This window comes from Erinaceus europaeus, chromosome 10 (genome assembly GCF_950295315.1).
Source record: "Erinaceus europaeus chromosome 10, mEriEur2.1, whole genome shotgun sequence".
Lineage (NCBI taxonomy): Eukaryota > Metazoa > Chordata > Mammalia > Eulipotyphla > Erinaceidae > Erinaceus > Erinaceus europaeus.
Genome location: NC_080171.1, coordinates 103,802,688 through 103,874,448, shown reverse-complemented (window position 1 = coordinate 103,874,448; position 71,761 = coordinate 103,802,688). Strand labels below are relative to the sequence as shown.

Here is a 71,761-nt window from a genome sequence, read left to right as displayed (position 1 = left end):
AAAGGATTAATTAACAAAACCATAGGGTAGGAGGGGTATAACTCCACACAATTCCCACCGCCCAATCTCCATATCCCACCCCCTCCCCCGATAGCTTTTCCATTCTCTATCCCTCTGGGAGCATGGACCCAGGGTCATTGAGGGTTGCAGAAGGTAGAAGGTCTGGCTTCTGTAATTGCTTCCTCGCTGAACATGGGCGTTGACTGGTCGGTCCATACTCCCAGTCTGCCTCTCTCTTTCCCTAAGCTGGAATGTTTTTGTGTGAACCATGTATGTAAAACAACAAGTTGTTAATACATACACACATATATTTATATATTAACTGAATTTATACAGCACTGTATCTCTGCTTGTGAATCTTCCACCACTGTAGGTGGGGATTGGGAGCTTGAACGGAGGTCCCTGCATACTGTACCATGCAAACTTTACAGGATATACCACTGCCTGACCCCAAGGAACAAGTTGTTTTAAAAAATACAACTAATTTTGGGACTGGGCAGTAACACACCTGGTTGAGTACACTTGTTACCATGTGCAAGGACCCAAGTTCAAGCTCCTGGTCCCCACCTGCAGGAGGAAAGCTTCTCAAGTAGTGAAGCAGTGCTGCAAGAGTCTCTCTTTCTCTCTCCCTCTATCTCTCCCCTTTCCCTCTCAATTTCTCTTTCTCAAATAAATAAATAAATAAAAATTTAAAAATACAACTACTTTTTATCTCACCCTTTAAATTTTACTTATTTCTCTGACACCATCTTCCCAGGTAATACTTTTAGTCCACCTGCATGTTAGCTATCTGGCTCAGGTTAAAAATTACTAAAGTCATGGGCCACATGGAACATACCTAAAATAAATGTCCTAGCTTCTTTCCACACGGAGACCCCCTAGTTACATCTGCTCTATTCCTACCTTTGAGTTCCTATTTATTGAACAGTTTGTCCTGCTTTATATCTTATAGCCTCTCAGCCACCAAGTTGCAGATGCTACCATATGCCACTTTTTTTTTTTTATAGGACAGACAGAAATTGAGAGAGAAGGGGAAGACAGAGGGGTAGAGAAAAATAGACACTTGCAGACCTCCTTCACCACTTGTGAAGCAACTCCAACCTCCTGCAGGTGGGGAGCCAGGGACTCCAACTGGGATAAGGATAAAGTGTAAGGATACGCTGGTTCTTGTGTTTTGCACCATGTGCACTTAACCCGCTGGGGTATCCCCCAACCCCCACCATATGCCATCTTTTTTTCCCCCTTTTGTTGCCTTTGTTGTTTTTTATTGCTTTAGTTATTATTGTTGTCATTATTGATGTCGTCGTTGTTAGATAGGACAGAGAGAAATGGAGAGAGGAGGGGAAGACAGAGGGGGGAGAGAAAGATAGACACCTGCAGACCTGCTTCACCTCCTGTGAAGCGACTCCCCTGCAGGTGGGAAGCCGAGGGCTCCAACCGGGATCTTTACGATGGTCCTTGCGCTTGGCACCACGTGCGCTTAACTCACTGTGCTACTGCCCGACCCCCCCACCATATGCCATCTTGACCTCCCTGGGCAGATGACCTCACCAGTGTGTCCCAGAACATCACCTCTTCAGAGCCCTACTCCATTAGGGAAAGACAGAAACAGGTTGGGGATATGGATAGATTTGCCAACACCCATGTCCAGTGGAGAAGCAATTTAGAAGCCAAAAATTTCATCTTCTGCAATTCCCCCCCCACAAATTTTTACACCCCATAAATAATTTTGGTCAATATACCTAGAGGGATAAAGAATAGGGATGCTTTCAATGAAGGGGTTGGGACATGGAACTCTGGTTGTGAGAACTGTGTGAATTGTATCCCTATTATCTTACAATCTTGTTAATAATTTCAATTAATAAAAGATTAAAAATATTAATCTGTTTATTTGTTTTTACCAGTGCACTACTCAGCTCTGGCATATGATGGTGAGGGAGACTGAAGCTGGGCTTTTTATTTTTTTTACTTACCAGATCATTGCTCAGCTCTGGTTTATGGTAGTGTGGGGGATTGAACCTGGGACTTTGGAGCCTCAGGCATGAGTGTCTAGTTGCATAACCATTATACTATCTACCCCTGCCCGAGGCTGGACTTTGGAGCCTCTAGCATGAAAAACTTTTTACACACCCACCTTAAATTTTATTTTCTTATTGTTGGACAACATGTTAAACTGATGTGGCCAAGGATTTCCTCCCAGATAAGCCCCAGAAAGACAGGAAGCCACAAAGTGAGCTGTAAGTGATAGAGCTTAGTGTGTGCCCAAGTTGTCCGGCCTTCTGCCATCAGTGACTCACACCTTTCAAGTGTGAAGGTTTAGGGACTCTTGTCCCAAGTATGACTTTGTTCCACACTAGGAACAGTGCTTGGGCACAGTGTAACCCAGCAAACATTGTTCACAGGCTTGGCTAAGTACTCCCCCACCCCTGGTAGAGAAGCACCAATTGAGTACTGCCTGATCCAATTATTCAGTTGACCTGGCAGTAAGAGTCTAGCTTGGAGTGAAGTCCATGTCCTACAGGATCAAGGCAAGGTGCACAAAATTTCACCTAGAGCAATTAGGCAAGGACACCAATTGATAGGCTTCCAAAACTAGAAAGGAAGAAGCCCATCTATATTCACAGATGACATGATTGTATAGAGAATCTTGATGAATCCAGCTCAAACCTATTAGAATTAATAAATGAATGCAGCAAAGTTGTAGGAAACAAAAATCACCATTCCAAGATTAGCTATATTTCAACATGATGACAATATTCAATGGGAAAAAGGAAATCAAAATATTTACTTATAGTAAGATTAAGAAAAAAGCTCTTAGGACTGAAAAAGGATAAAACTCTTAGGAATAAAAGTTAGCTAAGTGTTGGTCTGGGAGGTGGTGCAGTGGATGAAGCATTGGGTTCCCAAGCATGAGGTCCTTAGTTCAATCCCCAGCAGCACATGTACCAGCGTGATGCCTAGTTCTTTCGTTCTCCTATGTTTCTCATAAATAAATAAATAAATAAATAAAGTATAATAAAAAAAAGTTAGCTAAGAATGTGTGATATTTAAACACTAAAAAATAGGGAGTCAGGCGGTAGAGCAGTGGCTAAAGCACACGTGGCACAAAGTGCAAGAACCAGCAGAAGGATCCCGGTTCGAGCCCCTGGCTCCCCACCTGCAGGGGAGTTGCTTCACAAGTGGTGAAGTAGGTCTGCAGGTGTCTATCTTTCTCTCCCCCTCTCTGTCTTCCCCTCCTCTCTCCATTTCTCTCTGTCCTATCCAAGAATGACGACAATAATAATCACAACAATAAAGCAACAAAGGCAACAAAAGGGAATAAATAAATAAATAAATTTATTAAAAAACACTGAAAAATACAAAACATCACTAACAGCAATAAAAAGAATTAAATCAGGGGTTGGGTGGTGGCACACCTGGTTGAGTGCACACATTACAGTGATTAGAACTATTATGCCCAGAAGTCCCAATCTCACGCAAAGACGACCAGAATCACATGCAATAGCAAGAACCTTTATTGGGAAGCTTAAGCTTCGGCCACTGACACCCTTCCAAGCAAAGGGAGAGTCTGCGACCTCAATCACTTCTCGTCCCACCTTTTTATAGTTATCACAGGGTGGGCACAGGTGGAAATATCCACACGAAACAAGGAACAATTGGCCTTGGGCCAACAGCTGCTCTTAATATTTGCCCCCCCCCCCAACCCCACAAGGACCTGGGTTCAAGCCTCTGTTCCCACTTGCAGGGGAAGATTCATAAGCAGTGAAACAGTGTTGCAGGTGTCTCTATTTCTCTCTCTCTCTCTCTCTGTCTCCCCTTCCCTTCTCAACTTCTCTCTGTCTCTATCCAAAGTAAATAATAATAAAATAAATAAAATAAACTTTTTTTTTTTTTTTTTTTTTTTTTACCAGAGCACTGCTCAGGTCTGGCTTATGGTGGTGTGGGGGATTGAATCTGGGACTTTGGAGCCTCAGGCATGAAAGTCTCTTTGCATAACCACTATGCTATCTATCCCTGCCCAGTTAACGAATTCTTATAAAAAAGAAGGAAAAAAACTTTAATAAATGAAAAGACTTACCATGTTCATGAATTGGAAAGTTTAGTATTATTAAGATTACAATATTACCCAGAGTAATATACAGATATAAGGCAATTCCTAGCAATAGTTAATGGTGTTTTTGCAGAAATGGAAAAATTCATGGATATATTTATATTGAATTTCAAGAGACCTAGAAGAATCAAAAGAAAACATTTGAGAAATATTTCCTGATCCCAAAATTTTCCACATGAGTATACTCATCAAGAATGACAGTACTGGCAAAAGGTTAGACATGTGGACCAATGGGATAGAATGTAGAATCCAGAATAAGCCCTGATCTCCCATCATTTGAGTTTCAGCAACGGTGCCATTTTGGGGTGGGATGAAAGAGTTTCTTCAGTAAATGTTGCTTGGGAAACTGGGTATCTATTGTTATATACAAACTATTGATGTTGGACCTTTACATATACAAAAATCCACTAAAGTTAAGCAAATATCTAAATTTAAGAATGAAAATAAGGGGTCAGGTTGTGGTTTACCCAGCTAAGCATGCATACTACCCTGCTCAAGGATCCAAGCTCAATCTCCTGGTCCCCAACTGCAAGGTGGGAACTTCACAAGCAGTGAAACAGTTCTGTGCTTGTCTCTCTTTCTCCCTATCTCCTGTCCTCGTCTTAATTTCTCTTTGTCCTGTCAAATTAATTAAATATGTATATATGTCACCAACTCTATCATTGGGGTTCAGTATTGGCACTATGAATTTTCAGTCGCGATTTTTTTTCATTAAAAATTTTTTAAAAATATTTATTTATTTATTTTCCCTTTTGTTGCTCTTGTTTTTTTTTATATATTGTTGTGGATATTATTGTTGTTATTGCTGTCGTTGTTGTTGGATAGGACAGAAAGAAGTGGAGAGAGGAGGGGAAGACAGAGAGGGGAAAAGAAAGAGAGACACCTGCAAACCTGCTTCACCGCCAGTAAAGCGACTCCCCTGCAGGTGGGGAGCGGGGGGCTCAAACCAGGATCGCAACGCCGGTCCTTGGGCTTCGCGCCACATGCGCTTAACCCGCTATGCTACCGACGGACCCCGGATTTTTCTTTTTATTTATTCATTATTGGATAGAGACAGAGAGAACTTGAGAGGGGAGGGGGAAATAGATGGTAGAGAGACAGAGAGACACCTGCAACCTTGTTTCATCATTAGTGAAGATTTCCCCTTGCTGGTGGGGACCAGGGGCTTGAACCCTGGTTCTTGCACACTGTAGTGCACACACTTAACCAGGTGTGCCACCGCCTGGCCCCTATTTTCTCCCCCCCCTAATTTTTATTAGGTAGGACAGAAAGAAATTGAGAGAGGGGGCTGGGTGGTGGCACACCTGGTTGAACTCACATGTTACAATGCACAAGGACCCAGGTTGAAGCCTGTGGGGGAAATCTTCACAAATGGTGAAGCAGTGTTGCAGGTGTCTATCTCTCTCCCTTTCTATAGCCCCCTTACTCTTGATTTCTTGCTATCTCTATCAATAAAGATAATAAAAAATTAAAGAAAAAGAAATTGAGAGAGGAGGGGGAGATAGAGAAAGGGAGAAAGACACCTGCCGACATGCTTCACCACTCATAAAGCATCCGCCCTGCAGGTGGGAAGCGGGGGTTCGAATCTGGGTCATTGCATTTGGTAATATGTGCACTTAACCGGGCCACCACTACCCGGCCCCCTAAATAAACATATTTAATCATGTGCGCTCAACCAGGCACCACCACCTGGCCCCAACATATTTTTAAAAAGAACCAAAATAGAGGGCCAAGTGGTGATGCGCCTGGTTGAGCGCACATGTTGCAATGCTCAAGGACCCAGGTTCAAGCCCACAGTCCCCATCTGCAGGGGGAAAGCTGCATGAGTGGTGAAGCAGGGCTCTCCATCTCTCTTCTCTATCCCCCCATTCCCTCTTGATATCTAGCTGTTTCTATCAAATAAATATATTAAAATGAAAAATAAATAAAACTCTTAGAACACACGAGGAAAAGTTCCACATAATTTTGGATTTAGCAATGACTTCTTTCTTTTTTTTATTTTTTCTTTTTTTTATTTATTCATTTTTTATTTATTTAATTTATTTATTCCCTTTTGTTGCCCTTGTTGTTTTATTGTTGTAGTTATTATTGTTGTTGTCGTTGTTGGATAGGACAGAGAGAAATGGAGAGAGGAGTGGAAGACGGAGAGGGAGAGAGAAAGATAGACACCTGCAGACCTGCTTCACCGCCTGTGAAGCGACTCCCCTGCAGGTGGGGAGCCGGGGGCTCAAACCGGGATCCTTATGCCGGTCCTTGTGCTTTGCGCCACCTGCGCTTAACCCGCTGCGCGACAGCCCGACTCCCCTCTTTCTTTTTTTTTTTTTTTTAATATTTATTTATTTATTCATGAGAAAGATAGGAGGAGAGAAAGAACCAGCCATCACTCTGGTACATGTGCTGCCAGGGATCAAACTCAGCACCTCATGCTTGACAGTCTAGTGCCTTAGCCACTGCGCCACCTCCTGGACCACAGCAATAATTTTTTTAAAAATATATTTATTTCCTTTTGTTGCCCTTGTTTTATTGTTGTTGTTATTATTACTGTTGTCCTTGTTGGATAGGACAGAGAGAAACGGAGACAGGAGGGGAGACAGAAAGGGGAAGAGAGAAAGACAGACACCTGCAGACCTGCTTCACCACCTGTCAAGCGACTCCCCTGCAGGTGGGGAGCCGGGGGCTTGAACTGGGATCCTTATGCCGGTCCTCACGCTTTGTGCCACGTGCGCTTAACCCGCTGTGCTAACCTCCGACTCCCCTCACAGCAATGATTTCTTAAGTGACAGTGAAAGCACAAGTAACAAAGGTCAATATAGAGAAATTGAACTTCAAGAAAATTTAAAACATCTGGGTCAGAGAGATATCTCACTTGGCAGGGTGCCATGCATTTGACCCAGGTTCAAATTCTTTCACCACCTGAAAGGTGCTATGGTGGGCTGAGGAGACAGCATAATTGTTATGCAAAAGATTTTCATACCTGAGGCTCTGAGGTCACAGTTTCGATCCCCAGCACCACTGTAAACCTGAACTGACCAATGTGCTGTGTCTCTACATATCTTTCTCTCTATATCTCTCTTCTTAAAAAAAAAAAAAAAGGAAGGTACTAATGGCAACAGAGGAAGCACTGGTGCTGTGGTGTCTTTTTCCTTTCTGTCTCTCTAGCTGAATGAAAAAAGTGTGCTGGCATGTTGAGTATCCCTCTGTATGTGTGAGGCCTCAGTCTCCGACTCTCCCCTCCTCCCCCTCAAAAAAGAAAAAAAAAAGGGCAGGGATATGCAAAGAGATTTTCATGCCTGAGACTCTGAAGTCCCAGGTTCAATTCCTTGCACCACCAGAAGCCAGAGAGGAGCACTGCTCTGGTAAAAAAAAAAACAACAAAAAAACACAAAAAGACAGTGTGGGGGGTAGATAGCATAATGGTTATGCAAACAGACTCTCATGCCTGAAGCTCCAAAGTTCCAAGTTCAATCCTCTACACCACCATAAGCCAGAGCTGAACAGTGTTCTGGTAAAAAAAAAAAAAAAAAAGGCTTTAGTACATCAAGGGATAAAAAGACACTCAAGAAATTGAAAAGACCACATAGACGAGAATATTTTTAAGTCACACATCTGATGAAGATTTATTATCTAGAGTATTTAAAAATATTTTATGGGAGTCGGGTGGTAGCGCAGCAGGTTAAGTGCAGGTGGCGCAAAGTGCAAGGACTGCTGTAAGGATCCCAATTCAAGCCCCCAGCTCCCCACCAGCAGGGGAGTCGCTTCACAGGCGGTGAAGCAGGTCTGTAGGTGTCTTTCTCTCCCCCTCTCTGTCTTCCCCTCCTCTCTCCATTTCTCTCTGTCCTATCCAACAATGATGACATAATTACAGCAACAATAATAACTACAACAATAAAACAACAAGGGCAACAAAAGGGAATAAATAAATAAATAAATAAATATTAAAAATATTTTATTTATTTAGTTGGATTGAGACAGAGAGAAACTGAGAAGAAAAAGGGGGAAACCGGGAGGCAGGGAGAGAGGGAGAGAGAGAGACAGAGAGAGATCTGCAGCACTGCTTCACTGCTCATGAAGCTTTCCCCCTACAGGTGGGGACCTGGGGCTTGAACCCAGGTTCTTGTGCATGGTAACATGTGTGCTCAACTGAATGCACTACTGCCAGGCCCCTAATATTTAGAGTCTTTTTTTTTTTTTAAGAAAAAGTTTTTATTTATTTATTAATGAGAAAGAGAGAGAGAGAGAGAAAGATCCAAATATCACTCTGGTACATGTGCTGCTGGAGATTGAACGTGGGACCTCATGCTTGAGAGTCCAATGCTTTATCCATTGCACCACCTCCCGGACCACATTTTTTTTTTGCCTCCAGGGTTATTGCTGGGGTTCAGTGCCTGTACTACAAATCCACTGCTGCTGATGGTCATTTTTTTCATTTTGTTGGTGTTGTTGGATAAGACAGAGAGAAATTGAGAGAGGAGGGGAAGATAGAGAGGAAGATAGACACCCTGTAGGTGGGGAGCCAAGGGCTTGAACCAGGATCCTTGTGTGAGTTCTTACAATTCGCACCCTGTGCACTTAACCCTGTGAGCTACCACCCGGTCCCCTAGAGTATTTTTTTTAAATATTATTTTTATTTACTGGAAATTGAGAAGGAAGAGGAGAGGGAAAGAGACAGAGAGACACCTGCAACTCTGCTTTACCGCCTGTAAAGCTTCCCCCCAGGTGGTGGGGAGCCGGGGGCTCGGGATCCTTATCCTTCGTCACATGAGCACCCAACCAGATGCATCGCCACCCAGTCCCATGGCTAGAGGATTTTAAGAAACTCTACAATTCCACAACAAAAAGACAACTCATTTTAAAACTAAGATCTACATATTATTTATTATATTAATAACAGAGAGGGGGCATTTTTATGCCATAAAACTTGGGACTTCATGTTTTGAACCTTACACCTTATCCACTGCAACACCTCCTGGGCTACAACAATTCAGTTTTAAAGTGGACACAGGAGACTGGAGAGATAGCATAATGTTTATACGAAACGACTTCTTTTCTTCTCCTTCTTCTTCTTCTTTTTCTTTTTCTTTTCTTTTTTTTTTTTACCAGAGCATTGTTCAGCTCTGGTTTATAGTGCCACAAGGGATTGAACCTGCCACTTTGGAGCATTAGACTTGAGAGTTTCTTTGCATAACCATTACGTTATCTACCCCTGCCCCCAAAAAACTTTCATGTCTGAGGCTCTGAGATCCCAGGTTCACTCCCCAGTACCACAATAAGGCAGAGCTGAGCAGTGCTCTGGTAAAACAAATCATATAGACATTTCTCCAAAGAAGATGTAGAAATAATGCTGGTGAAATAGCTCACTTGGCTTTTTTTTTTAATTTTTATTAGCTTTATTTATTGAATAGAGATAGCCAGAAATCGAGAGGGAGGGGTGGTAGAGAGGGAGAGAGATAGAGAGACACCTGCAGCTCTGCTTTAACACTTGAAAGCTTTCCCCCTGCAGGTGGGGACCGGGGGTTCGAGCCTCGGTCCTTGCGCACTGTAACATGTATGCTCAATCAGGTGCACTACCACCCAGCCCCTGAAATAGCTCACTTGGATAGTGCTCTGTTTTGCCATGTGGGTTGCCCAGGTTCAAGCCCTGCCCCCACCACATTGAAGGAAGACACTTCAGTGCTCTGTGGTCTCTTTCACTATCTCTCTATCTAAAAACAAAGCAAAACAAACATGTAGAAATAGCTACTGTGAAAACACAGTGTATGAGTCCTTAGAGAATGCAAATCACAGGAGCACAGTAGCAAACAGTCATTAAATAAATTGAGTAAGAGCTACCTGGTCTGTTCTTGTATTCTGGGGCAGCCTGACAAAATGTGTGTGTGTGTGTGTGTGTGTGTGTGTGTGTATGTGTGTGTTTTGGGGGTGGGTGGGTGGGATAGTTCTGATGATGGTGTCCTGGGGCTGGCAGGGATGAGGCTGGTTCTGGATGCAACTCTGCCCTTTTGTCTCAAGTACAGGCTCAGACCTTCCCTCTGAAGTCATCCATGAACCTTCCCCTAACTCACGCTTTGGTTTCTAGGTCACTGCCTCCTATTTGCCACCCTTCTACCTGCCCTTGGTCTCAAAGTCATGGAAAGGAAATTCCCATGGCAAATAGGATGTGCATGGAGCATCTGTGTGCAGGTGTTATGCCAGGCTTGGGGAATAAATGCAGAACAGACTTTCCATGTTCTCTGAACAAGGCACAGGAGTTGGTGGTGTGAACAAGGACAAACTATCTATCACACATGAGTAATAGTGCAGGGAGACCAGAGGCTGGCTGGGCCACAGGCCATCCCGGAGGAATACCGGAGATACCTCAGCTAAGGCCTGAAGAATGTGTGAAGTCAGCCAGCTTAAGAGCAGCCTTGTCTGGGCAGCCCAAGTACACAGTCAGGAGCCTTCTATTTCCTGGAAAGCCTGAGACAAGCCCTCCCTGACATGAAAGCAGCTGGTGTGTTTCAATGGAAAGGCACCCTAGACCCAAGGGAAAGGACTTTTCACATTGTGACTCCAGTGTATATAAGGGTAAGAATCCATCTCTGCTTTTATTTCCATCCTGTGCCCTGTAACCTATATAAATATATATTTTTGCCTCCAGGGTGCCTGCACTAACAATCCACTGCTCCCAGAGGCCATTGTTGTTGATAGTTGTTGTTATTATTACTGTTGTCATTGTTGTTGGATAGGACAGAGAGAAATCTAGAGAGGAAGGGAAGACAGAGAGGGGGAGAGAAAGACACCTGCATATCTGCTTCACTGCCTGTGAAGCAACCCCCCTGAAGGTGGGGAGCCGGGGTCTCCAACCGGGATCTTTATGCTGCTCCTTGTGCTTTGCGCCATGTGTGCTTAACCTGCTGTGCTACTGCCCGCCCCCCAACCTATTTTAAAATTTTTTATTATCTTTATTTATTTATTGGATAGAGACAGTCATAAATCGAGAAGAAAGAGGGAGATAGAGAAGAAGAGAGACAGAGAGATACCAGCAGCACTGCTTCACCACTTGTAAAACTTTCCCCCTGTAGGTGGGGACTAGGGGCTTGAACCTGGGTCCTTGTACATTGTAACTCATGCACTCAACCAGGTGTGCCATCACCTAGCCCCTACTCTGTAACCCATTAAATGTTAAGGGAAGGAAGCCGTCACATGTATCTGGTGATGTGAGTTGGTGAATTAACTCTCTCACCCACCTGCCTACCTATCTATCTGTCCATCTACCCACCCTGTTCATCTACCCCTCTATCCTGTCAATCATCCATTCATCTAGCCACTATCTCATTAACATATGAATTTCCTGATCTGCCCATCTATCCACTCATCCAACCACCCATCCACCCTACAAATATTTATTGAATACCAGTTAAATCCCAACTACTATTGGCACTGGGGGAACATAAGGAGAGGGGCCAGGTGGTGGTGCATCTAGTTGAGGGCACAGGTTACAATGCACAAGGACCCAGCTTTGAACCCCTGGTCCCCATCCCCGGGGTAAAGCTTTGTGAGTGGTGAAGTAGTGCTGCAGGTGTCTGTTTCTTTCCCTATCTCTCCCTGACCTCTTAATTTCTGACTGTCTCTAGCTAATGAATAAATAAAGTTAATAAAAAATAATAAAGGGGGAGGGGTGGGCAGTAGCGCTGCAGATTAAGCTCACGTGGCATGAAGCAAGGACTGGCATAAGCATCCGAGTTCCAGCCCCTGGCTTCCCGCTTGCGGAGGGGGTTGCTTCACAAGTAGTGAAGCAGGTCTGCAGGTGTCTTTCTCGTCTCCTCTCTGTTTCCCCTCCTCTCTCGATTTCTCTCTGTCCTATCCAAAAACAACAGCAATAACAATAATAACAACAACAAGGGCAACAAAAATGGAAAAAAAATAAGCAGAAAGAAAGAAAGAAAGAAAGAAAGAAAGAAAGAAAGGGGGAAGGAAACATAAGGAGAAAACAGAAATTCTCTGGATAGAGATACAGATCATAAACAAATAAACACACAGTGTCAGCCTATGGTGATGGTGTGAAGATCAAAGAGGGGAGCATAAAGAAGACGGCAGGGTCTCCAGAGCTAGACAACTAGAGTTGACACTTGGTTTAGAGATGATCTGAGTCTGTGAAACTCAAGAGGAAAGACAAGCATAATGATGGTTATGCAAAAGAACTCTTGTGCCTGAGGCTCTGAGGGCTCAGGTTCAGTTTTAAGTACCTACTAAGCCAGAGTCGAGCAATGCCCTGGAAAAAAAAAAATCAGAAATGTAAAAATAAGAGTAAGCCTTGGGTTAGGGTATTTTCAGTCCTGTGTAAGCACCGGGCACTAACCGACTGTGGCACTGGAGCTCCTGGGATTTTCATTCCTTTTTAAAATTTGAAACTAGGGGTTGAGCGGTAGCACAGTGGGTTAAGCGCACATGGTGCAAAGCGCAAGGACCAGCATAAGGATTCCAGTTTGAGCCCCTGGTTCACCACCTGCAGGGGGGTCTCTACACGGGCAGTGAAGCAGGTCTGAAGGTGTCTATCTTTCTCTCCCCCTTTCTGTCTTCCCCTCCTCTTTCGATTTCTCTCTGTCCTATCCTACAACAACAACAGCGATAATAATAACGGTAACAACAAGGGCAACAAAAATGGGAAAAATAGCTTCCAGGAGCAGTGGATTTGTAGTACAGGCACCGAGTCCCAGCAATAACACTGGAGGCAAAAAAAAAAAAAAAAGAAAGAAAGAAAGAAAAGAAACTATTTTAGGCATGTTGCAGGTGAAAAGAAATAAGTAGCTAAGATAAAAAGAGGTAGGGTATACCAAAAAAAGAAGAGAAAAAAAGGTAGACTGTGGAGAAGCATAATGGTTATGCAGAAAGACTCTCATGCCTAAAGCACCAAAGTTCCTAGGTTCAATCCCCAGTATCACTATAAGGAAAAGCAGAGTGGTGCTCTGGTAAAATGAATAAAATAAAATAATTTAAAAAATTATAAAAGCGGGGGGCAGGTCAGGGCATACCTGGTTAAGTACACACATTACAGTGCTCAAGGACCCAGGTTCAAGCCCCTGGTCCCCAAATGTGTGTGTGTGGGGCTTCATGAGAGTTGAAACAGTGCTGCAGATCTTGTCTCCCTTTCCTCTCAGTTTTTCTCTGTGTCTATCCTAATAAATAAATAAATGAATAAAAATATTTTTGAGGGGGCTGGGCGGTAGTGGAGCAGGTTAAGCCCCTATGGAACAAAGCACAAGGGGGGGCATAAAGATCCCGGTTCAAGCCCCCAGCTCCCCACCTGCAGGGGGTTGCTTCGAAAGCGGTGAAGCAGGTCTGCAGGTGTTTATCTTTCTCTCCTCCTCTCTGTCGTCCCCTCCTCTCAATTTCTGTCTGTCCTATCCAACAACAACAGCTATATCAACAATAACAACTACAACAAGCGCAACAACAAGGGAAAAATAGGCTCCAGGAGCAGTGAACTCGTAGTGCAGGCGCCGAGTCCCAGAAATAACCCTGGAGTCAAAAAAGAAAAAATATTTTTGAAGAAAAAGAAAAAGTTGTGATCTGGGAGGTGGTACAGTAGTTCAATCCTGAGTTCAATCCCTGGTAGCACATGTACCAGAGTGATGTCTGGTTCTTTCTCTCTCTCTTCCTATCTTTCTCATGAATAAATAATTAAATTCTTTAAAAAAAAAGCTTTGTAGTTTTGAACCTGAGCTGGAAATACCACGAGGAAGGCAGGGCTCATCTTTTGCATGTCTGAAGGGCCTGTGTGTCAGTCTTCTGCAGACTGTTGGGAGGCTGAATGCTGCAAACTGGGGTTGGTGGGTAGGTGGGAGGGCTTATACATCAAGATGGCAGCAGGGCTGACCTGCTCTGAGAAGAAAGGCCTCTGTCCAGTCCTGGGTAGCCTCGGGCACTGCTGGGTTTGTAGGTGCCTTCCTCTACTTAGCCAGTCCTGTCTTGATGTCACCTCTCTCTCCCTGTTTCAACCATTACCTTCCTCTCTCTGAGCATTCCTATGTTGGTGTCCACATTCCTCCTGATTATGAAGGCACCAGTCACATTGGATTAGGAGTCTTCCTCCCCCCCCCCCACCAGTGACCTCAGTTTAAGTGAAGATCCTCTTTCCAAATTAGGTCACATCCCTAGACACTGGTGTTTAGGACTTCATCGTGACTTTTTAAATTTTTTTATTATTATTATTTTTTTAGGAGGAACACTACCCCACAAGAGTAATAAACAAAGTCCTTCCCTGCCCCCACCCCTATTAGCAGTAGGGACACCTAGCATTTTGCCTTCTTGGTGACAATACTAGACCTTTGTAGATACACATCTGAGGCTGGGCTGGAGATGGGATGGCCTTTCATGAGCCCCCATGGGGTTAGCTGGGTGGTGTCTGCTACACAGTCAGGTGGAGGCCCTGGGCCACATAGGAATCTGGGTGGAGAAGGCAGGCTGCCTCCAGGATAGCGAGGCACTATAGTCCAGTGTTGGGCGGTTGGTTATTTATTTATCTGCTGTTAATGAAATCATTAGGTCAGTAGGACCAAAGTGCATAACTGTGGTAAAATCTCATCTTAAACCAAATTTGTGATCATTTTGTAAGGATGGTGTAAGCCTTTTAGAGGGAATGCCAGTAGTGGGGTAACTGATGGAGCCCTAGTAGGTACACCCTGAAATGGAGAAAGGAAAAACACATTGGGGGTGAGGTACAGGGAGTCGACTCATGCAGTAAAGCGTCTACCTTGTTGGTATGCATGAGACCCCTTCTGTTTCATTTGGTTTAAATCCCCCCTGCTTAACACTATTCTATTTACATAATCACTGCATTCTATTTACATAACCACTGTTAACAAGCACCTCCCTCCAGGGCATTGGTGGTTCAGTGATAGGATTCTCGCCTGCTCCACCCCCCCCTTGTCACACTCTGATTTTCGCCAGTCACTTTTCTCTCTACCCTCTCTATGTCACATCCTGTTTCCACCCTACTTGGCAAGTATATATAAAGACAGCATTGTGAGTTTTAGAGTACTGTACTTTGAGTTTAACTTAGCTCCTCTTAGATTGTGCTGCGTCCTGCATGAATAAAGAGATACTGCCTACAGCTCAACCATGAGTCCCTGGTCGTCTGTTACCCGTCCGTGAAGCCAGCCTGGCGAAAACAACATAGCCCGTCGAAAACAACGCTACCTTGTATACAGGAAGTTGCTGTATAATTCCCAGAACCAGGGGCCATGCAGTGACACACTCAGTTGAGTGCATATGTTACAATGTGCAATGTCCAGGGCTTAAGTCCCCAGTTCCTGCTGGGGGGAAGCTTCTTGAGCAGTGAAGCAATAGTGCAGGTATCTCTCTGTACTTGTCATTCTCTCTCAGTTTCTCTGTCTCTCTCTCTTACCAGAGCACTTATGAGCTTAATGTGCAGCTTGGCGATACGAGAATCCGGCATGAAGCCCAGCCAGTCTATCTTGGCGTTACTCTCGATCGCACTCTGTCATTTCACGAACATCTAAAAACTGCAGCAAAGGTGGGCGCGAGGAATAACATCATTGCAAGACTGGCCAGCTCCTCATGGGGCGCGAGCGCTTCCACACTACGATCATCCTCTCTGGCATGATACTGCAGAGAGGATACTGTGCCCCAGAATACTGCAGAATACTGTGCAATATGCCAATTCCATTTCAGGTTCTACTTGTGTTTTCTTTTCTTTTTTTAATTTTTAAAAAAATTTTATTTATTTATTCCCTTTTTTTGCCCTTGTTGTTTTGTTGTTGTAGTTATTATTGATGTTGTTGTTGTTGGATAGGACAGAGAGAAATGGAGAGAGGAGGGGAAGACAGAGAGGGGGAGAGAAAAACAGACACCTGCAGACCTACTTCACCGCCTGTGAAGGGACCTGCCTGCAGGTGGGGAGCCAGGGGCTCGAACCAGGATCCTGACGCCGGTCCTTGAGCTTAGCACCACCTGCGCTTAACCCGCTGCGCTATAGCCCGACTCCCTTGTGTTTTCTTTTCTGATCTTGTTTTTCAACTTCTGCCTGAGAGTGAGATCATCCCATATTCATCCTTCTGTTTCTGACTTATTTCACTCAACATGATTTTTTCAAGGTCCATCCAAGATTGGCTGAAAACGGTGAAGTCACCATTTTTTACAGCTGAGTAGTATTCCACTGTGTATATATACCACAACTTGCTCAGCCACTCATCTGTTGTTGGACACCTGGGTTGCTTCCAGGTTTTGGCTATTACAAATTGTGCTGCCAAGAACATATGTGTACACAGATCTTTTTGGATGAATGTGTTGGGTTCCTTAGGATATATCCCCAGGAGAGGAATTGCAGGGTCATAGGGTAGGTCCATTTCTAGCCTTCTGAGAGTTCTCCAGACTGTTCTCCACAGAGGTTGGACCAACTGACATTCCCACCAGCAGTGCAGGAGGGTTCCTTTGACCCCACACCCTCTCCAGCATTTGCTGCTGTTACCTTTTCTGATGTATGACATTCTCACAGGAGTGAAGTGATATCTCATTGTTGTCTTGATTTGCATTTCTCTGACAATCAGAGACTTGGGGCATTTTTTCATGTGTTTCTCGGCCTTTTGGATCTCTTCTGTGGTGAATATTCTGTCCAAGTCCTCCCCCCATTTTTGGATGGGGTTATTTGTTGTCTTGTTGTTGAGTCTGGTAAGCTCTTTATATATGTTGGTTAGTAAACTCTTATCTGATGTATGGCATGTAAAGATCTTCTCCCATTCTGTGAGGGGTCTCTTGGTTTGGGTAGTGGTTTCTTTTGCTGTGAAGAAGCTTTTTAATTTGATGTAGTCCCATAGGTTTATACTTGCTTTTTAGTCTTCTTTGTAATTGGATTTGTTTCATTGAAAATGTCTTTAAAATTTATGCGGAAAAGAGTTCTGCCAACATTTTCCTCTAAGTATCTGATAGTTTCTGGTCTAACATCCAAGTCCTTGATCCACTTGGAATTTACTTTTGTATTTGGTGAAATACAGTGATTCAGTTTCATTCTTCCACATGTTTCAACCCATTGTTTCCAACACCATTTGTTGAAGAGACTCTGCTTTCCCCATTGAATAGTCTGAGCCCCTTTGTCAAAGATTAGATGTCCATAAATGTGGCGCCTCATTTCTGGGCTCTCAATTCTATTCCACTGGTGTGTCTATTCATGTTCCAGTACCAAGCAGTTTTGATGACAATGGCCCTATAATACAGTTTGAGATCTGGGAGTGTGATGCCTCCGGTTCTGTTCTTTTTTCTCAAGATTGTTTAGGCAATTCTAGGTCTTTTCTGGTTCCAGATAAACATTTGTAGCATTTTTTTCTATTCTTCTAAAAAATGTGCTTGGGATCTTGATGGGGATAGCATTAAATTTGTAGATGGCTCTGGGTAATATATTCATTTTGATGATGTTAATTCTTCCAACCCATGAACATGGAATATCTTTCCACTTCTTTGTGTCTTTTTCAATTTCTTTGAGTAGTGACTCATAATTTTCAGTATACAAGTCTTTCACTTCTTTGGTTAGGTTTACTCCTAGATATTTTATTGTTTTTGTTGCTATAGTAAAAGGAATTGATTTCTGGATTTCAATTTCTTCTAACTTAGTGTTTGCATAGAGGAATGCTACTGACTTTTGAATGTTAATTTTGTAGCCTGACACCTTACAGTATTGCCTGATGATTTCCAAAAGCTTCTTGCTGGATTCCTTAGGTTTTTCCATGTATACTATCATGTCATCTGCAAATAAGGAGAGTTTGACTTCTTCTCTTCCAATCTGTATGCCTTTAATTCCTTGCTCCTGCCTGATTGCTATGGCAAGAACTTCCAACACTATGTTGAATAGTAATGGTGATAGTGGGCAGCCCTGTCTAGTACCTCATCTGAGTGGAAATGCTTCCAGTTTTTCACCATTGAGTATGATGTTGGCTGTAGGTTCGCTATATATAGACTCCACTATCTTCAGGAATTTTCCATCTATTCCCATTTTTTGTAGTGTTTTGATCATAAAGGGATGTTGTATTTTGTCAAAGGCTTTCTCTGCATCTATTGATATGACCATGTGGTTTTTGGTCTTGCTTTTGTTGATGTGGTAGATTACATTGATGGATTTACGTATATTAAACCAACCTTGCATGCCTGGGATAAACCCCACTTGGTCATGATGAACAATCTTTTTGATATACTGCTGTATCTGGTTGGCTAGAATTTTGTTCAATATTTTCGCATCTATGTTCATCAGAGATATTGGTCTGTAGTTTTCTTTTTTGGTTGTGTCCCTGTCTGCTTTTGGTATCAGGGTGATGTTGGCTTCATAGAAGCTGGCAGGGAGTATTCCAGTGTCTTCAATCTTCTGGAAGACTTTTAAAAATAGAGGTATTAGTTCTTCTTTGAAAGTTTTGTAGAATTCATTTGTAAAACCATCTGGTCCAGGACTTTTATTTTTGGGGAGATTTTTGATAACTGTTTCAATTTCATTAGCTGTGATGGGCCTGTTCAGGTTATCCACTTCCTCTTTATTTAGTTTTGGAAGTTGATAGGTATCTAGGAAATTGTCCATTTCTTCCAGGTTCTCTAGCTTGGTGGCATATAGTTGTTCATAGAAGCCTCGCATGATATGTTGAATTTCTGCAGTGTCTGTTGTGATATCTCCTCTTTCATTTACTATCCAATTTTTTTGGGTCTTCTCCCTTTTTTGTTTTGTGAGTCTGGCTAAAGTTTTGTCGATTTTGTTTACTCTTTCGAAGAACCAACATTTACTTTTGTTCATCTTTGGTATGGTTTTCCTATTCTCAATGTTATTTATTTCTGCCCTAACTTTAGTGATTTCTGTCCTTCTGGTTGCTTTAGGGTTCCTTTGTTGTTCTTTTTCTAGGTCTTTAAGATGTGCAATCAGGCTGTTTGTTTGTGCTTTTTCTTGTTTTCTATTGTGTGCTTGTATAGCTATGAACTTCCCTCTTAGGACTGCTTTAGCTGTGTCCCAAATATTTTCATTGAACTCTCAAAACATTTTGATTTCTTCCTTGATTTCCTCTTTGACCCAGAAGTTGTTAAGAAGTGTACTGTTGGGAGTCAGGCTGTAGCGCAGCGGGTTAAGCACAAGTGGCGCAAAGCACAAGGACCGGCATAAGGATCCCGGTTCGAACCCCGGCTCCCCACCTGCAAGGGAGTCGCTTCACAGGCAGTGAAGCAGATCTGCAGGTGTCTATCTTTCTCTCCTCCTCTCTATCTTCCCCTCCTCTCTCCATTTCTCTCTGTCCTATCCAACAACGACAACAACAATAATAACTATAACAATAAAACAACAAGGGCAACAAAAGGGAATAAATAAATAAAATAAATATAAAAAAATGATGAAGAAGTGTACTGTTGAGCTTCCACATTTTGGGACTGTTACTAATCTTTTGTTGATTGTTAAGTGTTAGTTTTATTCCACTGTGGTCTGAGAAGATGCTTGGGATGATTTCAATCCTCTTGAATTGGCTGATGCTGTCTTTGTGGCCTAATATATGGTCTATCCTTGAGAATGACCCATGTGGATTTGAGTAAAATGTGTATTCCAGTTTCTTGGGATGAATGACTCTGAAAATGTCCAATAGTTCTAGTTTATCTATCTCTTCATTTAGCTCCCTTATGTCTTTATTGACTTTCTGCCTGGATGATCTGTCAAGTTGAGAGAGTGGGGTGTTGAAGTCCCCTACTATGATTGTGTTACTGTTAATATATTGCTGTAGCTCTTTCATTAGAAGTTTGATGTATTTAGATGACTTCTCATTGGGTGTATAGATGTTAATAATTGTTAAGTCCTCTTGATTTACTGATCCTCTGAGCATTAAGTAGTGTCCATTCCTATCTTTTTTAATCTTATCTATTTTAAAGTCTATCATGTCAGATATGAGAATAGCTGCTCCTGCCCTTTTTTGTGGGCCATTGGCTTGTATGATAGTTTTCCATCCTTTCACTTTAAGTCTGTTTGTCTTGTTGAGTTAGGTGGGTTTCCTGTAGACAACATATTGTTGGGTTGTGTTTTCTGATCCATCTTCCCACTCTGTGTCTTTTAATAGGTGAATTCAGGCCATTGACATTTATTGATATCAAAGATTGAAGATATTTTAACACAATTCTTGTAGAGTTTTAGAGTGTTTTATATATGTCCTATTTGTGGTGGTCTGGTTGTTTATAGCAGACCTTTCAGAACTTCTTTCAGGGCAGGCTTGGTGATGGTTGATTCCTTGAACTCTTGCTTGTCTGAGAAGGTTTTGATGCCTCCATCTAGTCTGAATGACAGTCTAGCAGGATATAGTATTCTTGGCTGAAAGCCTTTCTCATTGAGCACTTGATAGATGTCTTGCCATTCTCTTCTGGCCTGTAGTGTTTGTATGGAGAAGTCTGCTGCTAATCTTATGGGTTTTCCTCTGTAGGTGACTCTTTGTTTTTCTCTTGCAGCCTTCAGGATCCTTTCTTTATCCTTATTCCTTTCCATTCTAAGTATGATATGTCTTGGTCTCTTTGGGTCTGGGTTAATTCTGTTTGGGACCCTCTGGGCTTCTTGAATTTTTATATCTTTGATATTGTCTAGACTAGAGAAGTTTTCAGCTACTATGGCCTGGAAAATGCTTTCTTCCTCTCCTTCTCTTTCTTCCTCTGGTATGCCAATAATGCGTATATTGTTTCTTTTGAAGTTATCCCATAGGACTCTGTTGTTGTTTTCAGCATCTCTTAATCTCTTTTTGAGATCTCTTACTTCTTTTTTAGTTGTCTCTAATTCATCCTCAATCTTGCTAATTCTATCTTCAGCCTCATAGATTCTATTCTCTCTGCCCTCTACTGTTTTCTGGAGTTCATCTATTTTGTTGCCCTGCTCTGATACTGTTTTAGCTTGTTCAGCTAGTTGCATTCTTAGCTCAGAGATTTCAGCTTTCAGCTCTCTAATAACCATGAGATAATTAGTATTTTCTTCCATATTCTCATTTGTTGTTCCTGTATTTCTGATTACAATTTTTTCAAATTCTTTACTCACTCCTGTTATTATTTCCTTAGCTAATGTTTGGATGTTGAACTTGTTATTTTGTGCTTCACCCTCTGGAGGACTTTTAGCTGGACTCTTGTCCTGGTTCGATTCTCCAATATTTTTTCTTGTTGTTTTAACCATTTTATATATTATGTTATGAGTTCCCTTTATCAGTACTTTTCAAATTATTGATCGCTATTGCCTGGATTGACTTGTGTCTAAGTAATTTAATTAAAGGGTTTACCGTGGTGGAAGTTAACAGTTTTTTTTTCAATCCCTGAGTTGAAGCTCAGTGGTGTAAAAGCCTCTTTTTTTTTCCTTCCCTGTAGGCTATGGGAGCCTGAGGGCTTTTAAACTATCAATAGGCTTCTTAGCTTAATCACTGACTCCTGACCAAGAGATAAAGCAGGGTGTGGCAGAGATAATCCAGTGTTTATGCAAAGAGACTTTCACAGCCCCTCAGTTATGCCACCGAGGTATAGGTCTTTTGAGTTTCCTGGTTAGATCTCTGTCCCCTGGTGTCCCTTCCTGTCGCTGCTCCAGATTCTGAGGGTAGTAGCAATGGAGACTCAGAGTTGCACTTGGTGAGTCTCTGGGGGGTTCTCTCCTCCGTTAAGCTGTCCCCTTGTTGGTGGAGCAGACTGGAGGTGGTGTCTCAACTGATAAACTGCTGGACTGTTAGCAATCACTTAATCTCTCCTTAGGCCCCTCTTTCCTCTCTGTCACCAGCCACACGTGTTTGTACTCACTGGTGATTTACTGGGTTCCTGTGGTCATTCTAGTCCTGTCTTGTTTCGGTCCCAGGTGGTCTCCTTTGGTATTCCTAGTTGATCCGGGAGAGGAGAGGAGAGGAGAGGAGAGAAAGCGATCTGCTGCTCGTAGCTCCACCCGATGGTCTCATTTATATTTGCAATACTTGATATTTTATATTTAGACAACTACAGTCAGCAAATTTGGAAAAGCTACTATCTATTAAACTTTGTAAAACTATGGTGGTTATCAGAGGGAAGGATGGAGGAGCAGATAAACTATGGTGTCTGTGCCATGAGTTGTATATATGTATGTGTACATGAAATGTTTAATCAACAATAATAAACACATTTAAAATATCATTTCCATCTTCTCAGAACCCACTTCTTACGAATGACCTTCAAGGCTTCATATTTCCATTTACAGATGAGGTCTTGGAAAATCAAGGTGGGGGTAGCTTGTCCAGATAGAAGGAGGCAGGGCCCAGGACAGGATATGACATAGGTCATAGGTGACAAACTAAACTTGTCCTGCCCTTCAAACTGGTATATGATAGGGATAACAAACTTAAGTTAATCGGAAAAGACCTGTTTTTTGTCATCTGGGAGGTGGAACAGTGGATAAAGCATTGGACATAAACATGAAGTACCAAGTTTAATTCTTGGCAGCACCTGTACCAGAGTAATGCTCTGTTTTTTTTTTCTCTCTCCTGTTTCTATAATTAAAAAATAAAGTCTTCAACAAGGGCAACAAAAGGGGAAAAAAAAAGTCTTGGGAGTCGGACGGTAGCGCAGAAGGTTAAGCGCACGTGGGTGGCGCAAAACGCAAGGACGGGTGTGAGGATCTCAGTTCGAGCCCCCGGCTCCCCACCTGCAGGGGAGTCGCTTCAAAGGCGGTGAAGCAGGTCTGCAGGTGTCTATCTTTCTCTCTCCCTCTCTGTCTTCCCCTCCTCTCTCCATTTCTCTCTGTCCTATCTAACAACGACATAAATAACAACAGTAATAACTACAACACAATAAAAAACAAGAGCAACAAAAGGTAAAATAAATAAAATAAATATAAGAAAATAAAATAAATAAGTAAAGTTTTAAAGAAAGAAAATACTCATTTTTATTTAAATATTTATTGTTATTTTTTGTTATCTGGGGATCAGTCCGTGAAACCTATGCAATAGCCATATTTGACCAGTAGAGAGCACTGTGGGACAGAAACCCAACTGGCCAGTCAGCAGAGAGCAGCATAGGCTCCAGTGGGGAACAGAGAAGCAACAGTCATTCCCCAGACTTTCCCTTTGTGACAACCATTTTACTGGGTCTCACAAAAATCTAGAACAGAGCTGTTGGGACCCCCTCACCCCATTTTAAATATTGAGAACCCGAGACTTCAGTTATTAGATGATTTGTCCCAAGTTACTAAGTTAGAATGAGAGCTAGAATTTGAACCACAGAGCACCACCTTCTGGTCATATGAACCTCTGTCCCCTCCATGCATTTTGGCTTTTTCTGTCTGGTCCTTTCTAGACAGTTTCCCTTGGTTCTGAGAGATTTGCCTGCTTAGAGGTAGGGTGTACCCCACAAGAATGAGTGCTGGGAGAGGATGAGTCATAGAGGTATGGGAATTGGGAGTGGGGAAGAAGTTGAGGAATGTGGGGCCCATTGTGAACATACGGAGAGAGAGTCAGGCCAGTGGGCTAGGTAGGAAGGAGTCCTTCTGCTCTGGCCTCTGGCAGATCCACCTCCCTGGAGACCTGCCAGGCTTATTAATATCTTGCCTAGTCAGGGGGTGCTTGAGTTTCAGCATCACAAGACTCAGAGGCTGAGCAGAGCAGGAGCAGTCAGTCTCGACTCCTCAGTGTCCTCTCTCTCCCCCCTGCGTGGTCCACTGTAGGCTGAAGCCTATAGATGTGGCGGCCATGTTGCCTGGGGCTAAGTCACCTCAGCACTCTAAGGTACAAGTGGAGACCCACATTGGCTATGCTTCTGAACAGCCTGGCACACAGGAGCTCTACTTCCAGAAAAAGCTGTCCTGAATGCTGAGGTCCTGCAGAGTGGGGTGGGGGTGGGGCATAGTCCAGTCCTCACAGCACTCCCCTTCGTCCAACATGGGGCTCCCAGCCAGAAATCACAGCTGATCAGGCTTGGCCAAGAACCAGGTGGAAGCTGGGTTTGACCAACAAGCTCTCCCAAACATTTGGAATTGGGTCCCACAGGCTAAGCAGTGGACTCAGGAAGGGTGGTGAAAAGTCTGTCTGATGTCTGGCACAGCTGAGGCCAGAGCAGTACCTCTTCAATGCTGCCTACCAGGTTTTTTTTTTTTTTTTTTAATTTAATCAACAGCAGGGTAATCTCTAGAGCTCAATACCTCCACAAAAAATCCAGCCCTGGGGAGTTGGGCGGTAGCACAGCAGGCTAAGCGCAGGTGGCGTAGGACCGGCGTAAGGATCCCAGTTCGAGCCCCTGGCTCCCCACCTGCAGGGGAGTCGCTTCACAGGCTGTGAAGCAGGTCTGCAGGTATCTGTCTTTCTCTCCTCCTCTCTGTCTTCCTCTCCTCTCTCCATTTCTGTCTCTCCTATCCAACAACGACGACAACAACAATAATGACAATAATGAAAAACAAGGGCAACAAAAGGGAAAATAAATAAATAATCCAGCTCTCCAGGCAATCATCTTTTTATTTTCTTTTGTTTTCTTCCCTTTCCTTTTCTTTCCATTTCTTTCCATTTTTGGATAGAGACAGAAATTGAGAGGGAGGAGAATAATAGAGGGGGGGGAGAGGGAGAGAGGGAGAGAGAGAGAGAGAGAGAGATATCTGCAGCTCTGCTTCATCACTTGTGAAGCTTCCCCCTTGCTGAAGAGGACTTGAATCTGGGTCCTTGCACATGGTAACAGAGTGTGCCACTCACTGCTCAGCACCTCTTTATTTTTTAAAAAGTATTTATTTAGGGAGTCAGGCGGTAGCGCAGTGGGTTAAGTGCATGTGGTGTGAAGCATAAGGACCAGTGTAAGAATCCCGGTTCAAACCCCCAGCTTCCCACCTGCAGGGGAGTCACTTCACAGGTGGTGAAGCAGGTCTGCAGATGGCTCTTTCTCTCTCCTCCTCTGTCTTCCCCTCCTCTCTTCATTTCTCTCTGTCCTATCTAACAAAGATGACATCAATAACAACAACAATAATATAACTACAACAACAATAAAAAACAAGGGCAACAAAAGGGAAAATAAATATAAAAAAAAAAAACATTTATTTATGGGTTCAGTCAGTGGTGTACCTGAGCACACATGTTACCATAGTAACACGAAAGAGAAGGAGAGCATCACTCTAGCACATGTGATGCCAGGGATCAAACTTAGGACCTCACATTCTCAAGTCATATGCTCTCCTTGTTGGACCACCTATTGGTGGTAGCCCATAACCTTGATTCTGAACTCTGTTATTTGACTCAACCTCTGTAACACTTGTTGAATAAATGAGTGGATGGATAAAAAATTGCCTTGCTGGGGAATGGGCAGTAGTGCATCTGATTAAGTGCACATATTACTTTGTGTAAGGACCTGGGTTTGAGCCCTCACTTCCCAACATGCAAGGGGACGCTTCGTGAGTGGTGAAGCAGATCTGCAGGTGTCTTTCTTCTCCTTTCCCTCTCTATCTTCTCTCTCCTCTCAAATTTTCTCTGTCCTATCAGATGTGTGTGTGTGTGTGTGTGTGTGTGTGTGTGTGGTGTGTGTGTGTATGTTTATATATATAGCAGGCAGTGGTACACCTAGTTAAGCACACATATCACCATGTGCAAGGACCTGGGTTTGAGGCCCTGCTCCCCACCTGTAGGGGGAATGCTGCATGAGTGGTGAAACGGGTCTGCATGTGTCTCTTTCTCTCCCTCTCTCTACCTCCCCTCTGCTCTCAATTTCTTTCTTATTTTTCACCTTTTTAAAAAGATATTTTTATTTACTTTCCCCTTTTGTTGCCCTTGTTTTTTTAGTTGGATAGGACAGAGAGAAATGGAGAGAGGAGGGGAAGACAGAGAGGGGGAGAGACAGACACCTGCAGACCTGCTTCACTTTTTGTGAAGTGCCTCTCCGGCAGGTGGGGAGCCGGGGGCTCTAACTGGGTCCTTATGCCGGTCCTTGCGCTTTGTGTCACATGCACTTAACCTGCTGCACTACCACCCAACTCCGACTTTTTTTTTTAACCAAAGAGCACTGCTCAGCTCTGACTTATGGTGGTGTGAGGAATTTTTTTTTTGCCTTGAGGGTTATTGCTGGGACTCAGTGCCTGCACTATGAATCCACTGCTCCTGGAGGCCATTTCCCCCCCATTTTTGTTGCCCTTGTTGTTGTTATTATTGTTATTGTTGCTATTGCTGTTGTTGTTGGATAGGACAGAAAGATATCGTGAGAGGAGGGGAAGACAGAGAGGGGAAGAGAAAGACAGACACCAGCAGACCTGCTTCACCGCCTGGGAAGTGATTCCCCTGCAGGTGGGGAGCTGGGGGCTCGAACCGGGATCCTTACACCGGTCCTGTGCTTCGCACCATGTGCACTTAATCCACTGCACTACCGCCCAGCCCCTCCCCCCAATTTCTTTCTGTCTTGTCAAATAAAAATAGAAAGAAAAAAATGGAAAAATAGCCTCTGGGAGTGGTAGATTCACATAGTGCAGGCACCAAACCCCGCCAATAACCCTGGTGGCAAAAAAACATCTTGCAATCCACTTCCAGTAACTCGCAGTTGCTCAAGGTTGTGCTTTCTGCACTTGGGATGAATAGATGCGAATTTCTTGACCCCCAGTCCCTCTGCAGACCCTGTTGGGCTAGGCGCCTTGGACGCCAAAGACCCTTGAGAAGCTTATCAGCCAGCCCCATGTGCCTGCTGCTTGCCCGTGGAGCCCCTAGCCTCCAGCCCTTCCTGTTATCAGGGGACACATTCCAACCAGCCTGGCCTCTCATCATCAGGAGGCAAGATAAAGCTCTCCACTTTCCGGCTCCTCTGTCTCCTTCAGAACTTTGCCTAATGGGGAGGGGGTGCCCTGGGGGCAGCAAGGGTATTACGTCAGGAAAAAGGACTGTGATCTTCTCAGGTTGGGGGTAGGAGCAGGACAGCGGCTTCTCTAGAAGCCTAGAGGCCCGATGCTGGCTGACAGAACCCAAGATGTACTAGTGAAGAGGTCTGGGGGTTAGTTTGAGGCTGAGGGGGTTCCTCTGGGAAGACCATCAAAATGTACATCTCATCTTCCCTTCCCCCACTCCCATGGCCATCTCTCATGGAACCTGTCTGCTTACTTCTTTAGGGATAAGAAAATTGGCCCCATACCTATGGACATCTAATCTTTGACAAAGGTGCCCAGACTATTATATGGGGAAAGCAGAGTCTCTTCAACAAATGGTGTTGGAAACAATGGGTTGAAACATGCAGAAGAATGAAACTGAATCACTGTATTTCACCAAATACAAAAGTAAATTCCAAGTGGATCAAGGACTTGGATGTTAGACCAGAAACTATCAGATACTTAGAGGAAAATGTTGGCAGAACTCTTTTCCGCATAAATTTTAAAGACATTTTCAATGAAACAAATCCAATTACAAAGAAGACTAAGGCAAGCATAAACCTATGGGATTACATCAAATTAAAAAGCTTCTTCACAGCAAAAGAAACCACTACCCAAACCAAGAGACCCCTCACAGAATGGGAGAAGATCTTTACATGCCATACATCAGATAAGAGTTTACTAACCAACATATATAAAGAGCTTGCCAGACTCAACAACAAGACAACAAATAACCCCATCCAAAAATGGGGGGAGGACTTGGACAGAATATTCACCACAGAAGAGATCCAAAAGGCCGAGAAACACATGAAAAAATGCCCCAAGTCTCTGATTGTCAGAGAAATGCAAATCAAGACAACAATGAGATATCACTTCACTCCTGTGAGAATGTCATACATCAGAAAAGGTAACAGCAGCAAATGCTGGAGAGGGTGTGGGGTCAAAGGAACCCTCCTGCACTGCTGGTGGGAATGTCAATTGGTCCAACCTCTGTGGAGAACAGTCTGGAGAACTCTCAGAAGGCTAGAAATGGACCTACCCTATGACCCTGCAATTCCCCTCCTGGGGATATATCCTAAGGAACCCAACACATCCATCCAAAAAGATCTGTGTACACATATGTTCTTGGCAGCACAATCTGTAATAGCCAAAACCTGGAAGCAACCCAGGTGTCCAACAACAGATGAGTGGCTGAGCAAGTTGTGGTATATATACACAATGGAATACTACTCAGCTGTAAAAAATGGTGACTTCACCGTTTTCAGCCGATCTTGGATGGACCTTGAAAAAATCATGTTGAGTGAAATAAGTCAGAAACAGAAGGATGAATATGGGATGATCTCACTCCCAGGCCGAGTTGAAAAACAAGATTAGAAAAGAAAACACAAGTCGAACCTGAAATGGAATTGGAGTATTACACCAAAGTAAAAGACTCTGGGGTGGGTGGGTGGGTGGGGAGAATAAAAAAAAAAAAAAAAAAAAAAGAAATGGACCTACCCTACGACCCTGCAGTTCCTCTCCTGGGGATATATCCTAAGGAACCCAACACATTCATCCAAAAAGATCTGTGTACACATATGTTCTTAGCAGCACAATTTGTAATAGCCAAAACCTGGAAGCAACCCAGGTGTCCAACAACAGATGAGTGGCTGAGCAGGTTGTGGTATATATACACAATGGAATACTACTCAGCTGTGAAAAATGGTGACTTCACCGTTTTCAGCTGATCTTGGATGGACCTTGAAAAATTCATGTTAAGTGAAATAATTCAGAAACAGAAGGATGAATATGGGATGATCTCACTCTCAGGCAGAAGTTGAAAAACAAGATCAGAAACAAAACACAAGTAGAACCTGAAATGTAATTGTCATATCGAACCAAAGTAAAAGACTCTGGGGTGGGAGTAGGTGGGTGGGGAGAATACAGGTCCATGAAGGATGATAAATGACATAGTGGGGATTGTATTGTTAAATGGGAAACTGGGGAATGTTATGCATGTACAAACTATTGTATTTACTGTTGAATGTAAAACATTAATTCCCCAATAAAGAAATAAAAAAAAAAGAAAGAAAATTAAGTGGCACAGGAAGTGGCTGTGTCAGATTCAGTGTTCAGGTTCACTTACTGTGTTTCCTCAGAGATCAAGGATTCAACTTGGCAAAGCAGACAAAAGGGGAATATCAGGAAGGATGGGCCACTTAAAAAGCAAACATGGAAGGCTGGGGGATAGACAGCATAATGGTTATGCAAAGAGACTCTCATACCTCAGGCTCCAAAGTCCCAGGTTCAATCTCCCACACCAATACAAGCCAGAACTGATCAGGGGCTAGGTGGTGGCACAACTGTTATAATGCTCAAGGACCCAGGTTCAAGCCCCCAGTTTCCCCCTGCAGAGGAAAAGCTTTGGAGTGGTGAAGCAGTGTTACAGGTCTCTCTCTCCCTTTCTATCTTCCCCTTCCCTCTCAATTTCTGGCTGTCTCTATCCAATAAATAAATAAATACAATAAAAAATATCTTTCAAAAAAAAAAAAAAAAGAAAGATGGAGGGACCAGGTTGTGGTGCACTTAGTTGAGTGCACATGTTATAATGCTCAAGGACCCAGGTTCAAGCCCCCAGTCCCCACTTGCGGAAGGAAAGCTTTCAGAGTGGTGAAGCAATGCTGCAGCTGTCTCTCTGTCTCTCTCTAGATTTCTAGCTGTCTCTATCCAATAAGTACATAAAGATTTAAAGAAATGGGGCCGGGTGGTGGCACATCTGGTTGAGCACACACGTTATAATGCGTAAGGACCCAGATTCAAGCCCCCTGTCCCCACCTGCAAGGGGGAAGCTTCATGAGTGGTGAAGCAGGGCTGCAGGTGTTTCTCTCCCTCTCTATCTCTCCCTTCCCTCTCAATTTCTGGCTGTCTCTATCCAATAAATAAAGATTAAAAAAAAAAGATTTAAAGAAGCAAACATGGGGGTGGGTGGTGGCGCACCTGATTGAATGCAAAGGCCCAGATTCAAGCTAGGTCTCCAGCTGCAGGGAAATATTTCATGAGCTCTATTCATTAAATAGTACTGCAGGTGTCTCTGTTTCTCTCCCTTTCTGTCTTTCTTTACTCCCTTAATTTCTTTCTCTATCCAATAAATTATATATGTATGCAGACAAAAGGGTAGTGGTGTAACCAGTAGAGTGTACATGTTTCCATGGAAGGACCCAAGTTCAAGCCCTTGCTCCCCATCTGCAGAGGGAAGCTTTATGAGTGTCGAAGCAGTGCTGCAGGTGTCTCTCTTTCTCTCCCTTTCTTTTCTTTTTTCTTTCATTTCTTTATTGGGGAATTAATGTTTTACATTCAACAGTAAATACAATAGTTTGTACATGCATAACATTCCCCAGTTTCCCATATAACAATAAAACCCCCACTAGGTCCTCTGAATCCTTGGTGCAATACGCCAATTCCATTTCAGGTTCTACTTTTTTTTCTTCTTCTTCTAATCTTGTTTTTCAACTTCTGCCTGAGAGTGAGATCATCCCAGATTCATCCTTCTGTTTCTGACTTATTTCACTTAACATGAATTTTTCAAGGTCCATCCAAGATCGGCTGAAAACGGTGAAGTCACCATTTTTTATAGCTGAGTTGTATTCCATTGTGTATATAGACCACAACTTGCTCAGCAACTCATCTGTTGTTAGACACCTGGGTTGTTTCTCTCCCTTTCTATATCCCCCCTTTACTCTCAGTTTCTCTCTCTACCTAAAAATAAATTTTAAAAATAGTGTATTAAAATAATAAAATAATAAAAACAGGGAGTCGGGCGGTAGTGCAGTGGGTTAAGCGCACATAGTGCAAAGCGCAAGGACCGGTGTAAGGATCCTGGTTCGAGTCCCCGGCTCCCCACCTGCAGGGGAGTCGCTTCACAGGCAGTGAAGCAGATCTGCAAGTGTCTATCTTTCTCTCCCCCTCTCTGTCTTTCCCTCCTCTCCATTTCTCTCTGTCCTATCCACCAACAACGACTTCAATAACCACAGCAATGTTAAACAAGGGCAACAAAAAGGAAAAAAAAAAAAAGCTTAAAAAAAAATACCAATGGTACTTCTAGAAGTGAAAAAAAAAATCTCAATGATATTGTAAGATCCAGAAGAATCTAACTGTAAGTCGACTAAATGGATGAGAAAAATGGAAACAAAATAAAGACATGCCTTAATTAATTAATTAATTTTCCCTTTTGTTGTCCTTCTTGTTTTTTTTATTGTTGTAGTTATTATTGTTGTTGTTATTGATGTCATTGTTGGATAGGACAGAGAGAAATCGAGAGAGGAGGGGAAGACAGAGAGGGGGAGAGAAAGATTGACACCTGCAGACCTGCTTCACTGGTTGTGAAGCGACTCCCCTGTAGGTGGGGAGCCGGGGACTCGAACTCGGATCTTTTTTTTTTTTATTTAACTTTAAAAAAAATTTTTTTTATATTTATTTTACTTATTTATTCCCTTTTGTTGCCCTTGTTGTTTTATTGTTGTTGTTGTTGTTGTTGGATAGGACAGAGAGAAATGGAGAGAGGAGGGGAAGACAGAGAGGAGGAGAGAAAGATAGACACCTGCAGACCTGCTTCACCGCCTGTGAAGCGACTTCCCTGCAGGTGGGGAGAACTCGGATCTTTATGCCAGTCCTTGTGCTTTGTGCCACATGTGCTTAACCCACTACGCTGCCGCCCGACTCCCAACAGGCCTTAATTTTTTCTCAGAATCCAATAAAACAGAAGAGGTAAAAGGGAGATATGAAAGACAAAAAACATGAAGAGAAGAATGGTCAGGGGCTGGGTGGTGGTGCATTTGGTTGAGTGCACATGTTACAATGCACAAAAACCCATGTCCAATCCCCCAGTCCTCACTTTCAGGGGGAAAACTTTGCAAGTGGTGAAGCAATGTTGTAGGTATCTCTCTGTCTCTCTCCCTTGCTATCACTCTCTCCCCTTTCAATTTCTGACAGTCTCTATCCAGTAAATAAATAAAGCTTTAAAAATAAAAAAAAAGAAGAAGATAAGAATGGGAGAGATATTTGCACTTATAGAGGAACACAAGCCTGAGGAGTTTTCTATCATCTGCTAAACAAAACAAAAACCAAAGAAAACAAAAACTGCTGGAGGATCCACCTTTAGAAGGAAAGTGACAATACAGTAAGGTGTCAGGCTATAAAATTAACATTCAAAAGTCAGGGGCATTCCTCTATGCAAACACTAAGTTAGAAGAAATTGAAATCCAGAAATCAGTTCCTTTTACTATAGCAACAAAAACAATAAAATATCTAGGAGTAAACCTAACCAAAGAAGTGAAAGACTTGTATACTGAAAATTATGAGTCACTACTCAAAGAAATTGAAAAAGACACAAAGAAGTGGAAAGATATTCCATGTTCAAGGGTTGGAAGAATTAACATCATCAAAATGAATATATTACCCAGAGCCATCTACAAATTTAATGCTATCCCCATCAAGATCCCAAGCACATTTTTTAGGAGAATAGAAAAAATGCTACAAATGTTTATCTGGAACCAGAAAAGACCTAGAATTGCCTAAACAATCTTGAGAAAAAAGAACAGAACCGGAGGCATCACACTCCCAGATCTCAAACTGTATTATAGGGCCATTGTCATCAAAACTGCTTGGTACTGGAACATGAACAGACACACTGACCAGTGGAATAGAATTGAGAGCCCAGAAATGAGGCGCCACATTTATGGACATCTAATCTTTGACAAAGGGGCTCAGACTATTCAATGGGGAAAGCAGAGTCTCTTCAACAAATGGTGTTGGAAACAATGGGTTGAAACATGCAGAAGAATGAAACTGAATCACTGTATTTCACCAAATACAAAAGTAAATTCCAAGTGGATCAAGGACTTGGATGTTAGACCAGAAACTATCAGATACTTAGAGGAAAATAATGGCAGAACTTTTTTCCGCATAAATTGTAAAGACATTTTCAATGAAACGAATCCAATTACAAGGAAGACTAAGGCAAGTATAAACCTATGGGACTACATCAAATTAAAAAGCTTCTTCACAGCAAAAGAAACCACTACCCAAACCAAGAGACCCCTCACAGAATGGGAGAAGATCTTTACATGTCATACATCAGATAAGAGTTTAATAACCAACATATTTAAAGAGCTTGCCAGACTCAACAACAAGACAACAAATAACCCCATCCAAAAATGGGGGGAGGACTTGGACAGAATATTCACCACAGAAGAGATCCAAAAGGCCGAGAAACACATGAAAAAATGCCCCAAGTCTCTGATTGTCAGAGAAATGCAAATCAAGACAACAATGAGATATCACTTCACTCCTGTGAGAATGTCATACATCAGAAAAGGTAACAGCAGCAAATGCTGGAGAGGGTGTGGGGTCAAAGGAACCCTCCTGCACTGCTGGTGGGAATGTCAATTGGTCCAACCTCTGTGGAGAACAGTCTGGAGAACTCTCAGAAGGCTAGAAATGGACCTACCCTGCAGTTCCTCTCCTGGGGATATATCCTAAGGAACCCAACACATTCATCCAAAAAGATCTGTGTACACATATATTCTTGGCAGCACAGTTTGTAATAGCCAAAACCTGGAAGCAACCCAGGTGTCCAACAACAGATGAGTGGCTGAGCAGGTTGTGGTATATATACACAATGGAATACTACTCAGCTGTAAAAAAAATGGTGACTTCACCGTTTTCAGCCGATCTTGGATGGACCTTGAAAAAATCATGTTGAGTGAAATAAGTCAGAAACAGAAGGATGAATATGGGATGATCTCACTCTCAGGCCGAAGTTGAAAAACAAGATTAGAAAAGAAAACACAAGTCGAACCTGAAATGGAATTGGAGTATTACACCAAAGTAAAAGACTCTGGGGTGGGTGGGTGGGGAGAATACAGGTCCATGAAGGATGATGAATGACATAGTGGGGGTTGTATTGTTAAATGGGAAACTGGGGAATGTTATGCATGTACAAACTATTGTATTTACTGTTGAATGTAAAACATTAATTCCCCAATAAAGAAATAAATTATTAAAAAAAAAAAGAAGGAAAGTGACCCTGGGAGACTGCAAAGTAAATAGAAAACTAAACAAAGTAATATATAAAAATAAACACTGTATGAAACAAAACAGTATTTTTGGGGAGGGAGATGAAACAGCATTTCTTTTCTCTTTTAGTGAAAGGATATACTTGAATTACTTGGTACTCTATATAAATCAGATTTTGCGTTTTGCAAAAATACACACAAACCTTCTTTGATAGTGACAAAGCAATATACACGCATTCCAAATCAGTAATGATAAGGGAAAAGAAAAAGATGAATTTAAAAGAGGGCAAAGAAGATTGAAAGAATTAAAAAAAAAAAGGAAGATGGTAGAACCAAGTTTAAATATGTTCATAGTAATGATAGACATAATACGGTAAAGCCATCATTTAAGAGATTCTCACATTTTATAAAAGAGAAAAATTCAGTTTGATAAAGATGAGAAGCAGTTGGTGGGCCAAGCAGTGGTGCATGTGGTTAAGTGCAAACATTATAGTGAGCAAGGACCCAGGTTCAAGCCCCTGGTTGAGAGGTGAAGCAGTGCTGCAACTGTTTCTGTCTCTTTTCCTTTCTATCTCTCCCTCTCCTTTTAATCTCTCTGTCTCTAAAAAAAGAAAGAAAAACAAGAGACTAGAAGCTGTTGATTGAACATAGCACCCACCACAGTGGAGGAAACTTTGTTTTGTTTAGTGTTGTTTGGTGCTGTGGTATACTTTTCTCTGTGTATCTCTATTTCTATACTCCTAGCTGAAAAATTGGGCCAGAGCTGTGACACCCTGGAGACTTAAATTAATGAATAAATAAATAAATGGTCCATTGAAAATGAAAAAAATTCAGACAAGTTAAAAAAAATAAAAGGAAAAATAATGGAAATACACAAACTCTGTCCCTTCTAGCCATCTAGCCATAAGAATTGTCTTTTTCCACCAGCAAGTTTCTCTTTTTTTTTTTTGATGTTTTTACTATATCTTATTTTATTTTAATGAGAGAGAGAGAGGCAGAGAATGTGTGACACAGAGAGAAATACCAGAGCACTCCTCAGCTCTGGCTGATGGTGATGCTGGGGATTGAACCTGGGACCTCAGAGCCTCAGGCAAGAGAGTCTTTTGCAAAATCATTACGCTCTCTCCCCAGCCCCCAGAAAGTTTCCAGGTCAATAGGATTTCCCTGCTCCTGGTGGACTATTTCTCCACCCCCCCTTCAAATTAGACAGTGAAAGAGAATGACAGAGGAGAGAAACTACAGCTCCCTTCCACCATATGTGTGTGGTGCTTCTGTGCTGTACATGGTGCTCACATGTGGTACTAGAGCTTGAACACAGGTCTTCCCTAATGGCAAAGCAAGTACTTTGTCAGGTGTACTATGCCATGGACCCTGGGTGTAAGAATTCAGAACAACAATATAAGTCAACTGGTGGCTTGGAGATAGCTTACTCAGTCTCTACTATGCTCTAGGAACTGGGTTTGAACCCTCAGTAACACATGGGAACACCAGGCATGGCACCAGGGGAAACTCCATGAACAGTGGGGAAGTGTCATGGTTTCTCTCCTCTCTCTGCTTCTTTCTTCCTTCCTTCCTTCCTTCCTTCCTTCCTTCCTTCCTTTCCTTCTTTCTTTCTTTTTTTTTCTTTCTTTCTTTCTTTCTTTCTTTCTTTCTTTCTTTCTTTCTTTCTTACTATATTCTTTTATTTATTTATTTATTCCCTTTAGTTGCCCTTGTTGTATATCGTTGTAGTTATTATTGTTGTTGCCATTGAAGTTGTAGTTGTTGGATAGGACAGAGAGACATGGAGAGAGGAGGGGAAGACAGAGAGGGGGAGAGAAAGATAGACACCTGCAGACCTGCTTTACCATCTGTGAAGTGACTCCCCTGCAGGTGGGGAGCTGGGGGCTCAAACAGGGATTCTTAGGCCAGTCCTTGCGCTTTGCGCCACCTGCGCTTCTTCTTCTTCTAGCGTTTGCCCTTCTTCCGTAGCCAGTCAACAGCGTCAGGTTGAGCCTGATGTCTGCTTGTTGCTGGCTTTGAAAGTGACTGGGATCCATGTGGATTCAGTCGGCTAGGAAGGATTGTCAGTTTCCCCAATAAATGGGTACTCACGGGATGCACCACGAGAAGGTTGATCCAATGCATCGCCACCTGCGCTTAAACTGCTGCACTACTGCCCGGCTCCCTCTCTGCTTCTTTCTTTTCCTCTCTGTTTCTATTTAAAATTGAAAGGAAACCACTTCTTCTGGGACAGTGAAATTATATAGGTGTGAGGTCCTGGAAGAAAAAAAAGAGAAAGAACAAGAAATAAAAAAGTCAACTGTCAACTGTGTAAAGAGGAACAGATGAGGGTCATAGCTGCATTTCTCATATTTACAGGAAAACCAGGAGTGTCAACATCCGTGAGGGTGGCTATCATGGAGAAAACATCTAACAAGTATGGGCAAGTCTGTGGGGAACCGGAAGCTTCTGGAATGCTGATGGGGAATGTAAAACAGTGCAGCTGCTGTGGACAGAAACTTTGGCAGCTCCTCCAAAAGCTGCACATAGAATTACTCGTGATTCCAGGCCAAGGTATGTAGGCCAGAGAACTGGAAAGGAATATGCCATAAACACTCGTACAGGGATGTTCCCAGGAGTGCTTTTCACAGTACCTGAAAGCTGTAAACAACTCAAGCAACCATCGCCTGATGAAGAGATAAACAGAGTGGTAGGCCCACACAATGGAGTAGTAGCAACCATAAAAAGAAATGAAGCTCTGCGCTAGGCTTCCTTACAGACAAATGCCGAAAACATGATACTCAACAAAGGATGTCAGATTCAAAAAGCCAGATGTTGTTTGATTCTGTTTATATGAAATGTTCAGAATAGGCAAGTCCATAGGACAAAGACAGAGCAGTGATTTTTCAGGGGCTATGGGAACCAACCAGTAGTTTAATACATATAGTTTCTTTAAGAAGAGGAGAGAGCAGGGGTCACGTGGTGGCACAGTGGGTTAAGTGCACATGGACAGTGTAAGGATCCCAGTTTGAGCCCCCGGCTCCCCACCTGCAGGGGGGTCGTCTCACAGGTGGTGAAGCAGTTATGTAGGTATCTATCATTCTCCCTTTCTGTCTTCCCTTCCTCTCACAATTTCTCTCTGTCTTATCCAACAACAACAGCAATGGCAACAATAACAATAATGACAATAAGCCCAACAAAATGGGAAAAAAATAGTCTCCAGGAATAGTGGATTCATAGTGTAGGCACTGAGCCCAGCAATATCCCTGGAGGCAAAAAAAAAAGAAGAAGAGGAGTGAGAGAAAGATATATAAATATATATATAGAGAGAGAGGAGAGAGAGAGGAGAGAGAGAGAGAGAAGGTTCAAGCTCAGTCTCCAGCATCATCATAAATCAGAGCTGAGTAGTGCTTTAGTTCATATATATATATATATATATATATATATATATAGAGAGAGAGAGAGAGAGAGAGAGAGAGAGAGAGGGAGGATGATGGAGAAAAATAATTTATTTATTTATTCATGAGAAAGATAGGAGGAGAGAAAGAACCAGCCATCACTCTGGTACATGTGCTGCCAGGGATCAAACTCAGGACCTCATGCTTGAGAGTCTAGTGCCTTAGCTACTGCGCCACCTCCCGGAACACATGACTCTAACATTTTATTCACTGTGCCACCACCTCTCAGGTTGCTGGAGTTTCATTTTGGAAAGATGGAAATGTTAGAGGTGGGAAGATAACACGATGGTTATGCAATGGGGGCCTTGTGGTGGCACACCTGGCTGAGTGCACGTTACACTGCACAAGAACCCAGGTTTGAGCCCCCAGTCCCCACCTGCAGGGAGGAAGCTTCATGAGTGGCGAAGGTATCTCTCTGTCTCTCTCCCTTTCTATCATCCCCTCCCCTCTCATTATCTGTCTCTATCCAATAAATAAATAAAGATAATACAAAAAATTTAAAGCTATATAATGGTTATGCAAAGAGACTGTTATGCCTGAGGTTCTAAAGTCCCAAATTCAGCCCTCCACCCCACTATAAGCCAGAATTTAGCAGTGCTCTAGTAAAATAAAGAAAGAGGGGGTCAGGTGGTAGTACACCAGGTTAAGTGCACATATCGCAAAGTGCGAGGACTGGCTCATGGATCCGGTTTTGAGACACGACTCCCCACCTGCAGGGGAGTTACTTCACAGGTGATGAAGCAGGTCTGCAGGTGTCTATCTTTCTCTCTCCCTCTCTCTTTCCCTCCTCTCTCCATTTCTCTCTGTCCTATCCAAGAACAACAATGGAAAAAAGATGACCACCAGGAGCAGTGGGTTTATAGTGCAGGCACTGAGCCCCAGCGATAACCCTGGAGGCAGACGAGAAAGAAAGAAGGAAAGGATGATGTTTTGCAACTAGATAGAGATGATGGTCGTTGCACAACCTCCTGAATGTGCTAACAACCAGTGGGCTGTTTTTTTGTTTTTTTTTTAACCAGAGTACTGGTCTGCTCTGGGTTATGGTGGTATGGGAGATTGAACCTGGGACCTTGAAGCCTCAGGCATTGCACAACCATTATGCTATCATTGCACAACCATTATGCTATCTTCCTAGTACCCGGACTGTACTTTTAAAGATTGTTTTCTTTTTTCTTTTCTTTCTTTCTTTCTTCTTTTTTATTTTTTTTGGGTTATGGCTGGGGTTCAGTGCCTGCACTACGAACCCACTGCTCTTGGAGGCCATTTTTCCCATTTTGTTGTCCTTGTTGTTATTGCTGTTGTTGGATAGGACAGAGAGAAATCAGGACAGGAGGGGAAGACAGAGAGGGGGAGAGAAAGATAGACACCTGCAGATCTGCTTCACTGCCTATGAGGTGATCCCCCCCCCCACAGATGGGAAGCTGGGAGCTCCAGCTGGGATCCTTAAACCGGTCCTTGGTGCCATGTGCGCTTAACCTGCTGCACTACTGCCTAGCCCCTCCCCTTTTTGTTGACCAGAGCACTGCTCAGTTCTGGCTTACGGTGGTGCTGAGGGCTGAATGTGGGATCTCCAATCCTCAGACACAAAAGTCTATTGTGTAAACTACTGCACTTTCTCCCTCACCTTAAATTACTTAATTTTATGTTATATAAATTTCATCTTACAAACTGGCAGTTACAAACTGGTGGCAACCTTCAAAACAAAATATTTTTCCATACAGAAATCACTAGGCAGCTACTATCACTCAATATGTAGATGTTTAATTATTGATGCAGGAAGATGCTTACAATAAGTAAGTGAAAATAAAAAAGCAGGTTATGAAACTAAAGTATAATTGCTTTGTCAAGATACATCTTTATATTTATGGAAGCCTAGGAACATGCTTGAAAGGAATAATTAAAAATGCTTGTTTGGTTTTCTTGTGTGTGCTAATGTTTTAATAATGAAAATGCATTCTTATGTAACCCAAAAACATGATATTCAGGGAAATGATCCTCCCTTAAACCAATTCACCCTGTTCTTTGTGAGGCTCTCAAGAGACTCATCAGACATCTGCCGGACCAGGGCTGGGGGTTAGAATTCCTGTCTAAGGGGGAGGGGCCTTGGGTCATGTCAGGAGGGACAGGCTTATGTCTTTGCTTCAGTGAACTCTGCCCTTTGAGCTTGGGTCCTCCCCCTAGGCTTTGGCCCCCACTGTCTTTCTATAAACTGCAGGATTTTAGGCTGAGGACTTGTGATTTCGGGAGACTCCTGTATTCCACCAGCAGAAGTAGCACCGGATGAGGGGCCAAGTGGGGCCTCCAGGGACTTCACTCGAATCTCTGGCTGACCACAGCGAGACATCTTTCCATAGGCTGTGACTCACGGATAGGGTTCCCAGGGTTGGTCTGGGGCCTTGCAGGCCCTATGCTCTGACTGGAAGCCCTTTCCCTGCCCTCCAGAAAGTCCAGTCCTGGTCCAGGTCACTAGGATCACTAACTGGGATGCAGTGCTGCAGTGTGACCATGAAAGCAGCAGCAGACTAGCCAGCAGGTCCAGAGAAAGTCTTGGGAATTCTCCCAGGGAGGTGGCTTATCCTGGGCTGAGTCCCCAAGGGCTTCACGTTAGTGTGCACACAGATACACACATTAATGCCGTCATGTAGAAAACAGGGATCCCCACACATACCCTCAGTTAAATGTGCCATTCAGATCAAAGGGTACTTTCTTGGTATAAGCATGTCCCAGACTTTGCATTCTACATTTCTTTTTTTTTTCTCTTTTATTTTTTTTCCCCCTCCAGGGTTATTGCTGGGGCCAGTGTCTCTACTACGAATCCACTGCTCCTGGAGGCCATTTTTCCCATTTTTGTTGCCCTTGTTGTTACCTTTGTTGTTATTATTATTATTGTTGTTGTCATTGCTGTTGTTGTTGTTGGATAGGATAGAGATAAATCAAGAGACCTGCTTCACTGCTCGTGAAGTGACCTCCCTGGAGGTGGGGAGCTGGGGCGGGGGGTGCAAACCGGGATCTACTGCGCTACCGCTGGACTCCCGCATTCTGTATTTCGTTGGTTAAATCTGGCACCTGGTAGTACAAGCTCTTACCATGCCTGGGGCTCTGGACTCAAGTCCTGACACTGAATGGAAGCATGGTACACTTATATGTGAAATCTAGAGAACTGATACACATGAATTTAAAGAAAAAGTAAGCAAACTGTTTATGAGTCTTATGAAAACTGGTCATCATCTGCAGGAGATGGAAGGATAGGGACACAGAAGTTTGGTGGTGGGTATAGTGTGGATTCCTACAGTCTTGTAACCCACTATAATCACAATAAAAATGAAAAAATTGGGGATGGGGATATTATAGTGGTTATGCAAAAATATTCTCACACACAAGTCTCCAAAGTCCCAGGTTCAATTCCCTGTACCACCATAAGTCAGAGATGAGCGAAATGAGCAGTGTTCTGATAAACGAAAAAAGGATTAGGGAGACCATTCAGTAGTATCATGTGTGTCTGAGAACCAGAGCTCATTCCCTGGGGCTACATTAAAAAGTAATCTTGTGGGGAGTTGGGCGGTAGCACAGCGGGTTAAGCACACATGGTGTGAAGTGCAAAGACCCAGCATAATATCCTGGTTCGAGCCCCTGGCTCCCCACCTTCAGGGGGTTGTTTCACAGGCGGTGAAGCAGGTCTGCAGGTGTCTTTCTCTCCTCCTCTCTGTCTTCCCCTCCTCTCTCCATTTCTCTCTGTCCTATCCAACAATGATGACATCAATAACAACAACAAAAATAGCTACAACAATAAAACAACAAGGGCAACAAAAGGGAATAAATAAATAAAACAAGGGCAACAAAAGGGAATAAATAAATAAATAAATGAATATTTAAAAATAATAATCTTGTGACCTCACCAATGTGTCCTGGAACCATGCCTCTCCAGACCCCTGCCCCACTAGGGAAAGATAGAAACAGGCTGGGAGTATGGATCGACCTGCCAATGCCCACGTTCAGCAGAGAAGCAATTACAGAAGCCAGACCTCCCACCTTCTGCACCCTGTAATGATCCTGGATCCATACTCCCAGAGAGATAAAGAACAGGAAAGTTTTCAAGGGAGGGAATGGTAGTAGGAATTGTGTGGAATTGTACCCCTCTTATCCTATGGCCTTGTCGATATTTATTTTATTTTATAAATAAATTTAAAAATAATCTTACAATCCTGATTCATGCAAGCATGAGCACATGCAAGCGCATGAGAGTACACTTGTACATATGTGTATATAAATGTCTACAAGTCTACATCTGCCGCTAAACAACCAGGTGTGTCTGTGGACCTGAGAGCAAGCAATGAGGTTGCACTCTGTGTGTCAGCCAGTGCATGCTCCTCTTCCCCCCTTACACTTTACCCATGATCACATATTCCTCTTTGTATCTATAAGTCCACCCACCAAAGCACACGAGACTCAAGGCATGGGAATACTCATTTACGTGCAGGTTGCAGAATATTAAAGCCACAAGAAAGCTCAGTGATCTCCTCTATGCAATTTCACAGGTGGGAAAAACAAAGGCAGGCAGCTGAAACTGTGTGTCTGCATGCGGGTGTGTGCCGGCTCTGGGGGGGCATACGGAAGGTGCTCAGCTCTGACCCCATGTCAGGTACATCATTGTCTCGTTCTCTCAGTAGCCCTTTCACTCAAATAAGGGGGAGAGTCAGGTGGCGTGTGGTCTGGGTACCAGCCATGCCTGGCCACGTGTGCTCACACACGTGGGTTACATAAGGGCTATGGGCCAGGACAGCCAGATGTTCCCTTTCTCCTGGAGCCAGATGGCGGCTGATCCCAGAGCTCATGCATTTTTCCAGCTCTTGCTATCCCCTTCTCCTTTCCCTTCTGGAGTTTTCCTTGGACAAGGAAAGGGGCTTGGGACATAGGAACTCCATATGGGACCAATTATCTGGATTTGGGAAGTAGCTTCCTCTGAGCAGGGGCTCAGCACGCCACAATGGTGTCCAGGGAGGGGTCAGCCTCATTGGGGTGGGCTCTTTGTCTCTCAAACTCAACAGCCTGTGTCGCAATCTCTCCTGAGCCTTGTTGTTCCTATGCTGACAGATGACAGCCAAGTGATCCAATAAACCCGCATGTTAGTTTCTCAGGGGCACCAGCACAGAGCACCACAGGCTGGCTGGCTTAAACAGCAGAAAAACATTTTCTCGCTGTTCTGGAGTGTAGAAGTCTTGGACTTATGCTCTCTCCTCAGTGTGCTAGGTGTGATCTTGGCACTCTTCTGGCCTCAGTTTCCCATCTGTGAGCAGAGGCAACTGTGGTAGATGATTCTTGATGGATGGTTTTTGCTTTGAAGGAGTGGCAGTGAGGCTATACGGAGGCATGAGGGACACTAAGTGAGGCACCTGCGTCATTTCCTGTCACTTTCACAGAAAATCCCCATGAGCAGAGAGCCTGCAAACAACACTAAAAGTGCACACCTTCATGCATGAAGCCCTGGGTTCAAGACCCAGCACAGAATGGGAACAATCACATGGGATTATCATGGCAGTACCAGGGAGCTCCATGAGTGGAAGAGCAGTGCTGTAGTGCCTTTTATAGTTTACTCTCTCTCTCTTTTCCTTACAAGAAATAAAGAAGGGAACACTGGGCTGGGGAGGCCACTCAGTGGTGATACTATGTGTGTGTGTGGTCCTGGCTTCACTCCCTAGTTCTGTATAAATAAAAAACAGACAGGGAGTCAGTGGTAGTGCAGTGGGTTAAGTGCAGGTGGCGCCAAGTACAAGGACTGGCGTAAGGACCCTGGTTCAAGCCCCCAGCTCCCCACCTGCAAGGGAGTCGCTTCACAGGCAGTGAAGCAGGTATGCAGGTGTCTTTCTCTCCCCCTCTCTGTCTTCCCCTCCTCTCTCCATTTCTCTCTGTCCTATCCAACAATGACAACAACAATAATAACTACAACAATAAAACAACAAGGGCAACAAAAGGAAATAAATAAATATTAAAAAAACCAAAAACAGACAAACCAATTACCATGCTGGACATCAGAAGTCTCCTCCAATCTTACTAAAATCAAGTGGTGAAGCTACTTCTTTCTGGAATTTTTAATTAATTTGTTTTTTTTTTAATTTATTTATTTTTCCTTTTGTTGCCCTTGTAGTTATTTTTGTTGTTGTTATTGATGTCATTGTTGTTAGGACAGAGAGAAATGGAGAGAGAAGGGAAAGACAGAGAGGGGGAGAGAAAGACAGACACCTGCAGACCTGCTTCACCACCTGTGAAGCGACTCCCCTGGAGGTGGGGAGCCAGCACTCGAACCGGGATCCTTATGCCAGTCCTTGCGCTTTGCGCCATGTGTGCTTAACCCGCTGCACTACTGCCCGACTCCCAGTTTGTTATTTTTACCAGAGCTCAGCTCTGGCTTATGGTGCTGAGGATTAAACCTCAGACATGAGTGTCTTTTGCATAACCATTATGTTGTCTCTTCATCTTCAGCACTCTTCATATACTTTCCCATTATTATTATTGTTGTTGTTGTTGTTATTGTTTCACCAGAGCACTCCTTAGTTCTGGCTTATGGTGATGTGGAGAACTGAACCTGAGACTTCAGAGCCTCAGGTTTGAGAGTCTTTTTGCATAAGCATTATGTTATCTACCACCCACCGTCCTTATTTACTTTTAAGGGTCCTTTGTGGACCCACCAGTCTAGACCTAGCTGATCTCTCTGTTTGAAGGTCAGTTGATGAGCTGCCTGATTTCCCACAAGCCATCTGATATGATATTCACTGGTTCTTGGCCAAAAATGTCAGCATCTCTGTGGGCCATGCTACCTGCCTACTATGCTGTCGTTCACCAGCATCAGCTCCTCCCCAGTCCCTGGGCAGTGAGGAGTATCATTGTTACTCCCTGCAAGGTTGATAGCCCTTACTCTCGGGCAGGGATCCAAGTCCCAGGCTGTCTAAGTTGGAGGCCCAGCTCCCTGCCCTGCTTGGGCCTGACTCCTGTTCCTGCTCCTTCCTGCTCCAGCTCAGACTTCAGCTTAGCACTTGGCACTGGGGCTGTGCTGAGGACAAATGTGGATCTGGAGGCCCACAGGCTCAAGGGCTCTGGAGGATTCAGTGGAACAGGCCATCAAGGAGGTGGTCCTTGGTAGAGTGATGATCAGGCCTCCTAGTCTGGTCTCTCTAAGTGTCCATGGGACGAGGCCCATCTTGTCAAATGGGAGTTTGGCAGGGTTGGGACTCATATCAGAGGAGTGGGTACTTCCCCCACTACATCTCTTTCCTCAGTTTCCTTTCCCTGCATCCTCCTCTTGCCCACAAGAGAGACCAGCTCTTTTGTACTTTTCCTGGGGTTGGAGCAGGGAGGAGGCCTGGTGATGCCCCCTCTCCTGGGACTTGAATCACAGGATTCCAAAGCCCTGCGGTTGCTATGGAGACAGGAGTCTGCGTGACTATGCTTCCTGGACATGGAGAGGTACCTGTGGCCTTGGACACTGAGGAGGTTTCTCAGAACAGGTGTTCTCACCTCTTTCTTTTTATCCTCCTTCCCTCAAATAAAGAATGAGGCTACTGATCTGGCTAGGCTGGTCAGTGGTGGTATCAGTAAAGATTGAGGTTCTGGTTTCATTCCTCAGTGTTGCACAAAACAAAACACCATTGGGTGAAGTTGTGTGGCCACACCTTTCGGGTCTTGCTGCCCTGTGGGGAACAGTATCAGGTCTCCAACTTAATTTCCCATTTCCCTATGACAATACTGAGGTGCTGACCATCTTGGAAAGAAACCTTGTTTTTTGTACAGATCCCATCTGATACATTGGCCCCCTGGTGTCCCCTCCCCTTGGCCACATCAGAAGCAGGGGCAAGCCACCCTCACAGTCCTGCTTTTCATCCTTCATTCCTTTTCTCTATTTTTTAAAAAAGATTTTATTTATTTATTAATGAGAGGGATAGGAGGAAAGAAAGAAAGATAATCAGAACATCACTCTTGGTACATGTGCTGCCGGGGATCGAACTTGAAGTTTGAGTGCCTAACATTTTATTTACTGTGTCACCTCCCAGACCACCGTTTTTTTTTTTTTCTTACAGGGTTATTTCTGGGGCTCAGTGCCTGCACTAAGAATCCACTGCTCCTGGAGGCTATTTTTTTTTACTTTTGTTGCCCTTGTTGTTTATTGTTGTTGTTATTATTGTTATTGCTGTCATTGGATAGGACAGAAAGAAATTGAGAGAGGGGTGGGGGAGACAGCATAATGGTTATGCAAACAGACTCTCATGCCGGAGGCTCCTAAGTCCCAGGTTTAATCCCCCGCACCACCATAAACCAGAGCTGAGCAGTGCTCTGGTGTTTCTCTCTCTGTGTGTGTCTCTCTGCATCTCTCTCAAAAATAAAATAAATAAAATTTTTAAAAAGTAGAAAAAAAAGAAATTGAGAGAGGATGGAAAGACAGGGGGAGAGAAAGATAGACACTTGCAGACCTGCTTCACCACCTGTGACCCCCTGCCCCCCCCCCAGCAGGTAGGGAGCCGGGGGACTCAAACTAGGATCCTAACACCAGTCCTTGTACTTTGCACCATGTGCGCTTAACCTGTTGCTACCACCTGGCCCCCGACCACCGTGCTTTTTATCAGAGCTCCTGGACTTTCATGGGTCCAGGGCTCAGTAAGTGAGATGACACATTTCAACTCATCTTTTCATGAATCCATGGTTGTCAGTTTTGGGGGGTCAGGGGGTGGGCTACAAGGCCTCTAGTCCTCTGTGTTCTGGGGAGTGCTGGCATTGGACATGGGAGATGGGGTTAATTCTAGGTGCCAGGGTGGTATGGGGACAAGGAAGGGAGGCATCCCATTGGTGGAGGTCCCCCAGGGCCTGAGTCCCCACACCTGTAAGATGGGTGTTAGCATCCAAGGAGGATTCTAAGAGGTGATGCCTGGGGAACAAGTAGGGAGTCAAAGTCCTCTCCTCCTCTCACCCTACCCCAAGTCACCAATGTCAGCTCTGTGGGAGGCTAGTTTCTGAGAGGCTAGAGTGGAAGATGGGAAGAAAAAAAAAAAAAGCACCAATTGTAATAAACTCTCAGAATAACTGGAGAGGCTGGTATTTCTCTGAGAACCCAAGTAGGCACAATCAGAGAACATGATATACATATGCCTCGTGAAGAGACAAGCAGAAATCCTGAGCACAAGGCTTTATGCAGACACCCTATACAAAATTAAGAGAGGGCGATACATCCTGATTGCACTGGCAGTGGTCAAGGGCTCTGAGCTCCAATGTGCATGCACCTGTCAGTGCACATCTGCACACATGGCCCCTCTCTGGCTCCATCTCTGGGACTCCCAGCTGTCACCCACCCACCACCTCCCTGCTCAGCCTCTCTCCAGGAATGGTAGTGATGGCAGGTTCCTGAAGGAGCCACAGCTTCCCTGCCTCCTTCATTTCTCACTTCTTCGCTCTCTGTCTCCCTCCCTGATGCTGCTCTTCCACTCTCTCAGAAGGGTCTGTCTGGGATGCCAGGGCAGCACCTTTGAGCCTTTGAGCAAAACCCTGTGCGAAGGGCTTGTGCCGACCTCCCAGGTGGAGGGCCCCTGAGTTATATTGACCACTGGGGGGTACTATCATCCTTGTTCATTTTCTTTTTTTTTCCTTTTTTTTTTTTGCCTCCAGAGTTATTGCTGAGGCTCGGTGCCTGCACCACGAATCCACTGCTCCTGGAGGCCATTTTTTCCCTTTTGTTACCCTGGTTGTTTTACCATTGTTGTGGTCATTATTATCGTTGTTACTGATGTTGTTGTTGTTGGACAGTACAGAGAGAAATGGAGAGAGGAGGGGAAGATAGAGAGGGGGAGAGAAAGATAGACACCTGCAGACTTGCTTCACCGCTTATGAAGCGACTCCCCTGCAGGTGGGGGCCAGGGCTCAAGCGCTGGCTCGAACCCTGGCCCCCTTATGCCCGTCCTTGCCCTTCACGCCATGTGAACTTAACCCACTGCGCTACGGCACAACCCCATCTTTGGACTTCTAATCTCTGGAGCTGGGAGAGGAGGTGCTCCCTTTGTCCTAAGCTCCTGGGTGCCTGGAAAGTGGGTGCTTGGCCTGTGGGCAGCCATAGACAGCTCTTCCTGTGTCCCTGTGCACAGGACCTGTTCATAAGAACCTCGGCCCAGGACAGAGAGATAAAGAGATGGGACCACTCACAGCCAGCTGTGATCCTCTGGCCTGGCAGTGTTTGGCAGGTCCCTCCCTGGGCCTTGGTTTTCAGCCCTGCGTGTCATAAGCAGGTGGATCTCCCTCTTTGGAGGGTGCTGGCTACCTGCACAGGAACTGCCCTATGGCACTTAGCTTCTTTCTTTCTTTTCTTTTTTAACATTTTTATTTTAAAAATTTAATTAATTTATTATTAGAGAGATATAGAGAGAAATTGAGAGGGGAGAAGGAGCTAGAGATCCAGAGAGAGACAGAGACATTTGCGGATCTGCTTCAGCACTCATGAAGCTTTCCCCCTGCAAGTGGAGCCAGGGACTTGAACCTGGGTCCTTCTGCACTGTGATGTGTGCACTTAACCAGGTGTGCCACTGCCTAGCCCCAAAGAAGTGCTTTTTTTTTTTTAATACTACTTATTTATTATTGGATAGAGACAGAGAGATGGGGAGAGAGAGAAGAGAAAGAAACAGAAACCAGCAGCCCTGATTTACCACTCGTGAATCTTTCCCCCTGCAGGTTGGCGACCAGGCGCTTGAACCTAGGTCCCTGAGCATTGTAATATGTGTGCTGAACCAGGCGCACCATCCCTCCCCAGCACTTAGCTTCTATACTCTGAGTATACAGTCTCTTCTGCCCCAGGCCCTTCTGTTTCTTTCCTCTTCTGGATCCTTCCATGCTTCCTGGTTCTTTCTAGTCACCTCCTCTTGCCTAGTACTTCCCAGGACTGGGCTGAGCTCCTTCTGTGTCTCCTGGCTGGGCTGCATCTGTTTAGTCATTTCATAAGGGGACAGTTACAAGAGACAGGGGGTCATGATGCTGCAGGGAGGGAGGCTTGGGCCCCCAAAGGAGATCCATGGCAGCATCTCAGTGAAGGGTGGTAACTCAAACTGCTCAGAACTAGAGCGGTGGAATACAGCAGCCTTAGGGAGACAAGGCCAGCCAGCATGGGAAATTCTAGAAATTGGGGATCAGGCGGTGGTGCACAAAGTTGAGTGCACACACTACCCTGTGCAAAAACCAGGGGTTTGAGCCCCAACTCCCCACCTGCAGGAGGGACGCTTCATGAGTAGAGAAGCAGGTCTGCAAGTGTCTCTTTTTCTCTCTCCCTATTTCTCCCTCCCCTCTCAATTCGATTTCTCTCTGACCTACCAAATAAAATAGGAAAAAGAAAGAAAAGAAAAGAAAAGAAAAAATTGGCCACCAGGAACCAGGAGCAATTGTTTCACAGTGTAGAAACCAAGTGTCAGAGATAACCCTGGTGACAATAAAAATAAAATAAAATAAAATAAATAAAGAGGGTTGGGGAGACAGAGTAATGGTTATGCAAAAGACTCTCATACCTGGGAGTTGGGCAGTAGGGCAGGTGGTGCAAAGTGCAAGGACTGGCATAAGGATCCCGGCTTGAGCCCCTGCTTCCCACCTGCAGGGGGGTCGCTTCACAAGCGGTGAAGCAGGTCTGCAGGTGTCTATCTTTCTCTCCCTCTCTCTGTCTTCCCCTCCTCTCTTGATTTCTCACTGTCCTATCCAACAACGACAGCAATAACAATAATAACAAGGGCAACAAAATAGGAAAAATGGCCTCAAGGAGCAGTGAATTTGTAGTGCAGGCACCAAGTCCCAGCAATAACCCTGGGGCAAAAAAAATGCAGAGAAAAAATAATTAAAAAATAAGGAAAGAAAAGTGTAGAAGCTCACTGGTCCCTGACCACTCCTACTTTATTTCACCTTGTCCTGGAGGTCTCAGCTTAAATATCACCTCGTCAGAGAAACTCTCTGACTTCCTTAATTTCCTGCCTGGAAATCCACATCACACAGAGAAAACAACAACAAACAAACTGGACAGAACCAGGGGCCAGGAGGTAGCTCACTTAGTAAGGCAATTCAAATACAAAGCCCTGAGTTTAAACCCCAGTACCACATGGGAAAACCATGGCACCAGGAGAAGCTCCATAGATAGTGAAGGGGTGTTGGGGTGCTCCTTTGCTTATCTCTCCTTTCTGAGGTTCCTAAACAAACAAACAGACAAACAAATAAATAAATAAATAAAGGACCAAATGGTGGCACACTAGTTGACTGCCCATATTACAGTGTGCAAGGACCTGCATTCAAGCCCCCAAGTCCCCACCGCGGGGATGTAAGCTTCATGAATAGAAGAAACAGTGCTGCAGGTATCTCTTTCTCCCTTTCTCTCCTTTCACATCTCTCTCTCTCTCTCTCTCTCTCTTTTTCTCTCTCACCACCAGGGTTATCACTGGGGCTCAGGGCTAGCACTAAGAATCCTCTGCTCCCAGTGGCCATCTTTTTTTCTTTTCTTTCTATTTTATTTGATATGACAGAGAAAAATTGAGAGAGTAAGGGGAGGAAGAGAGGGGGAGAGGCAGAGAGACACCTGTAGACCTGCTTCACTCATGAAGCTTTCCCCCTGCAGGTGGGGAGTGGGGGCTTGAATGTAGGTCCTTGCACATATGTGTGCTCAGTCAGATCTGTCACTGCTCAGACTCCTCCCCCTTCCCTCTCAATTTCTGTGGCTATCCAAAATACATACATAAATAAATAAGTAAAGAAAGAAAGAAAGAAATTTTGTCCTTTTGCATATTTGTATTGTTACATGAAATACACATCCATCGGGTAGACTTGGAAACGACCTATTAGGTCACACAGAAACCGGCCCCTGGGGGCCAAAGCGGCACTGATGCCCCTGGACTGGGGGCTGTCCGAAGGCTGTGGCAGGACACTTGCTTTTCCCAAAACAACAACAACAACAACAACAAGAGAAACCAGCACTTGAGGAAACAGTGGCTCCTTGAGGGCTAACAGATGTTCCATGAGAAAGAGTTCAGGGTCAACTAAGTTCAGAAGACTCGAGGTTCAACAGGAAGCTTTCTTGAATGACTTGTCAGAGCCTTTGCCACACTAATAAACTTTCATGAATGTCCAACATGGAGGTGGGGGTGGGGAGTATGTAGCATTCCCCAAGCACAAAGCCCTTTTGAGGAGTCTTGCAGGCTGGCGTCTGGTGGGGCTGCCCTAAGCTCTCGATGACAGTAAAAGGCAATGGCACCTGTTTGGGGATGGGGCTGGGGCTGTGTGTATGTGTATGTGTGTGTGTGTGTGTGTGTGTGTGTGTGTGTGTGTGTGTATGTGTGTGTATGTAGTCATTTGCCAGGCATTGTGCTGTGACATGACGGGCACAGCCAATAACTCGACAGTCAGGGCAAGGAAAAGGTGAGGTGAGGTGAGTTGAGGCTCCACGCAGATGTTGCTGTCATGGTTCTTGCCTGTTGCCTTCAGAGCAGAAGCTAAGCAGCACTGTGCCCACAGCTGGGACCCTTGCTGAGAGAGAGGACATTCAGGGTCCCAACCACAGAATGGGGACAGCCTGGAACCACCAGAGGAGCTGTTTGCTGGAGCAGGCTGGTCCAAGGATACCAGCCTACAAAAGAGCCAAGGAGGGGAGCCCTGGCTGTGGGGTTCCCCCTCCTACCTCCTGCTGCCTCTTTCTCGGCCACCCCAGCCCTGGAGCCATGGGTAGGTGGATGGCCGGCTCACCAGGCCGAGATGAGCATCTGGCAGGTGTTGGAGGACATCCAGACCAGCTCCACCAGGCGGAACTGGAAATAGCCAATGATGAAGCCCGAAATGACGTCTGTGATGTGGTGGCGGCCGATCATCACTCTAGACAGGCCCACGCATAAGGCCCAGAGCACCAGCAGGATACGCAGGGGCACCGCCAGCACCAGGTGGCTGAGGAAGAACTTGGACACCATGGCCGCACGGCTGGCATGGCCGGCGGGGAAGGCGTAGACGTCCATGGTGAGATAGTCCAGCAGGCTGGGGCTCGTCTCAAATGGGCCACGCCGTTTGATGAGCTTCTGCACGCCAGCCACGGTCATGATGTCCAGGAGCAGGGCTGTGGGCAGGAGAGAGGAGAGAGGGTTTCCTCATCACCTGCTACAAACACCTGCCACAAAGGCTGGGGGCCAGGGAGTGGCTCAGCTGGCAGAGTGCACACTTCTTTAAAAAATTGTTTTTATTTATTAAAGAGAGAAAGAACTAGACATCACTCTGGTACATGTGCTGCTGGGCTGAACTCAGGACCTTGTGCTTGAGAGTTCAGTGCTTTATCCACTGAGCCATCTCCTGAGCCACCACTTTTTTTTTTAAATAAGTCTTTTTAATTTTTTAACTTTGTTTATTTAATTTGATAGGACAGAGAGAAATTGATGGGGAAGGTGGATAGAGAAGGAGAGACAGAGAGATACCTGCAGCACTGCTTTATCACTTGTGAAACTTTCCCCCTGCAAGTGGGGACCTGGAGCTTGAATCAGGGTCCTGGAGCATAGTAACAATTGTGCTCAACCAGGGGCCCCACTGCCCGCCCTCGCCCTCCCGCAGGGTGCACACTTACTGTGCTTGAGGACACAGGTTTGAGGCCCTGGCCGCCATATGGGAGCACCTTGCAAACAGAAAGCATCATGAGGTGTGGAATGATGCCATGGTTTCTCTCTCTCTGGAAAAATTTTTTAAAAAAAGGGAGGTGGGGGAGTCAGGCGGTGACACAGCGGGTTAAGCACACAGGATCCCGGTTCGAGCCCCTGGCTCCCCACCTGCAGGGGTTCCCTTCACAGGCAGTGAAGCAGGTCTGTGGGTGTCTATCTTTCTCTCTCCCTCTCTGTCTTCCCCTCTTCTCTCAATTTTTCTCTGTCCTATCCAACAACAACAACAACAATAATAATGATGATAAACAACAAGGGCAACAAAAAGGGGGGGAGGGAGGTGGGTGGGAAGAGTCCACCAGCAAAGCCCTAGCAATGCTTTAGCAACAAAACCCAACAACAATGGCAAAAATCAGGATTGGGAAAAAGAGTACAGTAGTTTACACTATAGACTTGCATACCTGAGGCTCTGAGGTTCCAGGTTCAATACCCAGCACAACCATAAGCCAGAGTTAAGCAAGGTTCTAGTTAAAACAAACACAAACTGACCAGCCAACCAACAGTGGATTAAATATTCAATTCTTAAACATGAGGTTCCAAGTTTGATCACCAACATTGCATGTGCCAGGGTGATACTTGCTTTTTTCTCTCTACTTCCCTTCCTCTCTCTCATAAGTAAATAAATGATTTTTTTCCCTCTAGAGTACTGCTCAGCTCTGGTTTATGGTGGTCCAGGGAATTTATTTGGGACTTTGGAGCCTCAGGCATGAAAATATCTTTGCATAACCACTATGCTAATTCCCATGCCAAATAAGAATATTTTTTAAATTTAACTTTATTTTATTTGTTAAGGCAGAGAGAAATTGAGAGGGAAGGAGAACAAATAAGGAGATAGATATACCCGCAGCACTTCTCTGATCATGAAGCTTCCCCCCCTGTAGGTAGGGCTGGGGCTTGAACCTGGGTCCTTGCTCTTGGTAACATGTGCACTTAACTAGGTGTGCCACCACCCAGCCCAATTTTTTATAAGAATATTTCTTTTACTAAAAAAAGAATATTCATTTTTTTAGTTTTTTTAAAAAATATATTTATTTATTCCCTTTTGTTGCCCTTGTTGTTTTATTGTTGTAGTTATTATTGTTGTTGTTGGATAGGACAGAGAGAAATGGAGAGAGGAGGGGAAGACAGAGAGGGGGAGAGAAAGATAGACACCTGCAGACCTGCTTCACCACCTGTGAAGCGACTCCCCTGCAGGTGGGGAGCTGGGGGCTCAAACTGGGATCCTTCTGCCGAGAATATTTCTTTTTTAACATTATTTACATGCTAGGCTCACCTGCCAAATAAATAGATCTTTAAAAAGACATATATTTTTGGGGGAGTGCCAGGTGGTGGTGCACCTGGTTAAGTGCACACATTACAGTGTGCAAGGACCCAGGTTCAAGCCCCTGGTCCCCACCTGTAGGGGGAAAGCTTCACAAGTGGTGAAGTAGGGCTGCAGGTCTCTCTGGCTCTTTGCCTCTCTATCTCCTCCCCTTTTGATTTCTCTCTGTCTATCCAATAATAAATATATTTTTTAAAAATGAAAAAAAAAAAAAGACATATATTTTTAAAAATCCCAAATAAAACAGAAATTTGACACTATTCCCCCTCCCTGTTTTTCTTTTCTTTCCTACAAGTCTCACCCCCTGACACATGACACCCTGTCTTGTCCCTTCTCTCCTATCTCTTCCCCAGCACAACACGCTCTCCATGTGGGCCAGAACTCAGTGTACCCATGGCTAGGAGGTGTTCAGTGATGGCTCTGACTGAGAGAGTGAGCAATCAGGGTGTCAGGGGTCCACCACAGACAACCTGAGGGGTGTCCATCATCAGGACAAGCAGGACCTGGGCTGGGTGATAGTTTCCCCTGAAGACCCCCACCCCAACCATGATAGTAGGACATGGTTTTCCACATTTTCTTACAGTTGAAGTGAAATTCATGTAATTTATTTATCTTCAGTACTTGGGCATGAACCAAGGACCTGATGCATACATGATATCATAACTAAATAGCCTCCTTGGACTGTTTTTTCATTCTTTATTTTAGGGAGAGAGGAGAGATAGATACACATGGGGTGGGGGTGGGGGTGAGAGAGAGAGAGACAGAGAGAGAAGAAAGGACAGCTGGCCAAGTGGGAAATGGCAGGACACAGGACTTTCATGCCTAAGGCTCCCAGTTTGCTTACTCCCTAGCACTACATATGCCAGAGTGGTGCTCTGACTTCAATCTCTCTCTCGTGTTCTCTTTGTCTCATGTGAAACTCTCATATATATAAAATATATTTTTTAATTTATTTCTTTATAAAAATTTTTTTTAAAGAGTGATCTGGGTGATGATAAAGCAGATAAAGTGTCGGATTCTTTTTTTTTTTTTTTCCTCCTCCAGGGTTATTGCTGGCTGGGTGCCTGCACCATGAATCCACCGCTCCTGGAGGCCATTTTTTCCCCCCTTTTGTTGCCCTTGTTGTAGCTTCGTTGTGGTTATTATTATTGCCCTTGTTGACGCAATTCGTTGTTGGATAGGACAGAGAGAAATGGAGAGAGGAGGGGAAGACAGAGAAGGGGAGAGAAAGATAGACACCTGCAGACCTGCTTCACCGCCTGTGGAGTGACTTCCCTACAGGTGGGGAGCCAGGGGCTCGAACCGGGATCCTTATGCCGGTCCCTGCGCTTTGCACCACATGCGCTTAACCCACTGCGCCACCGCCCGCCCCAAAGTGTTGGATTCTTAAGCGCAAAGTCCCAAGTTCGATTCCCAGCTTTCTATGTGCAAGTGATTGCTTTCTTGCATGGGGATTTGAACCCCTGGCCTATCTTAGCCCAGACCCTGCTGTTAGCCTCAGGGCTGGGCTGATGCCCTCTTGGCCAGCGAAGACAAGAGGAGTCTAAGGGAGGGAGGCTGGTCAAACACCCAACACTACCATTTCCATGGCAGCTTGTTCCCAGGAGCCCGGGCCTCCCAGGAGGCAGCTGGCAGGGAGGTGTGTGGTCATCCCCTGCCCTCTGGTGCTCCTGACAGAGGCAGAGGTCAGGCCTAGGCTGGGAGCCATCTGACTCTGTGGGGTCATAGGCCCAGGAGGAGTAATCTCCCCAGGGCCTGTGGGAGCTAGAGGGAGGCAGCTGCATCTGAGCCCTGAGGCTCTTGGCTTAAGGGTCAGGGAAGCAAAGGCCAGTCTCCACCCCTGGCTGGTCTGGGAAGCATTCTCCACCTAGGGATGTTGGTCATACATGTGAGGTGGGGTTAAACTTGCAAGTTCTGCAGTGACAGGTAGGGTTTGGGGGTCAAGTCCTGATACCGTGATCGTTCAGAGGAAGTCTGGTGGCCCGGGAGGTTGTACAGTGGCTAGAGCATTGGACTTGGAAGCTCAGGGTCCTGAGTTTGATCCCTGGTATTGCATGTGCTAGAGCGATGTTTTGATTCTCTCTATCCTCCCTCTTTTGCATGTCAATAAATAAACAAATACTTCAAAAGAAGAAGGAGAAGAAAGAGGAGGAGGAGAGGAGGAAGGAAGAAGAAGAAGGTAGCAAGTCTGCACTTGTATATAAGCAGTGTTGTGAGGGCCAAGTGAGCTGAGTAGCATGGGAGAAGAAGCATCAGTGCAGCCTAGTGTGCTTTGGTCAGTGACACCACTGTTCTAGCTACCTGGGTCCACATCTGGCTTGGCCTGGGGAAGTCACTGAGGCTTTCAGGAGGCTCTGTAGGCCCAGCTGGGGGACTGGTGGAAGGGTTACTTGCTCTGAGATCCCACCTCCCAACCCAGGTTCTGAGACCTCCACCCAATGAAAAGTCAGCAGGGCCAGGGCTTCTCAGTGCAAGTGAGCAGTGGCTAGCCAGGGCCCGGAGATTAATGTGGACCAGGATCAGGCCCTTCCAGATGGATCAAACCCTGACACTGTCACTGGAAGACAGGGCCACTATCCAAGCAGTCATGGAGTCTCTCAAATAAAATTCAGGACTCCTGCCACTTGGTGAATTGTTTCTGGTTGAAACCTGCTTTCTCAGACAGACACAGTACCTCTAGTGTGGGTACCACAGAGCTGTTGGGTTCAAGGAGGAATGTGGAAGTGTTGGCATTCAACTCAAGGCCTTACTCTGGAGTAGTGGCTGAAGGCAAAAGAAAGCTTGAAGGATGAGCACACATATCACTGTGCTCAGCCCCCGGTCCCACCTGCAAGGCGGAAGCTTCATGAGTGGTGAAGCAAGGGCTGCAGGTCTCTCTTTCTCTCTATTTCTCTCTATCCTATCAAATAACAGAAAAAGAAAGAAAAAAAAAAGAAAAAGACACAGGAAAGTGGCCACCAGGAGTGATGGATTTATAGTGCAGGCACTGAACCCCAGCAACAACTCTGGTGGAGCAATAAAACAATAATAACAATAAAGAGAACTTGTGACTCAGCCTCCCCAGAGGTTCCTGCTCCCTTCTAGGGCTACCAGGGTGCACAGGTCACAAACTGAGCTAGACCTTCACTTTTCAAAAGTTTGTAGTAAAAATATTTAAGCATTCTTCATTATTACATGAGAGAATGAGAACCAGAGCACAGCACATGCAATGCCAGGGACCAAACTTGGAGCCTCATGCATAAAAGTCAAGTTCCCAGCTTACGACACATCCCTTCCCTGAAGAAAATGTATACAATGAAGCTGTGGCTGATGCTGGGGGGGTGAGGCCCTACGTGGAGGCCTCCAGGCTGTTCACGGCCCATGATTTGCACATCCCTTACCCCTTAGAGAAGCTGTAATGATTTCTGGCTGGCCCAGCCTCATAAGGCCATGAGATAGTCTGCCCCTTTGCCCAGTGTCCCAGGGGTCCCTCAGACCCACCTGGCCTGTGCCTGGCTCATTCATTCACTTGGATCTGGGCATGTCAGGTTTGGGCAGGCTGGTGGGGTGACACAGGGCCAAGGATGTTATGTAGAGAATTCCTTTTTGAGGTGGCAGCTGTGGTCAGTCTCCTCCTCACCACAGCTTTGGGGGTTGCAGGTTAGGGCCTCCCTTTGCCACACACACTCCCCCACTCCAGCCAGGCCACCCCTCCCTTCTAGGATGGTGATTCTGATACTGCCAGTGCATAATCTGGGGACCAGAAATAGAAGCAAATGGCGCTATCACTCAAGGCTCTGCAAATTCCACTCACAAGGCCTGCCAGAGTTCCCTGACCTACATTCCTGCCTAAACTCAGGGGGAGGTCCAGCCCCCCACCACACCCCCCGCCCCACGCCCCAAAGATGTCCCTGGCAAGAAGCTCAGGGGTCAGGAATTGGTCCAAAGCTGAGGCCGAAGTCAGCGCTCCCTGACCTGTTATGTGACCAGGGCAGGCCACCTAATTTCTCTGGAACTCCACTCACCACAACTAGGGCAGAGGCTCCCCAACAGGGTTCTGGCTTCAAGGTCTGCAGCTTGTGGATAACATGACCTTGGCACTCCCTCCCATCTGCCGTCTAAGCCCCCACCCCTCCCCTACAATAGTGGTCATCCTGGTGGTGCTTTGAAGAAGCATGTGCAAGCACACTGTTAATGGTTCCTGGGCCATAGGAATTGTCCATCACCTGTGTCTTGCTCCTTCCTGCCTGGTAATCTCCACTCAAAGCCCCCTTACTGAGCTGGTGTCTGGGGTCCCTGAACCCCCATCCTGTATTAGAAGCGAAATTATTCCAGAGGCTGTTCAGCCCTAGGTGCCTATTGTCTCAGTGCCTACTTGCTCCGTCCCAGAACCCCTTGGGATCTGCGCTGAAGGAGAATGTGGAGGGGGTGTTAAGCCTTGGGGGAGACTGTAGACTAGCTCCACCCAAGGCAACCTGTCTGTGGGTCTGAGTGTGTGTGTGTGTGTGTGTGTGTGTGTGTGTGTGTGTGTGTGTGTGTGTGTGTCTGTCTGTCTGTCTGTCACTACAAGACATGGCCTTCTGTCCAAGTGGACATGACTTCTCCTGCCCCTTAGAGGCTGGTCTGCTTTGCTCCTGAGGATGAAAGGAGGACGAGCTATGGAGAGAAGCAGCTGTGGGCTCAGCAGTTAGAAAGTGAGGGGCTTACACTGCTTACACTGGCCTTACACAGAGGCCTCTTGGTGGCTAGTGAGGGCAGTCTGAGACTGTAAGGTGGGGCCCTGGCTTTTGGGGTCTGGGGATCAGCTCTGTTTGATCCCCATTCAACCTAGCAACAGTGTTGGGGGGTCAGTGAGAATCTGTTTTAACTCTCTGAAGGGCATCTGGCTCCCACATCAGACACCTTTCTAGCCTGGCTCAGCTCTGCCATGTGTAGAAACATCTCCTGGGGGAAAGAATTCAGGACCTGAATCATGGTCAAGTCTATGCTTCTGCCGTAGCACTTTCAGACACTGACAAACAGGTTCTGACCAGCTGCCCTTGCTTGGGACACAAGAGGGCCAGACTGCAGCCAGGGCCAGACAGTGCAGCACTCTGGACTGTGTATTTATAGCCATGGAGGAGGGCTGTGGGGCTCGTTAAGTGGGAAAGGCCAATTACAAAGCAGGATTTACAGTACAGTGCCATTTTCGTTCAGAGACAAATGTGTTTATATGCAGAAAATAGACTCTGGAAGGCACCATTCAAAATGCTAACTGTGCTTCTTGCTGGGTGCCAGCTTGAGGGTGATCTTTCCCTGTCCTTCTGTAGTTTTGCATGTATATTTTTCTTTTACTATAGGTATGCATTACATCTTTTTTTTAATTTTTTTAATATTTATTTTATTTATTTTTTCCCTTTTGTTGCCCTTGTTGTTTTGTTGTTGTAGTTATTATTGTTGTTGTTGGATAGGACAGAGAGAAATGGAGAGAGGAGGGGAAGACAGAGAGGAGGAGAGAAAGATAGACACCTGCAGACCTGCTTCACCGCCTGTGAAGCGACTCCCCTGCAGGTGGGGAGCCGGGGTTCGAACCGGGATCCTTATGCCAGTCTTTGTGCTTTGCGCCACCTGCGCTTAGCCCGCTGCACTACAGCCCGACTCCCTGCATTACATCTTTTAAGTTATTTTTACAAAGGGACAAACACAGCATGTCTCTACTTTCTCTCTCTCTACCACAGCACTGCTCAGCTCTGGTTTATGGTGGTGCAGGGGATTGAACCTGGGACTTTGGAGCCTCAGGCATGAGAGTCACTTTGCATAACCATTATGCTATCTACTCCTGCCCTCTACTCTCTGTCTCTGTCTGTCTGTCTCTCTGTGTGCATGCTACTGGAACATCATCGCTCTGGGCTGACTTTTTCAGATAGAAAGAGACAGAGAGACAGGAAGAAAGGGCAAGGCACCACAGCATTGGTGTTTTCCCCAGTGCAGCGGGGGGCAGGCTGGAACCTAGGTTGTGAGCAAGACAAATCAGGTCCACTATCCAGGTGAGCTAACTTGCTAGTCTCAGAACCCCCCTCCCTTTTTTTTTTCTTTCTTTCTTTCTTTCTTTCTTTCTTTCTTTCTTTCTTTCTTTCTTTCTTCCTTCCTTCCTTCCTTCCTTCCTTCCTTCCTTTCTTTCTTTCTCTTACTGCTACCTCTAAATGAACAAATTCATTTAGACAGAAGGTAGAAGGGTAGGCTCCAGGGTCTGGGGGAGGATGAATTGGAAGATTTCATGAGGACAGAGTTTCAGTTTGGGAAGATGAGAAAGTTTGGAAGATGGGTGGTTGGTGATGACTGCAGGACACTGTGCCTGTACCGAATACCACTCAGACACTAAAACACAGTTACAACTTGATGCTATTTTGCAGCATGTGCATAGGCACAGACTGGGTCCTGGTCCAGGAGGAGCAGTACAGTGAGCAGAAGTGCTGGGTGGAAGTGAAATGCAAGAGGAGATGGAAACCCTCTAGTTTGTAAGCAGTGGGACTGTGTGTGTGTGTGCGTGTGTGCGTGTGTGCTGTCCCTGCCTCAGCCAGAGCTGTTGTCCTTCCTCTTGGTTGACTTGAGATCCTGCTCTGCTTCTTTCTCTCCAGGCCTGATCTAGCCCTGTTGGGCACAAAGAACTCAAGATCCCTGGCCTTGCAGCTGGATGGCACGGCCTCAGGCTCCGCAGGACTGTCAGACCAGGGCCTGCCTGATCACACACCTTCTCCTTTCATCTGGCTTGGCTGCCAGCATGGTGCACTGGGGGCCTGACCCAAGGGGGAAGCTGGAGGACCCCTGGGGGGGGACTGACTGTCATGCTGAGCCTCTCTGAAGAGATGGGAGGTCAAGCTGGGAAGGGGGTGATTGCTCTGCGGAGCTGGAGGGGGTTTCATGACAGAGAAGGTTCCAGATCAGCTGAAAGGTCCATTCACTATGGACAGGGTATATAAACACTGTAGAGGGACCCCCCCCAAGAGCAGGAGGCAGTATGTGGGGGGTGAGGACTGAAGGACTCTATGGAGGGTCAGGTGGGGGGTGCAGGATGCTGCTGGGCAGCAGGGGGACTGTTGAGCTGAGTTTCTGGTTTCTGAAATCTTCAGCTTCGTGGGGAGGTCAATTCTGGGTAAGACACTGGACTCACTCTTCCCATTATTTAATCTTAGAATGTGTACATGTTTCCTCCATCCAAAAATATATAATAATGAGAGGGCTGGGGAGATAATATAATGATTATGTAAAAAGACTCTCATGCCTGAGGTTCTGAAGTCTCGGGTTCAACCCCCCAGCACCACCATAAGCCAGAGCTGAGAAGTGTTCTGGTAAAAAAATTGCATAAAATGTACAATGGGAAGCCATTCAATATCACCAATCATTAGAGCAATATATCTATAGCACAATGAGACATCACATCACACCCGCTCGGAGGGCTCTTGTTGAAAACAACAGCAAGAAAAAACATGTGTTGGGGAGGGTGTGAAGCAACTGGAATCTCTGTGCCTCGCTGGTGGGAATATAAAATGGTGCAGCTGCTGTGGAAACAGTGTGGCAGTTTCCCCAGGCCATTAAATGTTGAGTTAAGTAGGATTCAGCATTTATTCCATTTCTGGGTATATGTATTCCAAAGAAGTGACAAACTCCCATGCTCATAGCAGTGTTACTCATGACGATCGAAAAGTAGAAGCCATGCAAGTATGCTTTGATTGATGGTGTATAAACAAAATGTGTGCTAGACACACACACACACACACACACACACACACACACAGTGGGATATTACTTAGGCATCAAAAGAAAGTTCTGACACATACAACAGTGTGGATGAACATTGCTATATATATAATTTTTTATTATTTTTATTATTATTATTTTTTACTATAGCACTGCTCAGCTCTAGTTTATGGTAGTGTGGGGGGTTGAACCTGGGACTTTGGACCCCCAGGTGTAAGAGTCCTTTTGCTGCACAATACGCTGCAGTGAGTCAGTATATGCAGCAAGCAAGTAGAAAGACCAAAAAATACACCATAAAGTTCCGTGTCTACTTAGACTTAGATACCCTCTTCACCTACTTCCCATTACACTTCCCTCACTCACTCCAAAGCTAACCTTATCAAAGCAAGGACTGCAAAAGCTGAATAAGGGCAAGAGACTGACATACTTTAACAATGACTTTTTAGTCACTATCGGGCCACTCCATCAGCTGGGCCCCTAGTCAGGGTGTCCTGAGATTCCCAAACAGATATGATGGGCCTAGACCTTGAATAAATTCCTCTCTCCATTGTTACCAGTCATCTCTATCAGGATCAACACAATAGACCCCTTTGTGGGCCCCCATAGGACCTTGCCCTCAACTTGGATCAACATCAGCAGAGAATGTTCCATCCTTCAAAGGGAGGCTGGACAACATACTCTATGTTCCATCTGAGGAAGACGGTTCCTGAAACTGAGGCAGCTTGGAACGTTCCTACTCATGACCACAGAATGTGAGCTCAGATCCACAGGGATGCAGAAGTCACATAGGCTCTTAAGCTGAATATGGGTCCCAGATCAGATCAAATTGATGTGGTTCACAGTCAACAATATTTATACACCTTTCCCATATTTGGGAGCTACTCTCTTCCCTTATCCAGCTTTCTGGTATTTTCCAGCCATGACATCATCTCCCCAAACAATAACTTAGATCCACCGGAATATCAGATGTCAGGCTCAGGAAAAACAAAACAAACAAACAAAAAACCTAGTATAGTCATAGGCCCTTTGGAATATAACTAAAATAGGCCTACTAACAATCTACAAAATGAAGACCCACCCCCAACTCATCATCTGAACTATTCCAGCCTTTAGGTTCATGATTAGTCAACAATTTGTTTGACTTTATATGTTAACTCTTTTTTCAGCCATCAGGTTCCAGATGCTAGCATGATGTCAACCAGACTTCCCTGGGCAGACAACCCCACCAATGTGTCCTGGAGCCCTGCTTCCCCAGAGCCCTTCCCCAATAGGGAAAGAGAGAGACAGGCTAGGAGTATGGATCGACCTGTCAATGCCCATGTTCAGCAGAGAAGCAATTACAAAAGCCAGACCTTCCACCTTCTGCATCTCATAATGACCCTGGGCCCATACTCCCAGAGGGATAAAGAATAGGAAAGCTATCAGGGGAAGGGATGGGATACGGAGTTCTGGCGGTGGGAACTGTGTGGAGTTGTACCCCTCTTATCCTATGGTTTTTGTCAGTGTTTCCTTTTTATAAATCAAAATAAAAAAAAAAAAAAGAGTTTCTTTGCATAACCATTATGCTATCTACTTGCCCCTCCCCAACACTGCTGTCTTAAAGATAGCAAGCTAAGTGAAATCAGTCAGTGATCCCACTGATCTGAGGTCCCTAGAGAAATCTGATTCTCAGAGACAAGAGGTAGACTAAAGGGTGCCAGAGGGCTGGACAAGGTGGTGGTGGGGGTAGTTAGTGTCTCATGGGGACAGTAGTGGCTTAAAAAGATGAAAAGTTCTGGAATGGTGATAATCACTGCATAATAATAATAATATACTCTGGCCTTTCTCTGTCTCTCAAATGTAATGAGTAAAATAAATCTTAAAATAACGGCTAAGGGGCCAGGAGACATCTTGCTGCCAGAGTGCACACTTTCTGTGCAGAGTCTCCAGTGCACACGGGAGCACAATGGACAACACAGGGGAGGTGGGAGCAGTAGTGTGGGGTCTCACCTCTCTGTGTGTGTGTGTTTTACTACCAGGGTTTTCACTGGGACTTCATGTGTGAACAATTCCACAGCTCTCAGCTGAAATTTTTTCCCTTTTATTAGATATTGAGTGAAAAAGAGAGAGAGAAAGACAGAGATTGAAGGAAAGATACCGCAACACTTCACCACTTTTGAAGCTTTCCCTGTGCAAGTCTTCCCATGGTGGCCAGAAACTCAAACTTGCTTTCTTGTGTGTGGTAAAGTACGTGCTCTACTGGGTGAGCTATCTCCCTCTTCCTCGCCTACCTCTCTCTCTCTCTCTGTCTCTCAAAAAAAATAAGTAAGTGAAAGGACTGGCTAGGGAGGTCACTCAGAAGCATTGCACATATGTAAGCCCCAGCGTTTATTCTCTAGCACAGCAGTAAAATAAAAAAGGGGGAGTTGGGTGGTAGTGCAGTGGGTTAAGTGCATGTGGCACAAAGCCAAACCGGCATAAGGATCCCAGTTCGAGCCCCCGGCTCTCCATCTGCAGGGGTGTCACTTCACAGGTGGTGAAGCAGGTCTGCAGGTGTCTACCTTTCTCTCCCCCTCTGTCTTCCCCTCCTCTCTCCATTTCTCTCTAACAATGACAACATCAATAATAACAATAATAACTATAACAACAATGAAAAACAACAAGGGCAACAAAAGGTAAAATAAATTTAAAAAAATATTAAAAGTGTGTTTTTTTAAAAAATAAAATAAAATAAAAAAGGGGGCCGATGGTAGTGCAACAGGTTAAGCACATATGGCAAAAAGCACAAGGACCAATGTAAGGATTCTAGTTCGAACCCTTGGCTCCCGACCTTCAGGGGAGTCACTTCATAAGCAGTGAAGCAGATCTGCAGGTGTTTATCTTTCTCTCCTTCTCTCTGTCTTCCTGTCTTCTCTAGATTTCTCTCTGTCCTATCCAACAACAATAGTAAAAATAAACAACAATAACAACAATAAACAACAATAGCAACAAAAGGGAAAAAATGCCCTCCAGGAGCAGTGGATTTGTAGCACAGGCACTGAGCTCCAGCAATAACCCTGGAGGCAAAAATAAATAAATAAATAAATATAAAATAAAAAGGAAGTGGAGGAGGCTGGGAAATGGCTCACCCGGTAGAGCACACACTTCACCATGCAGGACATAAGTTGGAGCCCCAGCCACTACATGGAGCATCACACAAAGGCAGAAGCTTCACCAGGAGTGAAGCAGGACTGTGGTGTCTCTTCTTCTTCCTCTGGACACCCCCGCCCCCACACCTTTCTCTTTATATCTGGAAAAATTAAGTCTGCCAGTAGCAGTGGAATCATGCCATCATGAGGCTCCATTGAAGCCCTAGTGGCAAGGGTATTAAAAAAAAAGGATTAGGGAGTCAGGCTGTAGCGCAGCGGGTTAAGCGCAGGTGGCGCAAAGCACAAGGACCGGCATAAGGATCCCGGTTTGAACCCCGGCTCTCCACCTGCAGGGGAGTCGCTTCACAGGCGGTGAAGCAGGTCTGCAGGTGTCTATCTTTCTCTCCTCCTCTCTGTCTTCCCCTCCTCTCTCCATTTCTCTCTGTCCTATCCAACAACGACAAAAACAATAATAACTACAACAATAAAACAACAAGGGCAACAAAAGGGAATAAATAAATAAAATAAATATTTTTTAAAAAATTCTAAAAAAAAGGATTAAAGGAGTTGAACTTGGTAGGTGTCTCAATAGGTAGAGTGCAGTTTGATTCCCAATACTACATGAAAATGGCAAGGACAAGAAATGGACAGAACTTTATGGAAGGTAAAGTATTTTGGTCCTTCTTTCTCTAAAAATATAAAATCAAAATTGGACTAGGTGACTGGTAACTTGGCTCAGTGCTAGTTCACAGGACTTGTGAGCATGAAGTCCTGTGTGTGATCCCTGGAACTGCATATGCTGGAGAAATGCACTGCCTCTCCACCTCTCTGTCTCTCCCTCTCTCTGCCTCTCTCTCAGAATACTGCTCAGTTCTGGCTTATGATTGTGCCAGGGTTTGGGTCTGGAACCTCAGAGTCTCAGGTATGAAAGTCTTTCTTTTTTCTTAATTTTTATTTATTTATTGCATAAGGGCAAACAGAAATAGAGAGGGAAGGGGGTGATTGAAAGGGAGAGAGGGGAGGTGGGCGGTAGCGCAGCAGGTTAAGCGCAGGTGGTGCAAAGCGCAAGGGCCGGCATAAGGATCCCGGTTTGAGTCCCTGGCTCCCCACCTGCAGGGGAGTTGTTTCACAGGTGGTGAAGCAGGTCTGCAAGTGTCTATCTTTCTCTCCCCTGTCTGTCTTCCCTTCCTCTCTCCATTTCTCTCTGTCCTGTCCAACAACGATGACATCAATAACAACAACAACTACAACAATAAAACAAGGGCAACAAGAAGGAATAAATAAATAAAAATTAAAAAATATTTAAAAAAAAAAAAAGAAAGGGAGAGAGATACCAGCAACACTGCTCCACCACTTGAAAAGCTTTCCCCCTGCAGGTGAGGACCAGGGACTCGAACCTGGGTCCTTGTGCATTGTGTTCAACCTGGTGCACCACTACCTGGCTCCCTGGCATGAAAGTCTTTTGCATAACTACTATGCTATTCCTGGTCCTTATTTATTTATTTATTTATTTAAAATATATATATTTATTTATCAATAAGAAGGAGAGAGAAAGAGAGAGAACCAGAGCATCACTCTGACACATGTGATGATGGGGCTTGAACTCAGGACCTTAAGTCTGGCATTCTAGTCAATGCATAAAATTCTGGGATGCTTATTACTGTTATTTTAATAATTATATTTATTTTATTTTATTTGGGGGAGAGCGTACTGTTGAGTCCTGGCTTATGGAGGTGCTGGGGATTGAACTTGGAACTCCTAGGTCTCAGGCAAGGAAGTCTGCTATGCAAATGTTGTGCTATATCTTCAGTCCTCTTCTTTTTTTTAAATTTTATTTATTTATTCCCTTTTGTTGCCCTTGTTGTTTTATTGTTGTAGTTATTATTGTTGTTGTTGTTGGATAGGACAGAGAGAAATGGAGAGAGGAGGGGAAGACAGAGAGGGGGAGAGAAAGACAGACACCTGCAGACCTGCTTCACCGCCTGTGAAGCGACTCCCCTGCAGGTGGGGAGCCGGGGTTCGAACCGGGATCCTTATGCCGGTCCTTGTGCTTTGCGCCACCTGCGCTTAACCCACTGCACTACAGCCCAACTCCCTCTTCAGTCCTCTTCTTTATTAAATGCATTTTTGGATCATTTCCAGAGCTTTGCCACTCCAGGGTGACCCTTTCAGATGGAAAGCGTGAGACAGAGGGGCAGAGAAACAGAGAAGAGAGACCACAGCACTGAAGCTTCCTTCACTGTAGTGGGAACTAAGCTCCAATCTCGGTCATGCACCTGGTGAAACAATAAACTATCCAAGTGAATTATTTTCTAACCCTAAATATACAGTTTTTTAATGTGTTTGCTCTACCAGAAATGCCATTATCTGGCCCTTATAAATTTTTGAAAATATTGGGTTGGAGGGTATTCGGTGTTATCAATCTGAGCTCCACCCCTGGTAATATATATGTGTGTGTATGTGTTGTGTGTGTGTGTATGTGTGTGTATGTGTGTGTGTGTGTGTGTGTGTGTGTGTGTATTTTACTCCAGGGTTATTGCTGGGGTTTGGTGCTGGTGCTACAAATCCACCGTTCCTGGTAGCCCCCCTTTTTTTAATTGGATAGGACAGAGAGCAATTGAGAGAGTGATAGGTAGAGAGAAAGAGAGACACCTACAGACCTGCTTCACCGCTCGTGACACCCTTCCTGCCCCCGTAGATGGGGAGCCGGGGCTCTAACTGGGATCCTGCATGAGCACTTGCACTTTGTACTATGTGTGCTTAACTTAGTGTACCAGCACCCAGCTCCCCCATAAAACTTTTTCTAATGGTTAAAAGGTTGAGTTTTAAGAAATTTATTTATAATTTTATTTATTTATTTATTATTGGATAGAGACAGAGAGAAATTGAGGGGGAAGAGAGAGGAGAGAGACAGAGGGACACCTGCAGCACTGCTTTACCATTCTTGAAGCTTTCCTTCAGCAGGTGGGGACCAGGGTCTTGAACCTGGGTCCTTGTGCACTGTAACATGTGCACTTAACCAGGTGGGCCATGACCTGGTCCTGGTATAGTTTGTTTTCTTTTTTAAGTTGAAAAACCATTTATTTCACAGAAGAGAAAAAATTGATCCAACTCCATAGTTTTGTCAAAAAGACTCAGGAGTGGTTACACTCTCACCAAGTCATTCCAAAGAGAAGGTTAGTTTTCATATGTAAGTAAAGCAGTAAAGCAGTAAAGCAGTTTCATAAATGACAGACCCTGGCATTAAAGTAAAGCAGTTTCATAAATGACAGACCCTGGCATTAAAGTGTAAAAGCCAGGGGGCCAGGAGGTAGCGCAGTGGGTTAAGTGCACATGGCACAAAGCGCAAGGACCGGTGGTGCAAAGATCCCAGTTTGAGCCCCCGGCTCCCTACCTGTGGCTCCCCACCTGCAGAGGGATCACTTCACAAGTGGTGAAGCAGGTCTGCAGGTGTCTATCTTTCTCTCCCCTTCTCTGTCTTCCCCTCCTCTCTCCATTTCTCTCTGCCCTATCCAACAACAATGACAACAATAACAACAATAATAATAACGATGATAAATAACAAGGGCAACAAAAGGGGAAAAATATCTTCCAGGGCAACAAAATAAATATATTTTTTTAAAAAAGCCTCCAGGAGCAGTGGATTTGTAGTGCAGGCACCAAGCCCCAGCGATAACCCTCAAGGCAAAAAAAAAAAATAGTGTAAAAGCCACTTTCCACTTCATCACAGGCTGGAGGAAACCAAGAGAGCCTGGTGTGCAGAGAGGGGGTCTACAACACCTGTCACCTGCCCCTGTGGGGTCATTGACTCAGGTGCCGCAGGGAAGGGAGAAGGCAGACTATCCAGACATCTCACAGGTGTGCAGAGCTTGGTGGGCACCTGTAAGAGGATAGTCCCAGGACTGCTTTTGCTAATAGTGGTGCTGATGATGGTAGACATAAACATTGCCGTGCAGGCACTAACTGACGTTGGTCTATGCCCAGCACATGTGATTCTTCAGTTGAAAGGTTCCAACAACCGGGTGGGGGGGTAGATAGCATAATGGTTATGCAAAGAGACTCTCTTGCCTGACGGTCTGAAGTCCCAGGTTCAATCCCTCTCCACTACCCCCCAACACCATAAGCCAGAGTTGAGCAGTGCTCTGGTTAAAAAAAAATAATAATTAAATTAAAAAAATAAAAGGTCCCAACAATCCATCTGACAGCTGAGAAGAGCAAGGCTCAAAGAGGCAAAATAATTTATCCAAAGGGTCACAGTAAGGCTGGGACTTGCAGCCAGTTTGAGAGTCTAAACCTTGTGTCAGGTTCTTATGCATGTGTGATACCATTATCCTGGCTTAATCTTTCTCTTTTTGAAGATGTATGTATGTATGTATGTAGGTAGGTAGGTAGGTATTTTAACCAGAGCACTGCTCAACTCTGGCTTATGGTGGTGCGGGGGATTGAACCTGGGACTTTGGAGCCTCAGGCATGAGAGTCTGTTTGCATAACCATTATGCTATCTACCCTCTGCTGTATTTATTATGAGATGTATTTATTATGAGAAGGGTGGAGGGGTGGCGGCAGGAGATAGTTCACTTGGTAGAATCAACTTTAAAAAGCAAGCAAAAAAAAAAAAATTCATGAGAGAGGCCAGAGCATCAACTGACATATGCAGTGCTAGGGACTGAACCCAGGATCTCAAACTTGAAGTCCAGAGATTAACCTCTATGCCACATCTGAACTTCAACATGTTAGAGTTCCAATCTTTGCCCCATCACTGACTTTTTTTTTACATTTATTTGTTTGTTTATTTATTTATTTATTTATTTTCATAGGACAGAGAGAAATTGAGAGGGGACGGGGAGATAGAGAGGGAGAAAGAGAGACACCTGCAGCACTGCTTCAACACTAGTGACACTTCTCCCCTGGAAAAGAGTTTGAATGAGAACTTGAAACTGGGTCTTTGCACATGGTGATGTGTGTGCTCAACTGGGTGCACTACCATCCAGCCTCCATCACTGACTCTTGAAGGACCACGGGCACCATTACTCTGTGCCTCAGTTTCTTTCTCTAGTGGGGGAAGAAGAGCAGTTTCTCCCTCTAGTGGGGCTGTGGGGAGGGTTAGACTTAATGGTGTGGTTTATGCAATTTAGGCTCATTGTAAACATGGAACACCTCAACAGGACAACTTCATCTACTCCACTAACACCTGGGGCTTGCAGCCAGAGACAAGAGATGGGGTGGAGAGGGAAGATGAGTACCTTTCCTACCTGTCTGCTCACAATGGGCAGCCTACTCCCTGACACAGCTGTCATGAGTAACAGCTCCTTGTGAGACGAACACCAGCCTTCCTGGGAGAAACTTTAGATAATGACTATAATTCTGCCCCCAGATGTTCCCTGGCCTGGCAGGCTGGTCACCTAACCTGTCCCTCCCAAGCTCCTGTGCAGTAACTGGAAAGAATCCAGAACTGCACCTGGTCCAAACTTCAACTCAGATGACTTTATTCATGGAAGCCTCAGTCTCCCAATCTGTAAAGTGGGGCAGTAGTTGCACCAGCCTCATGGAACTGTTCATTTAGGACTGAAGAGTAAGTAATATGACGACAACTGTAGGAAGAAGGAAGGGAGTGGAGGTGCCAGACCCAGCCATCTCCTGTATTAGGATCTGACGGCTGTCCCCTCCCAAGGCAGAGCCCCCAGCCTGCCCAGGAATGTTTTTCATTGTAACCTTTGATGAGACAGGCATTCTCAGTGGCCCAACTCTTTTGTACCTGGGACCTCATGCTAGTGTTTGTTTTGCCTGAGACCCAGGCTTGTCTGTGGCCACACTGGTGGTGGAGGGGGATCAACAACTGCCCAACATTGATTGGGAGGGTGTGGGAGGTGGAAGCTGAGGTCCTTGAGCAGCTGCTGTTGCCCTGAAGGTGGGCTGGAGAGCCCTTTGGAGCCCCCAGGCCCTTTAGAGCAATTCTGGGCAGTTTTCAGGGTCCCTGAACCTAGGGGGCTGGGATTGGGGGACAGAACCTGGGGTCAGCACAGCTTGCAAGTCACATGGAGAGAAACCCTTATCCAGACTCCTAGTGATCCCTCAAGGCCACCACCTCAGGCCCCCACCCTCCCTTCCAGCTGCCTGTGGGACAGCAATTCACTCTGCCAAGAGCCAGCCCCTTCCTCATAGGTCCCAACTGGGCCCCCCAAATTCGCAAGGCCCCTACTTTGTACTATCTGTTCCTTCTTGGCTCTCACTTCCCAAAGCCAGAGGTTTGCCTGTTTCCAGGGCACCTTTCTAGCTTAACCTCATTAGCTCAGGGCAGTCCTGTTTCAGGGGGCTGGGCCTGGCCAGGTGGGGTGGGGCAGAGCAGATGATCCTGGGGGTGGGTGGCAGAGGCGGGCACACTTACCCAGAAGCAGGTTCATGAGCACCTCCTGGCCAGCCAGCGTGCTGCTCTTCACCAGGCAGAGGATGGTGCCCCCGATCCAGGGGATGCCGTGGCCAGTGATGCCAATGAGTTTGACCATGGAGCGGGCGCTGGCCCAGGACGCAGCCCTGCTGGCGCAGACTCCTAGACGCTTGGACATGCAGATGTCAATGGCCAGCAGAGAGTTGAAGGCGATGCCCTTGAAGGAGGGGTTCAGCTGCATGCAGTCCTCCTCGGGCAGCTGCTGCGACTGGCGCCTCTCTCGGGGCCCGTCGCCTGGGGGTGGTGGTTGCGCTGAGGGGCCAGAGGCCTTCCTGCCCAAGCTGCGGGGCTCCGGGGCCCCCTTGGGGGGCTGGTTCAGGGACAGGAACTCGGCCCTGTTGAGGACGTTGTTGCGGTCCCGGGCCCGGGCCCGGCTCTGGGAGGCTGGCATGGTGATACTCAGTGCCAGGCCACTGCCAGCCTGACTGCAAGGGCCTTGTCCCCAAATCCAGGCGCCGCCCCAGGTGCTCCCACCCTTTGCCTGTCTTTCCCGAAGCAGTTGTTAAATATAGAGGGGAGGCGTGCACATGGCTGTTTTCTTCCTCCTGCACCGGACTCCACTGGACGACAATGCCAGCTGGGCAGCCAATCGAGCCCACCGTTGTGGAGCCAGCGCCAATGGAGTGGCCTGGGAAGCTGACTCGGCCACAGCTGTGGCCTGGGCTATTTAAATCTCCCAATGGCTCACTCCCGCTTCTGGGGGACTCTGGGAAATGTAGTCCTTCAGCGCCCTGGAGCTGGTCCCTGCTCTTCCTAGTTTTCCTCTGAGCAGTCCAGACCCATGAGAGCCACCATGGCTTGGGCAGCTTGGACCAGGTCCAAGCCAGACAATGGAACCCAGGCCAAAGACCTCTCCAGGCACCAGGTGAAGTGATCCAGTGGTCACTGACAGGATCACCCTGGGGCCCCTTGGGGCCAAGTCCAGCTGCTCCCCTATGAGACAGCAGTTCATTAAGCTGGCAGGATTTTTGCTTGTTTGTTTTTATTATTGTTTTTAATCAGCCTTGACTTTTGCTTAAGACATTACAGCCCTATCAGGTGGCAATCTGTAAGACCTGGTTTTCATTAGAGAAAGGGGTAATTCATTTCAAGGTGA

The 71,761-nt window shown here is 45.2% G+C and overlaps 1 protein-coding gene across 1 annotated transcript; it reads right to left on the bottom strand.

Annotated features, from left to right (window-relative positions):
- Positions 1-50,154: 50,154 nt before the first annotated feature.
- PLPP7 (phospholipid phosphatase 7 (inactive)) lies at positions 50,155-71,317 on the bottom strand. The gene is made up of 2 exons (XM_007530313.3): positions 70,606-71,317; positions 50,155-51,490 (listed from the first exon to the last, which is right to left on the bottom strand). The coding sequence occupies exons 1-2, from the start codon at positions 71,054-71,056 to the stop codon at positions 51,126-51,128; spliced, it is 816 nt and encodes a 271-aa protein (XP_007530375.1). The 5' UTR covers positions 71,057-71,317; the 3' UTR covers positions 50,155-51,125.
- Between the last annotated feature and the right edge of the window lie 444 nt (positions 71,318-71,761).

Excerpts from the sequence above, each read along its gene's own strand:
- PLPP7 (XM_007530313.3), bottom strand. The coding sequence starts at position 71,056 with ATGCCAGCCTCCCAGAGCCGGGCCCGGGCCCGGGACCGCAACAACGTC. Across the intron at positions 51,491-70,605 it reads GCTCATGAACCTGCTTCTGG|CCCTGCTCCTGGACATCATG; the intron begins GTAAGTGTGCCC and ends TCCTGCCCACAG.